Source organism: Notamacropus eugenii, chromosome 2, assembly GCF_028372415.1.
Source record: "Notamacropus eugenii isolate mMacEug1 chromosome 2, mMacEug1.pri_v2, whole genome shotgun sequence".
Classification (NCBI taxonomy): domain Eukaryota; kingdom Metazoa; phylum Chordata; class Mammalia; order Diprotodontia; family Macropodidae; genus Notamacropus; species Notamacropus eugenii.
Window position 1 is genome coordinate 150,084,247 of NC_092873.1, and position 72,089 is coordinate 150,156,335.

The 72,089-nt window shown below is 36.2% G+C and overlaps 1 protein-coding gene and 2 pseudogenes across 1 annotated transcript; 1 reads left to right on the forward strand and 2 right to left on the reverse strand.

Moving 5' to 3' along the window:
- Positions 1–34,137: 34,137 nt before the first annotated feature.
- On the reverse strand, positions 34,138–35,052 carry LOC140522849 (olfactory receptor 13G1-like). Its single transcript, XM_072638071.1, has one exon. It carries the CDS (start codon positions 35,050–35,052, stop codon positions 34,138–34,140), a length of 915 nt encoding a protein of 304 aa, XP_072494172.1.
- A 24,256-nt stretch (positions 35,053–59,308) lies between these two features.
- LOC140526440 (L-lactate dehydrogenase B chain pseudogene) lies at positions 59,309–60,257 on the reverse strand (annotated as a pseudogene).
- Positions 60,258–68,905: 8,648 nt separating this feature from the next.
- Positions 68,906–70,063, forward strand: LOC140523722 (olfactory receptor 14A16-like; annotated as a pseudogene).
- The last annotated feature ends 2,026 nt before the right edge of the window (positions 70,064–72,089 follow it).

Sequence of the window (72,089 nt, forward strand, 5' to 3'; positions counted from 1 at the left end):
TTGATACATTACTTGTCTTAATGTGTTTACTGACAGGAACTTTTGGTTATATGCCCATGTCAAATTCACCAGTTTTAAAATAGTGACTCTCAAAGGGACTGGAGCATCCTAAAAATGTGCTTTTTATAATACATGCATGCATTCCAGTTCTCAAATCAGGAGATTCCCACTTTTCTGGGGAAATAGGCAAATTCATTTGAAAATAACTTATTTACAGATGCTCTTATAAACTTATGTCAACTATTGGCTGAACAATTGGCTACATGGAATGATAGGATTATCTGACTTGAAAATGGATGAAGTATTTGAATCAGATTGCTGCAACTTACTATGAAACATCAAAAGTGCTTTATATGTCTATTTTGCTGTACAGTTTTTAAGTGGTTTCACAATCTCATATTTGATCAGAACAAAAAGGATTCTAGAAGGGACTTCCATATTCTAGAAGAGATGAGGAGGAAAAACAATCCAGTCATGAGTAATTACAGGCAAAGACTTAGAGGTGGATGATCACATGTCATATTTAAGAAACAGCATGTAGACCAGTTTGGTGATATTGTAGAGTGCAGGAAGTCAAATGAACAGGCTTCCACAGAAAATACTATGGAGTAAATCATATCCTTACAGTCAAATTGACTGAAAGTAACATACAATATAACATCAAATTTTGCATACAATTTATAGATTATGGTAGAACATTTTCTTCAGTAAAGCAAAATTGGAAGGAAGAGAATAAGCATTTATATAGATCCTACTATGAACAAGGCACAAGGTTTTAAGCACTTGATCGTGCTTAAATTGATCCTCTCAACAATCCTGGAAGTGCCATTGTTATCGACATTTTACTGTGGAGGAAACTGAGGCAAAGAGGGGTTAAGTGACTTGCCCAACATCACAGAGCTAGTAAATGTTTGAGGCTGAATTTTAACTCAGGGTTTCCTGACTCCAAGCCCAGCAATCCATCGAATATGGCGTAGGTGCCAAGTGGATCAAAAAGGCCCATTTTTTGGTCTTCCATGTATGTGTTAAAACATTTGAGTTTCTTTGACAGATGTAAGCACTGAGGACTATTTTCAATGATCCTCCAGTTATTGAGCAAAGTATAAAAAGGGGATATATCCATTATCCTGTCATTGAGGATATGCAATATAGGTTCACAAGGAAATAAGGATTCCTAATGATGAAATCCTCTAATGCTTCTGTTCATGGATGAGGTTCCACTGATTTCCTCAAGTACAAAAATACTTCAGAATCTCCTAAATGAGAAGCATGTCCAAGAGAATTTAGCTGAAAAGATTAAACAGAAAAAATTATAATAAAAACTTGCATTTAAGTAGCGCTCATTCTGAGTCAAGCACTGTCTTAAGTGATTTATAAATATTACTTGATACAAGAACTTTGAGAAGTAGATGCCATTATTATCCCCACTTTACAGTTGGGGAAACTGAGGCAAATAACTGCTAAGTGACTTACCCAAGGTCACAGAGGTAGAGTCTGAGATCGGAGATGAACTAATGTCTTCCTGACTCCAAATTCAGTGCTCTAATCATTCTGTCATTTAGCTGCCAAGTGGATCAAGAAGATCCATTGATATTCTCACTTTTGAAAAATTTGTTTCTCAGCTATCTACTTGCCAGTCATCTTGCTGCCCAGATCAAAGATGATGCCCTGGATGACTTAACCCTTTCATCTCTGCAATTAACAAGTTAGTGAGTGTGTCACATGGCCTACTGTATCAGAACAGACTAACTCTAGCTATGCTTAACTTTACTCCCCAGACAGCACCTCACCAGTTACCTTGCTGATGCATCTGTACCTTTCATGTAGGTCTTTCTTATCCCCACCCTCACCTTGTAGTTCTGAAATTATAATCAAATCAATCTTTTCATTACTTTTGTTGGGGGAAAAGTGTCACGATAACTTGATAATTCAACTCACATTTGCTATGCCTTTCTAAACCCAAATACATCATCCTGGCCACACTTCCATTTTCTTGTTGTCTCCTTTTTTAGATTATAAGCTCAAAAATGGCTTCTGTTATAGCCCACATACATCTTTTTTAAATCCTTAGCATTTAATAAATATTCACATGGAGGAGTATTACTAAAGCTAGTCCATCAGTGTATACATTTTGGAATTCAGTTAATCTATAAGCATTTATTAAGCACCTACACTGTGCCAGATAGAGTACAAAGCACTGAGGTTATGAGGAAAAAGAAAAAATAATTAGGACTCAAAGAGCTTACATCTTTATTGGGAAGCATCATGAATATCCACATTGGTACAAAGATGATATGTACGTAACAGGTAGAAGATAACACTGGATGGGGATACCCTAGAATTTAGGGGAACTGAGATAGGCCTCTTTCAGAATGTGACCCTTGAGCTGCATCTTGAAAGAACCTAGGCATTCTAAGAGAAGCAGGAACTGGGGGAGGGGGAGAGCACTCCAGGCATGAGGACAGCCAGAGCAAAGTTATAGATGTGTTAGTGAAGTGTCATGTATGAAAAATAGTAAGTAGAGCACTCTGATTAGAATGTAAAGTACATCTAAAGGAAGAGTTTATATTTGATCCTAGAAGTAATTATGAGCCATTGCATTTGGAAGGGGTAGAGTCGAGCTTTATTGTAAGGGGCTTGCCTGGGTATATCCAGATCTTCTAATATGGAATCACTTTCTGATTCATACCAAAAGGGTGGGAACAGCCTCCTTTGATTGACTATAACAAGAAAAGTCTACATCTTGAAAACTGAACAGACTGATATCATCTTTCTCTATTTATTGTTCCTCCCTCCCCCTCCTATATATGTATGTCTGTATGTATGTGTGTCTATGTGTGTGTGTGTATACATCTGGCAGAAGTCATCATACATATACATTTTTACATCTCAGTGAATGCCTACTATGTATCAGTAAATGTGCTGGGCACTAGAAACAGAGACAAAATTTGTACCAAATTTTTAAATGATAGCCCTTCTTGTAACAAGTGGAAAATTATAAAAGATAATGGTTACTATAAGGTATGCGGGCTGTGTTGTTTGGGCAAGCAATAGAATATTAATTTTTATTACTGTGTGCCATATGAAAATTTTTATGAATTACAAAGTAATTATTTAAATATAATCCAATGATTACTGAGATGTTTAAGGTGTTATCAAGATAAGTCATAGGATCTAGGCATCAAGAAGTTCTCCAATAATCCCCAATTCCCAAAGGCCATGCTAACAAGCTGACTCTAGGTTCTGGGATTTATGCTTCTCAAGGATTGTGGGACCAGAAACACTGTATAACTATTCAAACACTCGGGAGATCTGTAGTTCTATCATCCTCAGAGAATCTCAGGAAATTTAGAGACCTTGAATCTCAGAAGAAAAATAAAATTATGTAAGAATACAGCAAATATATCACCCTCACATGCTGAGAAGCTTGATTCCTTCAAAACACTTTAAATGTTGGAGTAGAAAAATGGCGATCAAAGCTGAGAAGGTATCAGTACCCTATAATGACTAGGAATGGTGAGATACTACTACTACCAGAATTTAGAAGAAAATGAAAAGAGTTTATTAACTGCACATTTTACCATTAGATATGTGAATATCCTTCACTTTTGAACACTTTCTCCATCTACATATAAGCTTGTAAGTGCATGAATGGAGAAGAGATAGTCTTATCTCAAGCAATGGACTGAAGAAGTAAACAGAATAAAAGGTACAATTTTCCACTTTTTTAGAATCAAAATGTAGATGCATCAGAGAATGTGTGCCTAAGAATAAGAATAACCATGTAAAAACCCATCTTAAATTTCCAGAAGTATTGAAACTATGTTAGCACAAGGAAAGCACAAGTATGGCAACATTTTTCTGAAATTTTATGAAAATCGAAGACAAGCAGAACAAAAATTAAAGATAATGTGAAGACTGCTTTAGGTAAGGTTCTACTTCTTTATATTCTTTGCTAAGCTTTAGAACTTCCTCATTTCTACTCTTTAGAAGCCTAGATTCTTCATTTTTCTCCCTTGCTACCCAGGGAACATTCAATTTGGTCTCCTCTTGTCTCCCCACCAATTATGACGGTTCCCACATAAGAGTAATTTTCTTGATGGTGTATCCAGTTTTAAAATTACATATCTATTCCCCATAACATTTGGTCAAAGCACTCTTTCCAGTACCTGATCTCAACTATGTATTTAAAAAAAGAGCCTGACCAACAAAACTACATCTTTAATGGTAAAATTCAGGAAGCACAAAAGAGTGAAGTTGAGCATTTCAGGCAATTTAAAGCTGTATTTTAGAGGACAACGATCTTTCTTATGCCTCTTACGGTTTATAGACTTAAGTGATCACTGAGTGCCTAACCACAAAGAAAAATTAAACAATAATTTACTAAAGTCATACGGTGAGCCAAACACTGTACTAGGGGCTATGAATTCAAAGAAAAAAATGAAAATAGTCTTTGATTTCATCCTTTTGAACAGGCAGGACAAAGACATAGAGGTGGTAGATGTAGTATTATAAAAGAGGAAAGGAAGAAAATCAGTTAGGTTGAATATTAGTTTCAAGTGAGATATAGAGGATTAACATGAATTATTGCTGGAAATAAAGATTGGGTTATCTTTCAAAAAAGACTTAAAAACCACACAGAGGCATTTACATTTGATTCTATAAAAGTCCTCCAAGCTTTAATGAGTAGAAGAGGGACATGCACAATTTTATGTTTTAGGAAAACTAATTTGGCAGATTCATGATGAATGTATTGAAAAGAGGAGAGACATCACAGACGCACCAACTGGAATGATATTGCAATATGCTAGATAAGTAGTGACAGCTGTCTGAATTACAGTACTGAATGACCAAATGAAGTGAAAGGGGAAAATGGGTGAGACATTATTGGTGACAGAAAACTCTTTCGAAACTGACTGGATGTGGGGATAGAGGCAAGGGTGAGGAAAAAAGAATAGCAGAGAAGTTATGAATCCAGTGACTGAAAAGACTGTGGTACTCACAAAGAAGAAAGAAAGTGCATGAAACAGGAGGTCTTTGGAGAATTGGGAAAGTAATGGGGTGCTTTTTTGATGTATTGAGTTTGAGATAAAGGACATCTACTTTGAATTATCTAATACATGAAGCTACGAAAAATCTCAAGGGACCAACGAGGATAGGAAATATAGCTATGGGAGTCAGCATCACAGGAAACATTAACAAAGACATGTGAAATAACAAGATCACCAAGACAGAGCACATATAGAATACAGAAGAAAGCCTAAAACAGAACCTTGGCATAAACCCAATTAGAGGGCACAATGGGGTGATGATGCTCCAGTAAGGGAAACTAAGAATTAGTTGTCAAATAGGTATTGGGACAACCAAGAGAGAGCAGAGAAACACAAATCTAGAGAGAAAATACTATTAAAGGTAAAGAGAGTGTTCAACAGTGTCAAATATGCACAGAAGTCAAAAGAAGAATAAGTCTTGGGGAAAGGTCATCAGAGATGCACATTAATAAACTATTGGTTGCTTTGGAAAGAATAGTTTTAACTAATTCATGAGGTCATATGTCAGCTTTTAGAGGGTTTATAAAGAGGAAAAGGAGACACAGTGGAAATCAAAGATAGATTAGATAGATAGATAGATAGACAGACAGACAGATAGTTAGGTAGATAGAATGTTTATAGGATTTTCACTGAGAAAAGAAAACAATATAGAAAGACAGTTTTGAGGGGAAATCATGGGAACTATTTGGAGTTTCTAAGTATAAGGGAAATTTTAGGCAGCAGAAAAGAACAGAATAGATAAAGGCTGAATATTAGATAAAGAAAAGAGGCTAACAATAGAGGAAAAACTTTAGAAAGAGGGATAAAATCAACGGTTTACATAGAGGATTTCACTTTTGGCAGGAGCAGGGCCACTTTGAATCATCATTCGAAACTGAAATAAAATAGGGCACAATAGGGGACAATGACAAAAAGGTGTGACTTGAAGAGAAAGAGAAAATAAATATCTCACCAAAATGGGTGTCCATATTTTAAATGAAGTGTGATATGAAGAATTCTCTCATAAAAATGTTTGGGGAAAAGGTGTAGGAGGCATAAGGGGACAGTAGAACTTGAGGAAAAGCCAAGGTAAGGAATGGGATAAAGAATCAACATGAAAGGAAGAAAATGAGTGCCTGGCTACCATGAGGAACAGTTAAAATTATATGGCAAAAATTAGTAGGGAACCCAGTCAGCAGAGTTTTGTGTATTTGCCCAGCTCCATTCAGCACTATGTAAGTAAAATTTTAAGAGGTGGATGGCTTTAGTAACTAAGGGTGGTAGTTCAGAAAAGTATAATCTATAACAGCACCAAGCAACAAGTGATAAAAGAGGAGAATTAAACATCCAGTTAAAGTGGCTAACTATAAGAAAGGGAGAAAACAAAATCAGATCCAGAATGATTGTCAGGCAAAATGTTCAGTGGTACAGGAACTGGAGATACAAATAAAAAAATAATAAGCTTAAGAAGAGTAATGACAGGGAAAAGTAGTAAAAGTACAAGAATTTGATAGAAAGATCCTGTTCATCAATCTGTACTTTCTTTGTAAGGTAGAAGAGTATTTAGAAATCATCTAGTTCAGTAGTTCTTGGCCTTTCATGTGGTTTGGAGCCCTTCTGTACGTGGGATCTTTCTTGAATAATATCTTCAAATGCATAAAAATTAAATGCATAGATTTCAAAGGAAACTAACTCTTTGGAAATAAATTTGTCAACATATTATAAAAACTCATGTATCTCATGGTCTGGTCCTCTATTTCTTGGGTCCGAGGTCCAATCTCCTCATTAACATATAAGAAAACTGAGGCAAGCAAAAGGATTGTGCTGTGCCCAAGATGATGCATTGAACTTAAAATAAGGTCATCTGATAACCAGCACACTGAGTGTTCCTCTCATCAATTAAAAGTTGCATGTTTTTATCCGCGTGGACAGTGAAAAGAACTGTCAAATATGGCCAACCTCAAGATGTGTGATGGTGATTTAAATAGGGAGAGCTTTTCCATTCATTAATAGGCCCATGTGACCTGCCTGGGTCACATGGAAGTCTGAGTCACATGGAGCCTGGGATGGGAGTAGTTTTCTGAATGGGTGGAATATGAAGGGAACAGAAAAAGGTGGAGCTGGAGCAGAGCTGAGAGGAAATTGGTCAGACTCTAGTCAAAGCTAGGAAGGATGCAGACATCTGGGTAGTGTGAGTGAAAGAACTGCTTTGTGATTTTGTTTAAGAGAGACTGCCTGTGATTTGTTTAATGGAGCTGGTTTGTGGGAAGCCTAGCAGGGGGAAGGCTTGGGGATGGTGTTGTCCTCTGCATTGTTGTTGGGTATAGATTTTTGTTACTATGATGGATTTGGCTTTCTGGAGCCTGAATAAACGTTTTGGTTCTGTCTTATATGTGGAGAGTCTGTTGTATTTCACGATTCAGAATTGTGCTGGGATATTCATGGCTGCCTTAAGCTCTGTGAATATCATATTGGCAAAACACTTTGATGATGGGATTCTTCCTCATGGATTTTTCAAACACCTGGGAGCTACAGGTCTTAAAGGCAACATTACTCTTACTGATATACCTGGTGGCTCAGATGGGTAGCATATCACCTTCACCCTCATCTCTCTAGATAATCATCTCCCTATCTCCATATACTTCTGAACAAAGAACTGATCATTTTTAAACAACTGCCTTCTTTCCATCCTGTCCCCAAAAGTGTTGCAAAATCCCTAAATGACAGTTTCTCCATCTCTTAAATAAAATACAAGCAAAGAGATTATAGAAATTTGTCATAAAGTTAATATACCATGAACAGGTGGGATTTATACCAGGAATGCCAGGCTGTTTCAATACTTGTAAATATTTTTGATAACTCTCAGAATAATTGAACATATCAATAACAAAAAAACATTAAAAAATCATATTATTATCTCAATAGGTAAAGAAAAAGATTCTGATAAAATACAACATTCATTCCTAATAAAAACACTAGAAAGCATAGGAATTGATGAAACTTTTCTGAAAGTCATAAGTAGTATCGATCTCAAGCCAAGAGCAAGCATTACCTGTAATGGGGATAAACTTGAAGCTTTCCCAATAAGAACTGGAGATGTCTATTATCACCAATATTACTCAAGACTGAACTAGAAATGTTAGTTATAGCCATATGGAAAGAAAAATAAATTGAAGGAATAAAAATAGTCAGTGAGGAAACAGAACTATCACTGTTTGCATATGATATGATGGAATACTAATAAATCCTAGAAAGTCAACTAAAATAGTTGGAACAACTAACAACTAAAGCAATGTTACAAGATATAAAGTAAATTCATATAAATGATCAGTATTTCCATATATCATCAACAAAGCCCAGTGGCAAGAGACAGAAAGAGAAATTCCATTTTGTTGGGGGTGTAAGCTCAGTTTTCACGTGAACAGTCTCGGGCAGGTAAAAGTGAGGACTACTTCTAAACCTTAGAGTTCTCACAAGGCCCCCCCAGGGAACAGCTGGGGATTGAGGCATGAAACATGGGCTATCTTGTGTATTTCCACCTCTTCTCAGTGGGAAACTTGCTGGGGAGAGCATCCCACCCTTGAGATTGGTCCGTGGTCTGAGCACACCTATTGTTAATTAGCTAGGGGCTGAGAGCACACACGGTATTCATGTGCAAACTATGCAGTGGGAGAGCTTAAGTAGGGACAGAAAAGCCTGAAGGTTCTCTTCTTTCTGCAGGGCCCTTAGAGGGAAGAGGGTCCCTCCCCTCTTCCGCTCCCATCCTCTTGCTGTATTATCCTTGCCCCTTGGGAGGAGGAGGATTCCTCTCTCCTGAGGAAGAATTTCACCCTGCATATGGATACATAACTGAGACCCTGAATAAAGCCTAACTCTTGTTTGACTCTGGAAGGTCTCTTCTCTCAATATGTTTATCCAGCTGATCACTGAAGACCAGTGAAAAGGTAAGAAGACTCGGGTAGCTCATCGGCCTCTAGGCCGAACACCATTTAAAACATTTGGGAGTCTACCAGTAAGACAAACTCAGGGATTAGTTCAGAGAAATCAATTAGAAAACACTTTTCACACAAATAATAGCTGATCTATATAGAACTGGAGAAATATTATATTGCTCAAGACTAGGCAAAGACAATTTAAAAAAATAAGAATTCTACCTAGTTTAATTTATATATTCAGTGTCATACCAAACAGATTATCAAAGATTTATTTTATAGAGCTAGGAAAAAATAGTAACAAAATTCATATGAAAGAAAAAAAAGGTGAAAACAAAATGGAAATTAATGAGAAAAATATGTGAATGAGAGCATCCTAATAGTTTCAGGTTTCATAATCTATTACAAAACAGTAATCATCAAATAATCTAATACTGGATCAGAAATAGAGTGGTAAATCAGGGAAAGACACTGGGTATACAATACACGGAAGTAAATGACCATAGTAATTTAGTATTTAGGAAACCCAAAGATCCAAGCTTTGGGGATAAGAACACAACATTTGACCAAAATTGTTGGGAAAACTGAAAAGTACTCTGACAGAATAAGGAAAGAGCAACATTATACACTGTACACCAAAAAAAAAAAAAAAAGTCAAAATGCATAAATGACTTACACATAAAGAACGACATCATAAGTAAATTAGGGGAACATGGAAAAATATACCTGTCAGATTGATGAGGGCTGGAAAAGGGGTGTGAGAACCCCACAAAGACCAGGGTAGCAGGGGCAGGTCGTCTGGAGAATTCACAGATTCAAGCATTGCTCAAGTCCAGGTAAAGATTTATTATGCTTTTGAGCAGGCAAGAGTTCTTAGGGAACCTGCAACCTTAAAGGGGTACAGGGAAAGTTTATATAGGGTATTCTATAGTATCACTTGTGCCAAATATGCTAACTAGATGTTTTGGGGTGGGATAAGGGAGTGGTTAAGGATTAGTCAGTTCTTAAAGGAACATGCACTTTTGGTATCTACTGCGTAGGTATTTTACCCAAAATTCATTGGAAAATAGCCCAAGGCGGGCTACCTGGAGGTGTGGATTTAGGCCTGAAACATCACTAAGTCAATCAATGGTCAGGGCTGACCAGGAAAAATCAGGCTTCTCTCATCAATGTCTTGTTAGACAAGATAAATGTAAGGGAATATAGGTATGACCAAGTCTAGGATACATATGATTGGTCAGTGAGTAGCGTCTTTATGACCTAGCATAGAGCCTATTAAGCCAGTATACACCTAGTTATGCCTAATAAGTTCTATAGGTACAGCTGGCTACTATAGCAGGAAGGGAGATAACGGTTGTTGCTAGGGCAGCCTGTGTACTTGGACTGGGGAGAAACTGCCTGGGATACTGTTTTGAGGGTAGGGAGAAATGTGATTTTTAAAGAGAAATATGATTTTAGATTTGGGGCCCAAGCACATGTAACCAAGCACCCCATCAAGTTTTATCAATAAAAGAAGAGTTTGCAACCAAACAGATAGAAAAGATTACTGGAAATAAAATAGATCATTTTGATGACAAGAATTTAAAAGGCTATCTCATGAACAAAACAAATGCAGCCAAAATTAGAAGGAAAACAAGAAATTGGGGACAATAATTACACTGAATTTCTCTCATAGTCTTTATTTGTCAAATATATAGGAAAACTGAGCCAAATTTATAAAAATAAGAGACATTCCCCAGTTGATAAATGTTCAAGCAATATGGATAAGCTGTTTACAAAAGATATCCAAATTAGCAATAGTCACCTTAAAAAAATGTTCTAAATCACTGCTTATTACAGAAGTGCAAATTAAAACAATTTTGAGATACCATCTCACACCTATCAGATTGACTAACATGACATTTACTCCAGCTTATTAGGAATCTCAGTAAGAGCAGAATAGGTATATAAAGGAAGAGCGGTTATAGTTATGCTCAAAGGTAGGGAAGCAGCTAGTCCTCTTGCCAAATTTTGTTTCTTCTTGGGACAGGTGCTTGAAGACACACCAGGAAATTGCTGACAGTTGTCAAAATGAGAATAACTTCCAATTTTTTACAATTCTCATAGATACAAATAATGTTGTCAGAAGGAACTTAGAAAGAACTGTCATGCAATACAAAAGGAAGCAGGTGGTATTTTCCCTATACAGAAAAGAAAAATTAATTTGGGTAATGAAAGCTACCTAAGATGATAAAAGAAAATTGGGTTCAGTTTTCTGGATATTGGCATAGTACAAAGTAATGGTTCTTGTCTAGAAACAAAAGTCCATAAGAATATATATGCTTATTAAAACTGCTTTAAAGTTTACAAAAATGATAGAAAATTAAGTATTCACATCCATCAGCATAAATGGCATAAAGTGTGGCCAAAATGAAAGAAGGATAGCAGTTAAGAAGCTTTTCAGAAGACCACAAGACAGGGTCCAAGAAAGGACCAGAAATAAAATTCATGGGCTAAAAAGTTCAGTACAAATCCAAATTAGGTAACAAACAAGGAGAAATAGAGGACATGATTCAAGAAGCAAATATGACCTCATGCATATCACCAAATCTTTGCATCATGAACCCAACTACTGGAATAGTGCTGTCAATGGGACAACTACTATAATGCTGCTAAAAGTATCTGGAGAGCAAAAAAGTGATGAAGTTTGGTAAGGGAAGATTATAAATGATGATACACAAGTGAAGATATCCTAGAAACATCAGAACAAGAATGGTAAGGAGCATTTAAGTGGAAATTAATTTAAGTACTAACAGCAATTGTGTGCAGAGTAATGTACAAAAGAACTAAACATAAAGAGAAAAACAGTGAGGAATTATATGATGACAGAGAGTGAAGAGGAATTAAGAAGACTCTTTATGAGGGTAAAAGAGATTGTAATAGCTGGCTTGAAGTCTAACATAAAAATTATTAAGATATTGGCAACAGATTCTATCACTTCTTGGCAAATAGAGGGAGAACAAATGGCAGCACTGTCAGATTTTATATTCATGGACTTAAAGATCACTTTAGATAGGGTCTGAAGCCATGAAATTGAATGACACTTGCTCCTTGGAAGATGAGCTATGACAAATTGGGACAATATACTAGAAAGCAAATATATCACACCTTGCCAACAAGGGTCCAGATAGTCAAGACAGTGCTATCCAGTAGCAATGCATGGCTAAGAGAGTTAGACTACAAGAAAAGCTGAGCACCACAGAACTGACACTTTCAAACTGTGGTGTTTGAGAAGACTTTCAATCCTGAAAGAAATTCATTGAGGCTATTCACTGAAAGGTTAAATACCGAAACTGAAGCTTAAATACTTGGGCTGCATAATGAGAAGACAGAACTCATTGGTAAGCATCCCCTGATGTTCAGGGAAATTGAAGACAAAAGGAAAAGAGAAGGGCAGAGGGTGAAAGCTCATGGAAACAATTCAAGAGATAGTGGAGGATAGAAGGGACTGGGGTACTTTGGTTCATGGGGTCATAAAGAGTTAGCTATGATTAAATGACTGAATAAAAACTAGGAATTGAGGAAAATGATCAGAAACCTGGAAAAGAGACACAATATTAAATATTGTGAGACTTGAAATATTAAGACATCTCTTAAAGCACTCTCTATCTCTATCTCTGTCTCTCTCTCTCTGTGTCTCTCTGTCTCTCTCTGTCTGTCTGTCTCTCTCTCTCTCTCTCTCTCTGTCTCTCTCTCTCTCTCTCTCACTGTTTCAAAAAAGTGAATATCTTCATGACTTCTTTTTACATCTCATAAATGCTTAGTATATATGAAGCACTGTGGTGGGTGTTAGGAACAGAGAGGCAATTTTTGTGCCAGATTGTTAAATGACACCCCTTTTCTTAAAACAAATGGGATACCCTTCCCCTTTTAGGCTAAGGTCTTTTCAGGTACTCACTTAAAGTGAGGTAATGTGCACTCAGAGAATAGACCTGTCCTCATTAAGAAGTGAGTCAAGCAACAGCCCCATTAAGTAGAAAAAAAATTCAAGCTGGAAGGGGAAGTCCAAAGGATTGCTGTTCCAAAGAGAAACAGTTCCATGGGCCATCTCTGGTCATCCTGATGAATATCTGGTCATTGGATCCAGATGGCTCTGGAGGAGAAAGTGAGGCTGGTGACCTTGCACAGCTGTCCCTAAGTCATCTGCAAGTCATGTCATAATTTCCCCGATATTCTCGTCAAAAACAAAGGACAACCACAACATAACAAAAGGAGAATTATAAAAGATAATGGCTGTAACAAAGTATGCTGCATTTTCCTAAGAGACACAGAAGAATACCTTTTGTTATTGGGTTTGTTTATTGTTTGGAAAAGGGGAAGTACATTGATTTATATTGCTTTGTGGAATATGAAACATTTTCTGAATTAAAAAATAGTTTTACATGTTATCTGATGATTACCAGAATGTTTATGTTGTTATCAATGTAAGCGATAGGTTCTAGGTATCATAGGGTCCTCAAGTGCTCCCCATTTCCCAAGAGCCATGCTAACAAGCTGGCTATAGGTATTGGGATTTGAGCTGCTCAGGGACTGTAGGGCCCTTAACACTGAACAACTATAGAATCACTGAGGATATCTATAGATCTATTACCCTTGGAGAATCCCAGTAAATTTAGAGAGTTTGAAGCTCAGAAGGAAAATAAAATGATGTAAGAATATAGCAAATATATCAATCTCAGAGAAAGAACTGAACTAGGTACTGAGAAACTTGATACCCCAAATGTTACAGCTGAAGTAGAAAAGTACAAAGTATAGCTAAGACAACACCAGTGCTTCCCAGCTCAGTATACTTACTGTGACTGAGAAAATAGCAGGAGCCTACTAGGGCCAGAAATTAGAAGAAAGGAAATGAAGTGTCCATCAATTGCACATTTTACCATTGGGTCTACAAGTACCCTTTATGTTCCAGAGCTTACTCCATTTCTATGTATGCCTGTAGATGCCTGAATGGAGAATAGATAATCTTATGTCAAGCAATGGATTGAAGAAACGAATGGAAAGAGGTATAAATTTCTACCTTTTCTGTAATCAAAATATAGATACTTTCTGCCCCAGATTAGAAAAACTGACAAAACTAATCTCAAATGTCCAGAAATATTAAAAAACTATATTATCAAAGGGAGAGAGATTGTTACAACTTGCATCTGCAACTTTAAACAGGTTCTTAGGTATGACAATATAGTCAAGTGTGGCAAAAATTATAGAGAATATGAAGATTGCTTCAGGTAAGTTCCTACATCTTTATATTTTTTATTAGGTTTTAGCACCCAGGTAACTCATATTGTTTCCTTGCCACTCAGGGAACACTCCTCTCCCCGAAAATTATCCTGCTATGAACTCAGGACTATCTTTCTTTATGGTGTAGCCAGTTCCAAAATCACCTATCTTTTCTCCATAATATTCAGGCAATAATGCTCTTTCCAGTAACTGATCACAACTAAGTATTAAAAAAAAAAAGCACCTCCAATAAGACTATATCTTTAATAGTAAAAGAAAGGAAGCACAAAACAGTGAAGTTGAGCATTTCAGGCAATCTTAGGTCATACATTGGGATACAATGATCTTTCCAATAACTTATGATTTATAGACTAAGTGATCACTGAAAGGCTTACCTTAAAGAAATGAATCAGCAAGCATTTACTAAAGCAGGTCAATCACTATACTAGGAGCTAGGGATTCAGGGAGAGATGGGAAAACAGTCCTTAACTTCAGCCTTTGAATAAGCAGGACAAAACCACAGAGATGGGAAACTGAGCACTGTATATGAGGAAAGAAGGGAAGCTAGGCGCAGTGGATGGAGTACTAGCCGGGGGATCAGGAAGAATCATCTTTGTGAGTTCAAATACAGCCTCAGACACTTACCGTTCTCTGTGACCCTGGCCAAGTCACTTAACCATATTTGTGTCAGTTCCTCCTCTGTTAAAAAAAATGAGCTGGAGAGGTAAACGGTAAGTTACTCCAGTATTTTTTGCCAAGAAAACCCAAAATGGGATCATGACGAGTGGAATATGACTGAAGTGACTGAACAACAATACAAGGAAAGGCAATAAGGTTATTTTGACTGGACATTACATTGGATTAAAGTAGAGAAGATTACAATGTACTATGGTCAGAAATTAGGAATGGGTCCTCCTTCAGAAAGCATGCCAAAATCAAAATTAAGAGTTTGTATTTGTTTCTGTGAGAATTAGTGAGTTCTCTATGGTTTAATGAGTGGGAAAGGGACATGATTAATTTTAGGCTTTAGAAAAACCAGTTTGGCAGACATGTGATGGATGGATTAAAGAAGGGAGAGACTTGGGACAGGGACACCAATTAGGAAGACATTGCATTATTCTACATAATAAGTGACAGATGTCTGAATTAAAATAGTGGCTTAGCAAATGAAGTAAAAAGGACAAATGTGGGAGACATTGTGGTGATAGAAAGAACACTGTGAAAACTGATAAATGTAGGGAAATGGGCTAAGTGTGACATGAAAAGGATAGCACTGAAGTTATGAATCTGGTGATTGAAAGGATGATGCTTCTCTTCAAGAAATAAGGAAGTTGAGAAGCAGGGGATCTGTGGGGAATGGGGAAAATAATGGGTGGGTTTGGAATATGCTGAGTTTGAGATAGCTAGAGGACATCCACTTTGGAATGTCCAATACATGATGCAATGATAAACCTTAAGAGAGAAAGACTAGGGCAGGAAAAATAGGTATTGGATTCGTCATCACAGGGAACATGAACAAACCCATGTGAAATAATAAGATCACTGAGAGAACAGGAAAGGAAAAGATAAAAGAAAGTCTAAAAATACTTTGGCATAAATTCAGTTAGAGGGCATGAGGGGACAGTGATGATACAGCAAGAGAAACTAAAAATTAGTTGTCAGATACATATTAGGATGACCAAGAGACAGCAAAGTAATAAAAAACCAGAGAGGGAACTCTATAAAGGATGAGAGTACTCAAGAGGGACAAATACTATACAGAAAGTCAAGAAGAATGAGTTTTATAAATCTATCAGATAAACATTAATAAATTATTGTTGACTTTTAAAATGATAATGTCAGTTGACTCAAGAGGTCATATGTCAGATTAAAAGGGGTTTATAAGAATGAAAGAAGAGACAGTGGAGATAAAAAACATGGATAGCATTTTTCTAAGTCTTTTACTGGGTATAGAAATGCTATAGAGGTTATTTGGGTGTTTTTAAGGATAAAGGGAATTTTAGGACCCAGAAAAGGATTGAATAGTTAGGGAAAGACAATATTAGAGGTAGAAAAGAGGTTGATAATAGAAGAAAAACCTTAAAAATGGAATGGAATCAAGGGTATACATAGAGGATTTTACTCTTGTCAGGAGCAAGGCTACTTTAAATCTTCATCAGAAACTGAAGTGGGAGAGAATGGGGCAAGATATCAATTAGTTGTGAGTTGAAAAGAAAGAGGAAGTAACTCTCAATCACAATGGTCTGTATTTTCTTATTGAAGTACGATATGAAGTCTTCACTTGCTTGGGAGGGAAAGTATGGGAGATACCAGGAGAGAGCATAAGTTTAGGAAAAGCCAAAAGGAACAGTTGCAATTCTCTGGCATAAAATGGTAGTGAACTCAGTCAATAGAGTTTTGTGACTTTGATCAGCTCTATCCTGCAGTACATTAGTAAAATTATAAGAGGTGAGTGGCTGAAGTAACTAAGGATTAGGATTTGGCAAGTTGTTTATAATCTGCAATAAAACAAAGCAACAAGTGATTCAAGAAGAGAGATAACTATCCAGTTAAACTGGCTAATTATTGGAACACAATCAGGGAAGGAAGAAAGTAAAATCAAATTAAACATGATTGCCAAGCAAATTTTTGAGTGGTACATAAACTGGAGGTCCCAATAAAAATAAACAATAGGTCCAAGAAGAAAAATGCATGGGAAAACATGGGCATTTTAGTAAGAGTACAAGCACTTTGATTGAAATTGTACCTCTTAAAATCAATATTTGAATTCCAAAAGATCTTCATATCAAGAAAATAGACAATCCCTCTTCCTTGTCTTGCTCATCACTGTTTCTGTGTTGATGCTGATAACATACATGAAATATCTCCCCTTGCAACCTCAATATTTATGCCTTTTGAAATCCTCCCCCAACTCTAAGAACTTCCCTACAAATTCCATTAAGTAAAAACCTGTCACTTGATCTTGCCAGTCAGAAACAAGCTCTCTGTCTCACAATTCTCTAAGCTCTTTTTTCTCCTCTCATCCATTTATCCCATTCTACTTTGAATTATATTCATTTGCATATACTATTTGTTCCCTAATAGACTTGAAACATCTTGAGGCCTGGAGATGATTCATATTCTTAAATTATCCAGGTTTAGAATAGAGGCTTGTACAGAGCAACTCATTGATAAAAGTCTTGTCAAATGTTACAGGTGATCTATCCTTTGCAATTTCTTTGCCTCATGCCCAGATGCAAGTCTCTAATTACATATGACCTTACAGACAAAAAAAAGTAATGGGTCCAAGAGGCATAGGTTGGGAAATAATTCGTGAGTATATGAGGATATGTGTGTTTGAGCTCCAGGTGTGTTTTAACTGGGGCAAGATGAATCACAATCTAAAGCAATATTTGGAGGTGGAAGGAGCAGTTTTTTCACAAGCTATATTCTTCAAACCAGAAGAAATCTAACACAGAAGAGAAAGTTTTGGGAATTACTTTTCCATTTGAGGATAGATTTGCATTTCAAAAAGGCTGATCTGGGTTGGTGGTAATCAACAGAGAGCCTGAAATTGAAAAGACTGTGAGGAAGTCTAATGCGTAACACTACATTCATTTGCATTACATTTCTAGTCTATTGGGTTGATTATAGTATCAAAATGGCTTGGATAGTGGACCAGTCCAGAGCAGGGGATGTCATCTAAAATTCCTAGATAATCTATATCACTCTCAATCTTAAAATATGATTATTCTTTAAAGGACGATCTTAAAATGACAATTTTTTTTTTCTTTTAGGAGCAGCATGTTAAGGTAATTAAGCCTCAGCTAAATAAACTAGAGGAGCTTTATAAATAGTCTTAGAAGCAGGAAATCTAGACTAACATCTTGCTTTTAATACTCCTTGGATAATGACTGAAAAGTCATTTAACTCTTCTGAGCTCCAGTGTCTCGTATATAAATTAGTAATAATACTATTAGAATTGTCCACCTAAAAAAAGGTCTTATAATGAAAGTACTTCATGGTAATGAAAATCATCCATTAAGAGATAAAGCTATTATTATGAACTTTTTCAAGGTAAGGGTATTGTTCATAGATTCCTAGACAATCTGAGATGTAGAAGAGTCTTAAAAACATCTACTTGAGGGGTTCTTAGCCCCTTTTTTTGCTTCATGAGCTCCTTTGGCAATCTGGGGAAACCTATGGACAAATTTCTGAGAATCAGTTCCCTAAACTCTATTAAAATGTGTACAAATGAAATGGAAACAAACTGCAGGAAAATATATTTATCAAAATATTTTAGGTCCCTGACCTTCAGGTTAATATCCTCTGAACTAGTTCTATCACTTCATTTTAAAAATTGGAAAATTAAGAAAGGACTGTCTTTTATCGAAGGTCATAAAGTGGACCTGTACCAAAGTTACCTGATAGGTTCTTCGCATCATTTGCCATCTCTTTCCAGATAGTAGAGAAAATCCTCTACCCTTAGACATGGCCAATCTCACTATGGTGGCAAGATTCCTCCTCATGGGCTTTTCCAACATCTGGGAGCTACAGGTCTTACATGCCATCCTCTTCTTGTTAATCTACCTGGTGGCTCTGATGGGTAACATACTCATTTTCACTCTCATCTCTCTTGATGGGAAACTCCACACCCCTATGTATTTCTTCCTAAAGAACTTATCCTTTTTAGATCTTTGTCTTATTTCCATCATGGTCCCCAAATCAATTGCAAACTCTCTAAGTCACAAGAACTCTATCTCTTTTTGAGGGTGTATATCACAGCTCTTTTTAATGATGTTATTTGTAGCATCAGAGCTTTCTCTCCTCACAGTGATGTCCTATGACCATTATGTGGCCATTTGACAACCCCTGCACTATGAAGTCATCCTGACCAGAGGAGCTTATGTGAAGATGGCAGCTGCTTCCTGGTTTTACTTGAGACTTGTACTCCTGATATGCAAGGATGAGAACATCCTGAATCTGCCTGTGTACCCCAAGGCTTTCTCACTGGAGGAACTAGATTAGGAAGTATTAGAAGTAAACTAAAAATGTTCTCATGGGAATAACCTTGCTTACTTGCCTGTAGAAAATCCATATAAACCCTCACCCTCAGATTAATAAATGGATTGCTTGCTTGCATCCCGCCTGCCCCATGGCTTTCTTTTTCACTGCGCACTGAAGCACTCCATAGATGCAGGCTCCCCGTGGCAATTTTACCCTTCTGTGGCTCCAAAGAAATCTTTTCCATGATCATACGCCTGTGCATATATATTTAAACACGCATATAAACACATATTTACATGCATATAGGTATGCATATGTGTATATATTTCATGTTTATACATATCTCTGTTTACACATGTGTATATGTTTCATATATATTGATATAGCACTTCAATATATGTTACTGACTTAAATTCCTTGCTATCATATCCATGTCAAGGTCACCAATTTTAAAATATTTACTCCCAGATTGTCTGGAGAATCATAACAATATGTTTGTAATATATGCTTATTCTAGTCCTAAAATAAGTAAAATCTGGGAAAAAAGCATACTTAATTGAAAAAAAATTGTATTTGAAGGTCTAGTGATCAATTTATGTCAACTATTTTCTTAACAAGTAGTTGCGTGGAAGGATTTGACTCAGGATGCTATAACTTATAGTGAAGCACGAAAAGTTCTTTATATGTCTATTTTGCTTTGCAGTTTTTGAAAATGGTTTCACAATCCAATATGTGATAACCACAATAATGCATAGGGATAATTAGGGAAAGTGTTATCATCACTTTATATTTAAGGATAATTAACATTTTCCAAATCCACAGTAAATTATGGCATTCTGAGTCAAGTTTCATCTATTTTAAGTCAGATAATGTTTTCTTCTATTTCATGTTGTCAGTTAAGTTTTTTTTCTTTTTTTTTGTATCACTTTGCTTCTTCTGGCTACCATGTGGGTTCTCCATAAAATATACTTTTTTGTGTGTGTTTTGACCGCATAGTGGGATTCCCTGACCGCTGTGGTAATCAGGCCAGGGTTGGGTAAGCAGGCAGTGTTTAGAGACCTTTTCTAGCCCCTTTCCTCACACGGTGAACAGTGCAAGCCTTAAAAGGCTGCTCAGACACCCAGGGGGCTGCAGAGTCCCACTGCTGCTTGATACCCCTATAAAACATCCACAATTCATGGTTATCCAAACTTCATGTGAGTATTTTCAGTGAGGGAGAGTAACTTCATGCAAGGGCAAACCATTTCACTTTTATGATTTTTTAAATGTCTGAACACTTTCCTCTCACTAGGCCAAACCTTGCTCTTTCTGCAATTTTTACCCATTGCTACTACTTCCACAAGTCCTTTCACTGAAATGTAGGTTGTTTGGGTTCCTATATTAAGAGCATAAAAGCTAAGTAAGCCATGTGTTCTGATCATACAAATCTATGATACATTAAACTTGTAGAATCCCATTTAAACAGTAAAATTTTACAAAAGCAAAAAAAAACTTGATTTCTGTTATCATTATATACAGAAAAGACACTCTTTTTGCTATAAATCTGTTACCTCAGAGACTATAACATTATGTCTACTTTGGAAGAAAGTAAACGTATATATTTAAGACCATATTTTAAAATGTTCTGCTAAGTCCATATATTTAGATATGTATTTAAAGTTTCTTTGAACATATATCCCCATACAGGATAACTAAAAAAGGACCTTTACATTAAATTTTTCATATTCAAATATATATGCACATATATAATACATATAATACACACAGAGAGTGGATGGTGCTGTGAACAGAGTGTTGGACTTGAAGTCAGAAAGACCTAAGTTCAAATCTAGCCTAAGGAATTTCCTAGCTGTGTGACTTTGATCAAGTCACTTAACCTCTGTTTGCCTATGGATTGGTGATCTACTAAAGAAGGAAAGGGCAAACCACTCCAGTGTGTCTGCCAAGAAAATTCCATAAACTGAGGTCCATGAGGCCACAAGGAATTGTACATTACTGAATGAATAAACAATATACATATATGTGTGTGTGTATGTATAGTATTATGTGACCATGTTATTAATTTACACTATATAATTACATATGAATACAATGTTTATATTACATAATATTCAATATTAGAGATAGGCTGATAAGCAGAAGATATTTGCTTACTTTTAAAATATACTCTCAACCTTGGTTTTCAGGGTGGGGGAGTTTGGAGAGAAGGTTCTCTGCAACATTCCTAAACTGTTTTAAGGGCAGTCCTTTTCCAGGCTTTCCATTGTTAAAAAAAAAAAAAAGTTATCAGAGTGAAGAAAAGGGGCATCTGCAAAACTAGCCATGGATTCAGAGGATGGCCCACTAATATCTACAATACATATCAAATACTAAAATATCAAAGTATGTACTTGAATGGAGACAATAGATAAGCTGTTGTATCTCAATAAGTCACAATGGTAGAAAGACCAGAGATGGGAAATTTGGAAGAGATGAGGTAAGTAGGAAAGTATTCTCAAACCAGAGAGTAGTTTAAAATAAATAGACAAATTTCTGATAACTGCTCTCCCTTGAATGGATACACTAAAATTGGTAATTGAAAAGAGTCGATGGGGACCAGTAGATATATGGGTTCCTCCATAAGCCAAGATTAAAATGTCCCACACCTGAAAGTAACAAAAAACTGGGGGAAAAGTAACTGCATTCTTAGACTTCATTGTCAACTTGAAAACTAGGAATCTTGTGATTCCATGTATTCTCCAACAAATGTTACTAGGATTTGTTGAGAATTATATTGGTTTTTTTCTTTCACTTTTCTAATGGGGCTGCCTGCTGCCATATGGCAATATAAATAATGATTGGTCATGAGATAACAGTAACCTCTCAGACTCCCAATTATAAATCACTGCCTAAAAGCATATGTTAACTTGAATTCATCGAGGGCAACCAGAGGCTCCCTTATATTATTATTGCCACAGTCTTTTCTCTCAAGGAGCCCATCTACAAATAAGGGAAGACAATAATAGAATTCATATACAAGAGAGATGAAAAGGTCTAGTAGTCCTGAGGTTAGAACAGTGAGACAAGTGGTAAGATAACTTTTTTCCTGTTATTTTCATTTATAAAACCACAACCACTTCTGATATCACACCGTATGACAATGCAGAAGACTTTTTTGGATAATTGATAGCTATGGGTACTGAAAAAACACCTGCAGATGGAGTTACCAGGTCTCACATCCTAAAGGGTAATCCTCTATACGGCACCTGGAGGGACTGGGCTAGAAACAGTGTTTGTCTAGTGTGCTATTATTTCTAGTACCATTGGGCTCAAAGACCAGGAGTGTCTCTATCAAAGTTTGAGAGGAAGTATTGATTGATATGGAGATGGGGGTGTAGTTTGACTTGCCTGGCACATGCAATCTCCTATTGTTTTCCACATTTTGCTGCTTCAGGTAGGCTGCCTATTTAATCAGTGGTGAATAGGCAACTTTTTGTTGCCTATTTGTCCTTTGTCCTGCAAAAAATCATGCAGGTTTGATCCCTTCTATCCACTGACACAGCTATCGCCTTACTTTCAGCTTTCATCACCTCTAGCCTAGATAACTGCAACAGTTTCCTACCAACCCTCCCTATTTCAAGTCTCTCATCACTCTAGAACATTCTGTACACTGCTGACAAAATAATTTTACTTAGGAGCAGATCTGACAATATCACTATCCAACTCAGTGAATTCTACTAGCTTCCTATTGCCTCAAGGATAAAATATAAACTCCTTAATTCAGCTGTTAAAGCGCTTTAAGAAGTGACCTCACACAAATCTTTCTAGCCTCTTTAGACATTATATCTTACCCCACATACTTTGATCAGCTGAATTCACCTTCACTCAGTTGCCCAGATAATACTTCATCAACTTTCTCCGTGTTTTTGACTAAACTGCATTATTTCTGCATCCTTCCTTATTTCTGCATAACAAAGCCCCATCTCTTTCTTTATTTTTATCTTATGAATAAAGACTTTTCTAATCTCCCTCATCTGCTGGTGTACTCCATCATATGCTATACGTTTAACCACCATTAGTATCAACATGTACTCTCTTTGTATTTTTATTACAAAGATTTATTCAAGTATTTGGTATCAACATCTTTAGAACATAAGCTTCCTGAGAGTAGGGATTGTCTCATTCTTTGTAATTACATCCTTACAGCTAAATGGTTCTCATCCTAGGTATATAATACTTCCTGATTAATTGAATGATTCTCATCATTTCTCTTGCCTTCTAATCTACCTGAATTGTCTTTGTGGGATTTAGACAACCCTGTTGTTTCCACATTCTTTGTGAACAACCAAAATTTGAAGTTTCTGAAACACCAAGTTTCCTCTCCCTCTCCTATCCAAATTGGTATTATTTCCTTTGTCATTCTTCAATTTCGCCTTTCTCAGAAAAGCCACCAAAGGTGAAAAGGATTCTCATCATCATCTTTATTATTTAAACTCTAGTTATTCAAAAATAACAAGAAAAATAAATTATTGATTAGAGGAGTGGAAAATACTGGTATATGGATAACGATTATTCATTGAGGAACAAGGAGAAGGTTTTAAAAACTAATAAATTAAGATAAGATAGGAGGGTATTCTGGGGAGATGATGAAATAAGTCAAAATTCCGAGCTCTCAAGATTTTACCGCCACAAAAAAAGTTAAAATAGCAACTTAGGGTGAAAAAAAGTGTGGGTGGAGATAAATAAGAATAGGGCACAACAGGGGTCTTCCTGGGACAACTTGAGAAGATCAAATGAAAAAATCCAGGAAGAGGTTTGGTTCTAGTGAAGAATAAACACTTCCAGCATAACAAGCTGCAAGGCCCTTAAACAACAAATGGCAAGCCATGGGGCTAGTTGATTTGGGAGGCTTCAGGGGCCCCAGAAAAAGGAATTTTTATCCCCAGATAGTGGGGGAAGTTGGGCATTTGAGCCACGGAAGATTGAGGGAACCACTGCTGATAAGGAATGCCAGACCAAGCTGTGCTGTGAAGAGTGGCAGGGTAAGAAGGAACCAGCACACACCCAGTGAGTGCAGAAGCAGTGGAGCAGACAGCCCCTTGCTGTAGGCACTTACAGTTAGTTGGAGGTTTGGTTCCAGGCTAGAGGGGAGAACTGAAGATCTGGGGCAAGAAGCACCATTTCCCATATCCCTTGGCTAGAGGTGGTTACAAAAATAAAGCTATTATCACACAAAAAATGCAGAGGCAAAGGAGAAAGAATCCAATCATAGAAACCTATTATGGGAATAGAGATGACCAGGGATTATCTTCAGAGGCAGATATTGAAGTAATGAAAGTCCTGAAGAGTAACATCAAATGATCCCCTGAACAAAAATAATTTATAGAAGATCTTTAAAAAAGACTTTAAAAATCAAATGACAGAGATGGAGGGAAAAAAACACAAAAAAACCCAATAATTGAAGAAAAAAAAGTTATGAAAGGAAAGTCAACTAATTATAAAAGGAGATCCAGAATCTTAAGAAAGAAAATGACACCTTAAAAATTAGAACTAGGCAAAGTGAAGCCAGCAAAATTATAAGAGATCAAGAAATAATAAAATAAAATATGAACAATGAAAAATAGAAGAGAAAGTGAAACATCTTTTAAGAAAAACAACAGATTTGGAGAATAGATCAAGAGGAGAAATTATAAAAAATAATCAGAGTAACTGAAAGTTATGATCAAAAAAGAATCTTCATACAATAATACACATAATAACTAAATTGTCCTGAAGCATTAGAACAAGGTCAGGGGGGAGTAGAAATAGAAAAAATCCATCGATTACCACTTAAAGGAGATCCTATGAGGAAAACTCACAAGAATACCACAGACAAATTCCAAAACTTCCAGCTCAAGGAAAAAATATTAAAAGTATCAAGATTAAAACAATGCAAATATGAAGGAGCCACATTTAGAATTACACAAGACCTACCGACAGAGACATTAAAGGATCACAGGTGTTGGAAGACAATACACTGAAAAGTAAAAGAACTGGACCTCTGGTCAAAACTATCATACCCTGTAAGGTTAAGTATTACTTGGAATGAAAATAACAGACATCTTATAAACTCTCAGACTTTCAAGACTTCATTAACAAAAATCCTGAATTTAATAGAAGATTTGACATGAAAGAACCAAGAGAAATATAAGTATGTACCAAAGACTGATTATAAGGGATTCATAAAGATAGACTGTTTACCATTTATATATGTACAATATATGTCTAAGACTCTTATTGATAACTGGGTAGCTCAAAACAAAGATTGGGGAAAACCTGATTTTGATATTAATTTTAAAAGTAAAACCATGTAGGAATAGCTAAAAAGAAAAATAATTTTACACAAATGAGGTACAAGAGGAAGAAATGATACAGAGGAATTGGATGGATGAAGGAGGAGGGCTGGTAGTTCTGGTAACCCACTTTCATTGGGAATGGGTTTAAGAGAGAACAATACATATGTATTTTGAAGAATATAAAAATCTTCTAAATAAAGGAAATAAACTGTTAAGGGTATAGGGATGGGGAGAGGACAAGGGAGGGATTTATAGAGGAGAGGGTGAGGGAATAGGTAATAGAGGGTATAGAAGATTGTTTAGATTCATGGGAATGGGAGGATAGGGAAGGAATCCTTGGAGGGGGATAGGCAGGTAATAGGAAGGCAAGGTAGTAGGTAGAAGTAAAGCAAAGGAGGCAGGAGGGATAGCAAATGAGATATACACAAACATAAAAAACAAAGAACAGGGGTAGAATAGGTTTACGAAAGTATATATGTCTATATATATGTATATATGTATATGTGCATGTATGTATCTATAGATATAGAGAAAAATATCTGAACCTTATTGTAGTCTTCTGGGGGTGGGAGCAGGGAAAAAGAATAAAGTTTAAAAAGGTTTTAGCATAGAACAAAAGAACTCACAAGAAAGCAAAGGAAAAATGTAAAATGTTCAACAAAAATACTATTTATCATACAGGCTTTCTTAAAATGAAAATGTATTATTACATAATTTGAATCCTCTCTTACGTTCTGCTATGCACATGACATTTTTTTCTTTTTAACTTTGTACTGAAGTTTCAATATCTAAGTTTAAGACATGTTTTTTTTTCTTTTTCTATTTATTCATATTCTTTTTCTATTTCTGGCATTGGAGTTTAAGATGAAATTTTTAAAAGTATCTTTAAAAAATAATATACACCTCCATCAAAGTAGGAGAATATAAAATATTACTCTAGAAATCATCAGTATTTTCATTTGAAACTAATAACTAAATACCATTTGATCTGGGCTTAATGGAAATAAGATCAATCTGAAGATTTGCCCAAGAATTATATCTCTTTGGATTAATCTTCCCACTTAATTGTCTTCCAAAACCACAATTTCATGCACATATATCTACAAATGTGGTTGAAAAGAGTCATGGTTCCCGTGAATTGGCTCAAGGTAACCCAGTACATCTGATATAAGGCAGATTTTTTTTCACTGAACTGAAAATAGGACTACCAAAAGAACTCATAGAGGTATGCAAGAGAGAGTCAACAGCTTGAAAAAGGAAGGAGAAAAACTGACTGTAGAGAAAAGCTTAAAAAATACAATTAGTCAAATGGAAAAAAGTACACTGAAGAAAACAACTCCTTAAAAAGTAAAATTGGTGAAATGGAAAAAGAGGCACAAAAAAAATCAGTGAAGAGAAGAACTCCTTAAAAAGTAAAATGGGCCAAATGGAAAAGGAAGCATAAAATCTTATTGAAGAAAGCAATTCATTAAAAATCCAGCAATCACCTCCTGAAAGATATCCCAAATTGGAAATGCCAAGGAATATCATAGCCAAATTCCAGAGTTACCAGTTCAAAGAGAAAATGCTGCAACAGCCAGAAAAGAAAACAATTTAAATATATAGAACCACAGTCAGTATTACACAGAACCTTGCAGCTTCTATGTTAGAAGATCAAAGGGCAGGGAATACAATATTCCATGAGGTAAAGCAGCATGAATTACAACCAAGGATTAACTACCCAGTGAAACTGAGCTTAATCTTTCAGGGAAGGAAATGGACATTCAATGAAATAGGGGACTTCCAAACCTTCTTGATGAAAAGACAGAGCTCAACAGAAAATTTGATCTTCAAATACAAAACTCAAGAGAGATATAAAAAGATAAACAGGAAAGAAAAAACTACAGTATATTATTAATAAGAGCAAACTGTATATCAGTGGGGACTTCAACCTCCTCCTCTCGGAACTAGATAAATCTGATCACAAAATAAACAAGAATGAAGTCAAAAATAGAATTTTAGAAAAGTTAGATATGGTAGATCTCTGGAGAAAACTGAATGAGGATAGAAAAGAATATATCTTTTTCTTGGTGGTACTTGGCACAAAATTGACCATGTATTGGGGCACACAAACCTTACAAAAGAACTCAAAGTAGATACAATTCCCTCACCTCTCTAAAGAGTGGTGTTTTTTTTTCCCTTGGCCTTCCTTATAGAGTCCTCTAATTCACAGTAGAGAAGATGGAATAAGAGATGGCAGAGTAGTAGGAAGACGTACAGTGAGTTCCATGCCAAAATTTATCCAAACATGACTAGAAAATGGACTAGATATGTCATTCTCAGAATTGCACACCATTTACCAGCCACAAATATAGTAGAATGGACAACTTGGAATCTGATATTCCAGATGGGAGACAAGAGGAAGAAAAGAGGGAGAAATAGACTTTTATTGAAATAGAAGACTTCCAAGCATTCCTGATTAAAAGACCACACCTGAGTAGAAAAGACTCTGGATTTCAAACACAGAAGTTAATAACAATGTAAAAATGGAAACACAAATGAAAAATTATAAAGGACTAAACAAGGATGAATTATCAATATTCTAATATGGGGAGATGATAAATTTGTCCCTTTTGATGCTTATTTCCTGAACCAGTGATCATAGAGGCACTCTAATGAAACAGAGAACCTGAGAGTAGTACTCTAATGTTTGATCATCTTAAAAGAAGGACAGAAAGAGTAGGAGAGAAAAAAGAGGAAAATTAGGAGAAAAAACAAAGTTTAAATCAAGCAGCATAGACAAGTAAACAAGTGTTTATACCCCTTGACCCAGAAATATAGCTTCTAGGACTGTATCCCCAAGAGATCATAAAAATGGGAAAGGATCTCACAAGTACAAAAATATTTATAGCAGCTCTCTTTGTGGTGGTCAAACCTAAAAATCAACGGGATGTCTATCAATTGGGGAATAACTGAATAAATTGTGATATATGAATGCAATGGAATATTATTATGCATTAAAAAATGATGAGCAGGAACACTTCAGAGAGGCCTGGAAAGACTTACAGGAACTAATGCTGAGTAAAAAGAGCAGAACCAGGAGAACTTTGTACACAGCAACAACCACAGTATGCAAGGAATTTTTCTGGCAGACTTAGTAATTCATTGAAATGCAAGGACTTAAAAAATTCCCAATGGCCTCTTAAGGCAAAATACCTTCCACATCTAGAGAAAGAACTATGGAATTCAATCACAGAATGTAGCACATCATTTTCTTTTGTATTATGTTTTGGTTTGTTTTTTGATTTCTCCCATTCATTTTAATTCTTCTATGCAACATAACTAAGGTGAAAATGTATTTAATAGAAATATATGTGTAGAACCTATATAAAATTATATGCCATCTCAGGGAGGCAATGGGGAAGTAGGTGAGAAGGAGGGAGAGGAAGGGGAAAAAAATCCAAGATACACGGAATTGATTGTAGAACACTGAAAAAAATAAAATTTTTTAAAAAATGAGATTTCCTATCAATGGATGGGGGATCAGAGCTAAATTCTAATTGGTTAGGTCCATAAATTCACACATCTCTTGACACCAAGTTAATGCCACCCTGACAAAAGAAGTGGAACTGAATGATAAAAGAGCACTGATTCTCTGAGAACCATACACAACACAATATTTATCCAGTACTTCTGCTCATAAGGACACCTGCAAACCACCCAGGTGAACACAGAACTCTCCAATGGAAGGCTATTAACATCACTGGGTAATTAAAATATATACATATATTAGATTTTGATTGCATGCAATTGTGCAAGGCTAGATATTGTCAGTTGTAGTAAATCTCTATCTGCAACGAGAGGATGACAGCTTAAAACATCTGTGAAATCGCTTACATTTACTTCCATCTAATATCTATTATTTTTACTTTAGGACAATTACTAGCTAAAATACATTATTACTGTCTACCAATAGAGAGAACCAATCTAGTTGGAGGTCTTCATCCAAGTGATAACGAACAAGATACTCATATTTACATCAAAACAAACTGCCCTCATGACTAATCTAATAGAGATTTAGAGTACTAGATTTGGAGTCTGGAAGACCTAAATTTGAACCCTGAGACAGTTATTACCTGTGGGACCTTAGACTTTTCCTCTCTCACCCTGTTTCTTTATCTATAAAACTGGGATAACAATAGCACCCAACTTACAGTACTATGTAAGAATCAAATCAAACAATGTGTATAAAGCACCTGGGAAAACTTAAGGAATGACGTAAATGTGAGGCAATATTGTTATCATTATTATTATTAACTATACTTGAAACCCAGTACCTGTCCTTATAGCACTCATGGTCAGGGATATGTTAGCCTCTAAATTCTTTCTACTAATGCTTAAAGAATAGCACTCCCTCTCTCCCACAATAGCCCAGCTCTAGATCTTGTGTAGGGTTTTACACATATCTACTATGAGTATGGTATCCAAGACTGCAACATGATGAAGTTGGCATATTTATTCATTTAAAATATATACGCAGACTAAGGATCAAGTTGAGTATCATCAGGTTTGATGTTTCCCTTCTCATGTACAACCTATCTTTCTTAGTGGCAATGTCATTAGACTTTATTTTGTTTTAAGGATGATTTTGAGTGACTATCATTCTGACTATTTTAAATATACAAATTAAAAATAAAGGACATAACAAGAAAGACACTACCTCACTCCAGAGAAAGAACTGATAAGGAGACGTATAGAATAATTTTAAATATATATATAATATATATATATATACATATACAGACATACACACACACTATTTGTATACACCTATTTGTGTCTAATGGTACCCATCTCTGGGATGGAGGGGAGAGAAAAACATCACTTAATAATTTTACTATATATTTAAAAGGAATAGCAAGTGTATATAAGACATTTCCATTTTCATGTGAAATTATCTTTTTTTATTATACTATGTTATGGAAACACTTTTTTGATTCCATAAATTAATTTTTTTAAAAAGAAACTTATAAGAGCCTGAATTAAGCCAAGATATTTTTTCCAATTTGTATAAGAAATATTATTAACAAGCTAGAGCCCAGACAGATAGACAGATGGAGAGATAATCTTTCCAATGAGGAAATCTACTTCTTAAAATTGAACTAAAATTTTAAAAACTGTTTGGTGAGTTTATGGGATTAGAGCAATGGTGGGAATATTCTCATCAAACTTGGAAGTTTGGTGAATCATAATTTCATGATCCCAGAAAATCCTGACAAGACACCCAAAACTTTGATTATAGAGTCATGGAGAGTCTCTGTGGAGAGTAGTGAAGGTATCCTAACAACATTTCTCATCAAGTTCACCTTTTTCATTGTGTCCTAGGATCATTAATATGGAAATGGAAGGGATTTGGACAGTAGCTTAGTCCAGAAGTGCGCAACTTACCACCTTTTACAAAACTACTAAGTGCAGGCCATAACTAGATAAAAAAATAATTGAGAAATCTTCAATAAAACAAATGAAAATATATTAACAAAGATAATGTTAATTTGTCATTTTCTTAATGAACCCATGACTACACAGATCCATTTCTATTTGAGTTTGACACCACCATCTAGTCAAATCATCTTAATTCCTATATAATGAAAGTTTAACTGGCTTGCCAAGAGTCATATAACTAGTAAATACTGGAAACAGGATTTAAACCAAGGTTTTCCTCATTTCAAGGTTAGCTTTCTATCATTTATACCAAATTGCCTCTCATTTGCACAATTTCAATTAGTTCTTAGGGTGGTCACACTCTTTCCTTACACTATTCACAAATGTTACATTTTTAAAACTGTCCCCAAATTGCTGATGAGTAGAGCTTTAGCTGGAATAAAAGAAAGATCCTTGGATTTAGCATCAGAACTAGTTAGATTTTAGTTGTATCTTTGCCAGTTACTAGGTGTAACATGATGTAAAGTCACTGGAATTTACTGAGTTTTCATATTCTATCCTAAAAATAGGAATTAATAATTTTTCCTAGCAATCTCACTGAGTTTCTGTATGGATCAAACGATTTAATATGTGTGAAGATCTTTTGTAATTACAAGACATCATACAAATATAAGGACTTTCTAGTCACAATTTTCCTAAGTCTATTGTGAATTATCATTTTCTCCAGTCAAAAAGGTGCTCCCTTTATTCCATCTTTTTGAAAGATCACCCTCTGCTCACCTAGGCCAGAGTTCTGCTAGCCTAATCTACTGTCTGAACTAAACTGTCCATTCAATTGATTCCTAATCCATTAGCTAAAGTGGTAGCTAAAAGGATAGCATGTCATAACAGAACATTGGCCTTAAAATCAGGAAGACCTGAGTTCATGTCCTGTCTCTGACAAAGACTAGCTGTCTGATGCTTAGCAAGTCACTTAACATCTCTGTATCACAGGATGTTATCTAAAACTGCCTGTTATAGACAAATTGTTGCACTGCATCATAGGTCCAGACCAAACAATGAGAGGAACCACACGATTGCGTTTATCAGATTAATCCTTTATTTTAGAATCATTCTAAAGACAAGGAAAGAGATGATGAATGCAGGTAAACTGAGGCAACTTGCAACACTTAAATAGGTGAATACATCATTGCATGGCACATAGGATATTTATTCTTCTAGAAATGGAGTAAGGGTTCTGCATAACACAGGTGGGTGTAGTAGATGGAGTGCTAGAAAGGAGTTATGAAGACACAAATTCAAATCTGACCTCATATGCTTACTATTCAAGTGACTTTCATTCAGAGTCAGGTTCTTCATATGTCAAATGGTTGTTATTCAGTTGTTTCAGTCACATCTAACTTTCTTGACCCTTTCTAGGGTTTTCGTGGCAAAGATACTAACGTGGTTTACCATTTCCTCTTCTAGCTCACTTTGTCGATGAGGAAACTCTCAGCAAACAGGATTAAGTGACTTGCCCAAGATCACACAGCTAGTAAGTGTCAGAGGCCAGATTTGAACTTAGGAGGATGAGGTTTACTGACTCCAGCCCAATACTCTATCCACTGTACAATGTAGCAGCCCCTGTGTGTTAAATGGAGATAATAATAATACCTACCTACAATGCTTTTGTGAAGATCAAATGAGATGACATATGTGTAGGGTGCTTCGCAAACCCTAAATTGCCACATAAATTGTCATTATTGTTGTTATCATTACCATCATCACTATTATTACAATACACATGGGCATATCACGATGAGAAAAAACCACTCCTGCCATGCCTTCCTGTCCTCCAACACCTAACTCCAACAAGGAAAGACTTGATAGATACTTCAGAAGTGTTGCTGTCCCCTGCTAGAATGACAGTGGAAGAGCTAATACATCGCTTTCCTCTGGTCATCAATCTCTATCCATGATCTGGCACACAGAATGCCTGGATTAGAGCATTAGTCCTATTCCTCTGCAATGTCCCTGATCATCTCTTGCTGACAGGCTTGGCTGGACCATTTAGGAGAAGCGTGCATATGAACAATCAATGCCAACCTCTCTTCCCTTCTCTTCCGTCTGTCCATGACTGACAGCATAGCTGAGAATCATCAAGGGTTTGAAATGCTGTACCTCTCAATCTAGATAACCAATTTGCACTGCATTTGTGCAAAAGTTGAGTATTGGGGGTGTGAGGAGAGGAAATGGGAAAAATGGGCTCACTGACAAAAAGCCTTTAATTATTTAATAGAGAATGGGGATGGAAATATAGAGGTATTCAAGCCCTTTCACACATACAGTCATCCCAAGGCTCCAAGATTCTTAGCTCTGAAGCTCTCACAGCAGGCTTCTCTAACTGGGAAAAAAGCTACATCATTTGAGATTGCATGAAATTGAGAGATCAACTTTGCTTTGTTAATCAACTCTATTATATTTTCAATAGAAAAAGCATAAGAAGCATAAAAAGCATAAGAACAGCATTGCCTTATCTAGACTATATGTCTCATTGATAGTTGGTCAGTTCTCAAAGGGTTCCTCTTCTCAGGATGCATGCTATGTCAATAACTAACACATGTTATGATCTCAAGGACATAAGAACAGGTCAGAGCCTATCCTCTTTGTTCTATCCAGCTAAATGAAATCATATTTAAATCAATAATTTTTATTACTACTAAAAAATAGGACCTAGGACAAGCTACATAACATAATACCGGTACTAGCTACATGATACCATGCAGGTGCCAGATGGTGCTGGAAACCATAATGTAAAATAATAAAATAAATATGCCATCCATCATGTTTAATGTTCAACTGAATGCTCACCGTTCACTGTTTAAATATTCAATCACCACTTCCTAATCAAAGAATGTAAGTCACAAACAATGCTCCTGTTCTCAACATGTGTTGTAGCTTTCCTGAAATTTTCTTTGGATTCTAAGACATGTTGTACAGATTACCAAGAGAAAATAAATGGATAGTAGCATTGTTTCCTCATTTGAGCAAATAAATGTCTGTCAATATATGTGAAAGGCCCCTCATTGATAAGACAAGCATGTCACAACAGTATACCTGATATAATTAAAAAATTAGACATAAAGTGTTAAGTCAGAGCTAAGATGGATGATTTTTTAGACTAAATGACAAAGTTCTGCCTGGGGAAAAGAGTGAAATCTATTCCAACAGTTTCTGCAAAGCCCCTTTCACTTCTCTATTCCTGAAGGAATAAATAATTGGGTTGAACATAGGGATGATGACAGAGTAGAGGGCAGTGATGATTTTGTCCCTTTCCAAAGAGAGTTTGGAGGTTGGGCGGATGTAGGTATAAATTACAGTAGAATAATAGAGGGAAACCACAGTAAGGTGAGAAGAGCAAGTGGAAAAGGCTTTCTTCTTGCCTTCAGAGGAGCGAATCCTCAGAATTGTCCTAATAATACATCCATAAGAAACCAGGATAAGGGAACAACTCCCCACCCCAAATATCGCATCAGCACAGAAAGCTAGAGCTTCATTGAGACGGGTGTCAGAGCATGACAGCTTCAGTACAGGTGGCAGCTCACAGAAGAAATGGTCAATTACAAGGGATTTGCAGAAGGATAAGGGGACTGCCAAGCTGGTATGGACCGCTGAGTTGCTTATACCAATGGCCCAGATGCTTCCCGCCATCCCAAGACAGACATGACTACTCATGACCATTGGGTAATGGAGGGGATGACAGATAGCAGCATAACGGTCAAATGCCATGAGGGCCAAGAGGAGAGCCTCTGAGACTAAAGCCCATGTGAACATATACATCTGAGCCATACAGCCTGCAAATGAAATGGCAGTCTTCTGAGAAAAAAGGTTGACTAACATCTTGGGCACGATCGTAGATGTACATAAGAGGTCAATGACAGACAAGTTGCCCAGAAAGAAGTACATGGGTGTGTGAAGCTGTTGACTGGCATAGATGGTGAAGAAGATGAGAGAATTTCCCGCCACAGCAGTTATATAGATACACAGGAAGGACACTAACAAAAACAGGCGTAGCTCGGGGAGGCTGGAGATGCCTACCAGTATAAATTCTATTTCCATTGACTGGTTCTTCATCCCAATAAATTAAAGACTGGCCTTGAAAAGAAGTCAAAAGAATTATGAGCTAGATTCATTCTCTTTCATTTGATTCTGTTCAAGTCATTTCAATAAGCACTTTAATACTTCTTATTTTATTCTAGATCATAGGATGGCCTCTTAAAAATGTCGCCTTAGAGCCCTTATTTTACATCATTTTTTTTATCTCCCACATTTATTTATTAAGCCTATCATGAGGGCATTCTCTATGCACAGCACTGTTATGGGGCAATGGAGGTGTAGGAGGAAGGGGAATACCAAGGAATATATCTCATCTCTAAGACATATTTGAGGAGACAACACACTCATAGACAAAGTTATGCAGCAAGGAAAAATAAGATAATTAAATGCCTAAATGAATACTATAATAAAATATATTTACATAGTAAATTATAGTTACAAAATATTTTATCTATTCTGATTTTTCACAATAATCTTTTGAGGTAATTATTTCCATCGTACTGGTGAGAAAACTGACGTGTATAGACATTCATTGACCTTTCCAAATTCACACAACAAATCCATGTATTCAGGGGTCAGGGGGGGTTTGTTAATTTATTTTTATTCAAGTGCCTTCTACTTCACAATGCTGCAGAAAATGTTCAGTAGAGGAAGAGATTGGTGCATGCAGGGGATATTTAGAGTAAAGGGTATAGGGAAGAACTGAAACATGAACTGGACCTTGAATTAGGATTTGAAGAGCCAGAGAGGGGATCTATATGAATCAACACTTAGAGTCAGTATGAGAAAGGACTGTGAAGGACATTCAGGTTCAAAGATTATTAGGTGAAAGAGAAAAGCTAAAGAGTTTGAAGCATTGAACATGGATGAATATGAATACCAACTTGCATGTGGTAAGTAATCTATAAATAGGTTTTAAATAAATGAATCAGTGATTACATAAAATTTCTTAACTGGGAGTAGGAAATTCAGGTGTTCATCCTAGTCTAGGAATCAGCTATGTAATTTTAGGTGGACTACTTGTCTTCTCTTGTTTTCAGTTTCCTCATCTGTAAAATGGGGTTGGGGAGTATTAATTGATCTTATAAATCCCTTCCAGATCATTATATGACCTATCCTTACAAGACCTATTAAAATGTTTTCAGTTTTAAAAGCACGTTTAAAAGTCAATCTAATTTTTTTGGCCAGTAGGACTAATCAGTAGTATACAACTTATGATGACTGGACCTAGATTAGAGAAGTGAGTTGAAGACTCATATCCTTAGCTCTTTTAATGAGCATAAATATTACTCAGAGGCTGAATGAAGCAAAAGCATAATAAGATTATGGAAATCGCTACTACTACATTTTCTAGATTCTGATAGACTTATCTCACACAACTTGTGCACATTAGAAAATACAGAAGTTTTTATATTGTTGGGTATAGTTAACACTTTTACATTGTTGGTAATTTCATATTGAATTTTTTTTTAAATTTCTACATTTTAAATAAGAAATGGACAATTTGCATTACCTCTATAGAAAATGCATTTTAAGTGATTTTAAGATTGGGCCCTAAGACCCTTAAGGAAAAAAAAGAAACTGAAGTTACTTATTCCACATTACACTACGTGTTCTCTGAGTCTCAGATATCATTTCTGTAAGAGAGATCACATATGCTTAATAAAAATATTTACAGAATTACTAGGCAGATCAAAAGAAATAATCAGCATAAACTATTTTGTAAACAATAAAAAACCTACAATTTGAACAACTGTTGTCTACTATTATCACTTGTGGTACTTAACATTACTAGATAAAATGAATAAAATAGACTTTGGCACAAATTAAAGATAACTACTCACCTATGCCAAAGACTGTCACTTTTCTTTCTAAGTAGATTTTCTGGAAAAATAAGAAAGGATTTCAAGGTTGGCAAACTTCAAATTCTATACAGAAGGCAGCTATCATCATCATTTTCATCATTTGAAATGGATATCAGAAGGCGAGACACAAAGAAAACAATGTTGCTAAATTTAATACATTTTTTATAAAGCATGTAACAAAAGTTTACAGTGTTCCATATGTCTTTTTCTTTGTGTATTGCAATGCTTACATTTACTGGTAATAAAATTTATAATAAAAATAAAATTCAATTTTAATAAAGGGTGTCTAAACAGACACATCTATAGGTCCACATCATGAAAGGCTTTATTGGAGCAGTTGTTGCTCACTCTTAAGTTGAGCTTATTACATAGGCTAAAATTACAGCCGCAGACAGAATGCCATGGCATCTTCCTGGTTTTGAAGGCCTTTCCTCCTGCTGCTGTACAAGATGCTGCTACCTTTTGCCCACAGTCAGAGTGGTGGGAGACACAAATTTCCTATACTATTTATTCCAATCTCAAAGACTGCATCAGTATTTTTTCCTTATAGTTAATCTGAGTTCCTCACAGTACAATTGATTTCTATTGATTTCCTCTGTCCTTCTTAGAGATGGAGAAATAGTGAGCTGTAGCACTCAGAACTGCCCTGGTTTATAGTGGACTCTGTAAAAAATCACAGACTTCAACAATTGGGAGCAGCCTTGGAGTATCATTTAGTCAAGTTTCCTATATTCAGGCAAATAAATTTCTAACATCCTGGACAGAGGATTGTCTATCCTCTTCTTGAAGGTCTTCAGGGATCGAGATTTCACACCCTCCCTAGGGAGCCCATTATATTATTTTATCACTCTTACAGTCTTTCTTATTTCTAAATGATGTATGTGTGTTTTTAGCTTCTCATATATTCCTACATGTAACTTCTCTGAGCCTTAATTTCTTCTTCCATTAAATGGAGATAATCTCTAATGTGTCTATGTTACAGAAGACTCAAATGAGATCAGACGCTTATGAGATTTAAAACACGATATTAAACAGTCACAAACATTTATTAAGTACCTCCTGTATACCTGGCACTGAGGATAAAAATACAGAGAATGGAACAATCCCTATTCTGAAAGAGCTTACATTCAAGCAAGAGAAGTAACCAGTAAAGCACATACACACACACACTCACATACACATACATTATATATATATATATATACATATATATGTAATACATGTGTGGTTTGTGTGTGTATATATATGCATGTATATATACTTACTGTATATATAATGCTCTATGTATATACTTGCATATATACTCATAAAATGCTATTAGCATGTATACTCATATATATGCTTGCTGCTTATATAGTCATATATACACATACATACATATTTGTAATGTACACCTACATATGCAGAAAGGGATTCTAGAAGGTAGAGGTAAAGAAGAAATACATTCCAGGCAAGGGGAATAACTAGTTCAAAGGCAAAGAGATGAAAGTGTCATATTTGAAGAACAAAAGAAAGGCCAATGTAGGTGGGTTATAGTGTAGGAGACAGAGCAATATGCAACGACTGGAAATATAGGTTGGGTAAAAGTTGTGAAAGGCTTTAAAAACCTTTTTTTCCTAGAGGCAATAGAAAGACATTAGAATTTAATGAGCAGTAGAGTGGTATAAACAGATCTTCACTTAGGCAAGTATGTGCTAGTAAATGTTTAGCAACTGGCTAGCCACAAAAAAAAAAAAAAAAAAAAAAAAATGTATGCCAGACATTTTTAAATTTAAATTGAAACTGAATTAAGAATTTTTTGTATTATTTTATTAAATCTGGACAATCAACAACATAATAAATCAAGCCATGGTTTGTCGAGTTGTTTTTGTTTTTATTTCTGAAGTGTAAATGCTCATACTGAAAATTTAACATTTTGTGCTCCCCTAGCCAGGTCGAGATGACTCCAGCACTCCCATTTGGTAACAATGTGCAGGATGAACTAGAATATCGAAAAATGAGAAACCAATTAGGAGGCCATTGCAGTAATCCCAAACTAAAGTGGTTATTGTGTGACTAGAGAGAAGAGGTCAATTTCAAGAAATGTTATGGAGGTAGAAATGGCAAAATTTTACAATTTCTAGTTATTATTATAAGACCAAAGTCAAAAGAAAATCTCAGGATTTTTTTTAAATGAATCTTTTCAACTTGAGTGGTTTCTGCAAACCTATTTATCTTTGTCTGAGTCATACCTCCAAAGAGAGATTAGATATGAAATGACTCAAATAATGCACTGACACCTCTAGGGGAAGAAACTGATCAACTCGATTTAGTTGCTTTTCCTCCTTTCCCAAAGGGATGCCAATAGTTGGAACACTTTTCAACAAATGTTAAATGTTTATGAAATTACCAGAATACAAAGAAAACCACATCCTAGGAGATTTCATTTCATTGCTACAATACTAGGAAGGATGCTGAATGATTGTTGTTCATTCTGTACACACTCTCCCCCCCAAAAAAAGACAGGCACAGTTAAAGTCACTTTTATTTATAGTGAATCAAATGAAAAGCCCAAGAAACAGAGTTTCTGGGTTATTAATAATCACTTTATTAATTAGGCTAGAAAATAATCAATAAATTGATGATCAATGGCCTCTCTGAGAGATTCCATTTTGAGATTATTGAATGTTTAAACATCTTTGGAAAGAAGTTGTTTCTGAAGGTAGAAATCAACTCTGAGTCATTAAAATTAATGAGAGGGTGAACATATTAATATGGAGGTGGTCAAAGTCTTCAGCTGCTCCTGCTGAGGACATGGATTGATTAGATTCAGCTGCCTCCAGATATCTAGATAAAGAGATTCATCTTCATTCAGACCACTTAAATTGTTCAACAGGCCAAAATTCACCTAGATTAGATCCTTTTTACCATTTAATCAGAAATTAGCTCTCCCAGTTGGGTGGAGTGCCACCCAGGATTGAGAGCATCTCATTGTCAGCCCCATCCTTAAAAAGGACTGGGCTTTGAATAAGGAAGTACAATGAGAGGGGAAAAGACTTTGCTAATAGTTAACCTACCAATAATTGGTTATTAATCATCAAAAAGAGATATTTGGGTCCTGTATATTAAATTGGCTATAAATATAATAAGAAAATAATATTTTTTTTCTCAGTAATAAAAGAAATTACACCTGTGACAACATAGTGTAATATAAAGAGTAATGGTCTAGAAATCAAAAAACCTGGGACTTCCTGTGTTATATTAAGCAAGTCATTTAATCTCTCTGTCTTTCAGTGTTTTCATCTAACAGAAAGAGATAATGATACTTCCATACTAAGCTCACATTACTATTGTGAAGATCAATGTGATAATGCATGTTAAGTTTACTGTAAACCATAAAATATTATGTGAATGTTAATGGTTATTATTATTCTTATTGAAAATAGAAAACATAGAGGCCATTCACCATGAGATGAACAGCATTCTTCATGGATCATCCTCTCCACAACAATCTCTAATTGTTGATGTCCTCCAAAGTGCTGTCTTTTCTTTTTACTCTCTCTCTTTCCCCTTTCCCCAACTAATCCTTCCCATCTCCTTTCATCATTTTCCCTCCTTACTCTCTACTCTCTCATCTTCTCACTCCTCTCTCCTTTTCCTTCTCTCCTTGTCTATTTTATCATCTCAGTGTTCATCTATACACAGGTTATTCTCAAATTCTTTATTTCCAGTCTAACCCTCTCTCCTGAGCTCCCATCCCAAATTGCCAACTGCCTACTGAATATTTCAAACAGTATTTCCCAGACATTTCAAATTGAATATATCCAAAAATAAATTCTTTATGTTTCCTCAAAAGTACATCTTTGAGTTTCCCTCATTCTGTCAAGGGAAATACCACCCTTCCAATCTCCCAGGTTCAAGCATAAAATTTTCTGTTTGGTATTTAAAGCCATTCACAACCTGACCCCAAACTACGTGTCCTACCCACTCATTACTCCCCTCCAGAAATGTTGTGGTCCAGTCATATTGGCCTTTTCACTGTTCCTTATGACCAACACTGCATCTCCTGTCTCTATGCCTTTATCCTGGTTTTCCCAGTGCCTGAAATGAAGTTTCTGCTCAATTTTGTCTCTCAGAATAACAAGTTTCTTCAAGGTTCAAACCTAAAGTCAATTATTACATGAAGTCTTTCCTAATGCTCATCAGCTGCAAGTAACTTCCTCTAAAAATCACCTTTTACCTACTTTGTATATACCTACATGTAAACATATATATACATACATATATATGTATGTATATATATGTATGTATATGTATAAGGAGGAAGTATTCTTGGTTTTGTTTTTGTGTCTCTCATGTTTGCCGCATAGTAGGCACTTTTAAAAAATGCTTGTTGACTGATTGATTAAAATCATTCATTTGTATTCCAGATGGTGAATTATTACTATTGTATTTTTAAAAACTTTAACAAAACTGCATTTTAGAAAGGAGAATATCTTGTACCCATATCTTTTACAGACATATCTGAGAAAGGAAGGATAATAAAGAGCAAAGGATGATAGGTGCTAGTGAGGTTTTTTAAGCTCAGGGAAGTTAAGCACGTTTGTAGGACACAAGGAAGAAACAAGTAGATAGCAAAAGATTGAAGGTTGGAAAGAATTACTAGAATGATGGAAGGGGGGGGCATACACTGGAGAAGATGAGAAGGAGGGATCAAGGGTACAGGTAGAGGAGTTGTCCTTGGCCAGTAATAAAATTGCCTTTCATCAGAGATTGGAGTGAAGAAAGGTAGTGTCAGAGACATCAAATGAGAAAGGAACTCTCAACATATGGTCTTGATTTTTTCCATGAATTCTGAGGCAAAGTCCTCTTCTAAAAGGATGGAATAAAGAAGTGTTGTAAGAAGCTTGGACATAGAAGAGATCTGTAAGAGCAGCTGGAGTACAGAGAAAAGACAAGTGGAGAGGAAGGATTTCCGGTTGAAGTGAGGTTGCAGTTAAGATTAAGTTACATTTTATTCAGGACTTTGGGCGGCAAAGCCAAGATGGTAGAGAAAATATTCAGCTGAGTTCTCCCAAAATTCTCCTCTAGACAACGTTAAAATAATGATCAAATTGAATTCTGAAGTTGCAGAACTAACAAAAGGCAAGAGACATTCTTCCAGCTCAAGACAAAACAGGAAGTTGAAAACAGAGATTTGTGACACAGAGGAGGAGGTTGGCCTGGAGCACACATGTATAAAAACACCATTTGTGGGACTAGGTGGTGATGACAAAAAGTGCAACAGCTTCAGGAGCTAAACTAGAGGTGGTAAAATGATCTGGCAACTGATCAAAAAGAGATTACAGGCTACCCCTGTGCTAGCACTGTATGCAGGACCAAATACTATTTGGTAACCTCAATGCCTACACCCACTTCTGAGTCATATTTTAAGAAGACAGGAGCATTTTCAGTCAAGAGGAAGTGTAAGCTCCAAGGGGAAATTTCACGTCAGGTCCCAAGGGAGGGGGAACTCTGAAAAGCAGTACAGATTGATATCCCAAAGAATTCAGATTCTTAAAGCAAAAGTTAAATGAGTTAAATAAAGAAACAGACATTAAAACTATTCTTGTGGGGGACTTCAAATTTCACCATCTGAACTAGAAAAATCTGACCATATAATAAATAAGAGAGAAGTTAAGGAGATTAAAAGAACTTCAGAAAAGTTGGATACATTAAAGACCTCCAGAGAAAAATGAATGGAAATGAAAAGGAGCATATTTTTTTCTGTTGTACATAGAGAATTCACAGCACAAATCATATACTGGAATATAAAAACCTCACAACCAAGTGCAGAAAAGCAGACAAATGCATCCCTTTAAGATCATAATACAATAAAAGTTGTTTTCAATAAAGAGCCATGGAAACATAGATTAAAAATTAATTAAAATTAACTAGAAATTAAATAATCTAATCCTAAAAGATGAATGAGTCAAAGAACAAATCCTATAAACTATCAACAATTTTATTAAAGATAATGCCAATAATGAGACTATATACCAAAATTTATGGAATGCAACTAAAGTAATACTTGGGGGGAAATGTATATCTGTAAATGTAGAGAAATAAATAAAGTAGAGAAAGAGTAGATCAATAAATTGGGCACATAATATTTTTTTTAAATCTAGAAAAAAGTGAATAAAAATCTCCAATTAAACACCAGAGTGGAAATCCTGAAAATCCAAGGGAGCTTAATAAAATTGAAAGTGAGAAAAAAGATTGAACTAATAAATAAAATTATAAATTGGTTTTATAGATAAAGCATTGGCTAATTTGATTTTACTAAAAGAAGAAATCCAAAGTACCAGTATCAAAAATTAAAATGGTGACTTCAGCACCAATGAAGAAGAGATAAAAGCAATTATTAGGATGTATCTTGCCCAATTATATGCTAATAAACCTGACAATCTAAGTGAAATGGATGAATATTTACAAAAACAATATCTAAACTGCCCAAATTAACAGAGGAGGAAATACAATATTTAAATAATATTATCCTAGAAAAAGAAATTGATCAAGAGGTCAATGAACTATCTAAGAAAAAATACTCGGTTCCAGATGGATTCACAAGTGAATTCTAACAAACATTTAAATAACAATTAATTCCAATACTACAAAAACTATTTGGGAAAATAGGCAAAAAAGGAAGTTTTACCAAATTCCTTTTATGATACAAATATCATGTGGATACCTAAACCAAGGAGAGCAAAAGAGAGAAAGAAAACTAAAGATCAATTTCCTTAAAGAATAGCTATGCAAAATTTAGAAATAATCCTAGTAAGGAGGTTTCATCAATATATTGCAAATATCACAGACTGTGACCACATGTTGTTTATACCGTGAATGCAGGGCTGGTTCAACATTAGGAAGACTATCAGTAAAATTGACCATATCAATAACAAAATCATACGATTATCTCAATTGATGCAAAAAAAGATTTAGACCAAATAACACATTCCTATTTTTTAAAAAATAGCAGAAAGCATTGGACTCAATGGAGCTTTCCTTAATATGATAAATAATATCTCTCTAAAATCATCAGCAAGCATTACCTATAATGGGAATAAGCTAGAAGTCTTCCCAATAATATCAAGAGTGAAATAAGGATGTCTATATCATCAGTACTATCTAATATCATACTAGAAATGCTAGTTATAACAATCAGACAAGAAAAAGAAATTGAAGTAATCAGAATAGGCAACAAGGAAACAAACTATCACTTTGCAAATGATAGAATGGTGTACTTTGAAAATCAACTAAAAAACTAGTTGAAATAGTTAACAACTTTAGCAAAGTTGCAGGATGTAAAATAAACTTAAATAAACATTTCTACATATTACCAACAAATTCCAGCAACAAAAGCTAGAAAGACAAATGCCATTTAAAATAACTGCTAATAATATATAATACCTGCCAAGACAAACCCAGGAACTATTAAAAACATATTTACAAAACATTTTTCATGCAAACAAAGTCAGATCTAGATAGGTAAAAAGATAATAATTGTTCATAGGTAGACTAAGTCAATATAATAAAAATGACAATTCTACCTAAATTAATTTGCTTATTCAATCATACCAATCAACCTATATTTTACAGAGCTAAGGAAAAATAATAATAAAATTCATCTGGAAGAACAAAAGGGCAAGAATATCAAAGAAATAAATTTTAAAATATGAAGGAAAGTGGCATAGCAGTTCCAGATTTTAAATTATATTACAAAATGGTAATCATCAAAGCAACCTGGTACTGACTAGGAAACACAGTGGTGGATCAGTGGAATAGATAAGGTATAAAAGACACATTAGTAAATGGTCATAGTATTCTAGTATTTCATAAACCCAAAGATCCAGACTTTTAAGTTAAGAACTCACCATCTGATTAAAATTGCTAGAAAAATTGGAAAACAATTTGGCAGAATCTAGGCATGGACTAATATCTCCAACCATAGGTCAAGATAAAGTCTAAAATGGATACCTGATTTAGACATGAAAGGTGACATCCTAAGTAAGTTAGAAAAACATGGGAAAATGTACCTATCAGAACTATGGATGCGGAGAGACAAGAAGTAAAGAGGACTATGGGAAGTATAATAGATAATTTTGATTACATGAAATCATAAATCTTTTGAACAAACAAAAATAATAGAGACAGAACTAAAAGGAAAACAGGAAACTGGGAGGGAGAGATTTTTACAACAAATTTATCTGGTAAAGACCTCATTTCTTAAATCTATAAGAAAGTGAAAACCATTAATAAAATTGGAACACATTAATGCCCCTGTTGATGGAGCTGTGAACTAGTTCAACCATTCTGGAGAAAAACCTGGAATTACATTCAAAGAGTTATAAAACTGTGTGTATTCTTTCGTCTAACAGCACTACTACTAGGTCTGTATCCCAAAGAAATCAAAGAAAAGGAAAAAAAGACATATTTGTACAAAAATATGTACAGCAGTTGTTTGTTGTAGCAAAGAATTGGAAATCAAAGGGATGCCCATCAATTGGAGAAGGGCTGGACAAGTTGTGGGATATGATTGTGATAGAAAACTATTTTTCTATAAGAAATGATTAGCAAAGTGGTTTCAGAAAAACCTGGGAAGACATATATGAACTCATGAAAAGTGAAGTGAGCAGAATGAGGAAGACATTGCCCATAGTAAGAGCAAAGGTAGAGTGTGACAAAATTAGCTAATCTGACCAAGATAATTATTCAGGAAAATTCCAAAGAACCCATCATGAAAAAATGCTACCCACTTCCAGTGAGAAAATTGAACTCCAAATGCAAACTATACGGTTTTTTTCATTTTCTTCATTTTTATTGTTTTATTTTATTTGTGTTTTGTGACATGGCTAATATAGAAATAGATTTTGCATGGCTTCACATCATACTCAATAGCATATTGCCTTTCTTGTAATTGGGTGGAAAGCAGAGGAGAAGAACATTTCCTATACACATTCACCAAGATAAATGGCATGAAGGATAGGTAAAATGAAGGAGGGAGGTTGGCAGAAGAGAAGCCTAGAAGATCACAATAAAAATTCTAAGAAAGAAACAGAAAATAAAATCCATGGGCTTAAAAGTCCCTGTATAAATATCAAAATTTAGGTAATAAACAAGAAGAATTAGAGGTCATAATTCAAGAAGAAAACCTGACTTCATACGTATCACCAATTCTTTGTGTCATGAAATCCATGACTGGAATATCACTATCAAGGGGACTACTTGTAATGAGAGTTAAAAATCTTTCCTGCCCATTAATAGGCCTCAGGTGGGGCTATTAAGAAAAGCTTGATAAGGTTTTGTATGAAGGCCCGCACCTTTTGTTGATTGTTAATGAGGCACTGTGTCACAAGGGTCCTGCCCTCCTGCTCTGAAAAGTGTATGTATTCTCTGGGGTGAGATTTTGCTTTGGGGCTCAGATCATTGGAAGAGTATCTGATTAGAAAAGACAAGACTCTGGGGAGCCATTAAGAAGCCCCACAGATTTGAAAACCCAGATGCTGGTGATTGTCTCTCTGATAAAGATGTATGTGCTATGGTCAGACAGTTGGAAGCCCTGTCTGTTGGTCTTTCTGTTTGTAATTTCTGCTTGTAATTTCTGTTTGTATTTTCTCTGAAGTTCAAGGTCCTGAATTTTTCCCCTGAACTAAGTCAATAATATATGTACTTGATTAAAGTAAGATTGTTTACCTCTTTTAAGGTTGCTTTCCTTAGAAAAGCAAATCTAAGAATCTGTGCAACAGGCCCTCCTGTGTATGCCGGGATGCTTGCTGTTACACTACTTTATGTAACAGTGGCAGAAAAGCTAAAAAATACTGAAGTTTGGTAGGATAGGATTATAATTTAACTTATATTCATATAAGGAAATCCAAGAAACAAAAAACAAGAATGGTAAGAAGCATTTTTTTTAATTGTCAGGATCTTTTCTTTTATTTAAAATAAAGTCCATACAAAAGTGCTTCAGCTTATCTGTGCTGTTAGGCCACTTGTGTGAGGCTTCAGATGGTAGATAATCCAAAAAGGTTTGTCCCTTTGACTCTGGAGATTTTATTTGTATTTGGATCAGAATGTCTCCAGTTTGGGGGAAATTTACAACAATTTTTTTTCTATTTTATTAATTTATTTTTACTTCTCAACATTGATTTCCATCATATTTTGAGTTCCAAATTTTCTCCCCATCATTCACTTCCCCCCACCCCAGATGCCATGCAATCTGATTACTCCTTCCCCCAGTCTGTCCTTTCCATCACCCCCCATCTCTTTCTCCCTTACTTTCTTGTGGGGTGTAGGGTATGTTCAGGGAAGACCAGTACCTTTGGTATGATGGCTGCCAAGCCCTTTTGAGGGCTTTTTCCACCTTTGGTGTCCACCTGTTTCACCTAACTCTCTCATGTGACTCCAAGAAGCTGCAGCAAGCACAGCAGCCACATCCTAGTAAACTGTTTCAGCAGATGGGCCAAACTAGGTTGAGGGTAACCAAGGGTTCTCAAACCCATTGGTGAATTGGGGGGGGTGTATATCCCAAGCGTGTGAAGACTTCCTCTGGTGGAATGGGCAGATGAGAACAATTTGTTCTAATGACCACGAAGGCAGATGAAGCAGGTGATATGGAGCGCTTACAGCCAGGTTAGACACCAAAGACACCAAGGTCATCCACTGCATCCTGAGGCATCACCATCTGTCTTGACCCTGCCCTGCCACTGGACTATGATGACTCAGGAGGAGAGAGTAAGGCTGATGACTTTGTGCAACCCTGCCTCACTTAAATTCAATTTACCCACAAATAAAAAACATCACCCATACCTTTTCACTATTATGCCTCAAAGTCTTGTGGCAACAGGCAAGCGATGAAGCAGCAGGTGCAGATACACTGGGAGCTGTAGTCACGACCCTGCACACAGGCCGCCCGGGACATAGGGTCGTTTCTCACTGGAAGCAGCAGTGGGACTCAGCAGCCCCCTGGGTGTCTGAGCAGCCTTTTAAGGATAGTACTGCTCACCTCCTGGTGTGAGGAAGGGGGCTAGAAAAGGTGCTCTTAACATTGCCTGCTTACCCAACCCTGGCCTGATAACTGCAGTGGTTGGGGTATCCCACTATGCAGTCAAAACACAAAAAAAAATGTACAAAAACATCTGCAAAGATTATTCCACTCATCATGGGCACATGGATCATGTGAAAAATAATAGACAACACAAAAGCCCAAAAAACCTGAAAGTACTGCTCTTATTGCAAGAGAACTCAACACATATCACATCCAAATAGCAACCTTGAGTAAAACAAGGTTGGCAAATGAAGGCCAGCTTACTGAAGTTGGAGCTGGATACACCTTTTTCTGGAGGGGGTGCAGTGAAAGGGAGCACCATGAAGCTGGTCTGAGTTTACCAGCAAGCTGTTAAGCCTGCCAAAAGGAGTGAATGAAAGGCTCATGAAAATGCAATTGTCACTTGCAGGAAAACACCATGCCACCGTCATCAGTACCTATGCTCCCATCATGACAAACCTTGATGAAGTCAAAGAAAAATTTTTATGAAGACCTAGCGACCATTATCGTCAATGTGCCAAAAGAGGACAATCTTATAATTCTAGGTGACTTTAATGCTAGACTAGGCTCAGACTACCAGATTTGGCAGGGAGTCCTAGGGAGGAATGGAGTTGGAAACAGCAATAGCAATGGTCATTTACTGCTGAAGACTTGTGTATCACATGGCCTTCTCATCACCAACACTGTGTTCTGTTTACCTAAAAGCAAAAAAACTTCATGGATGCACCCTCATAGCAAAAACTGGCATCTAATAGATTATATGATTGTAAGGAGAAGAGACAGGCAATGTGTGAGAATTACAAAGGCAATGTGTGGTGCAGAGTGCTGGAATGATCATAGACATCCTTTCTAAGCTAAATATTCACATTCATCAAAAGCACTGCCCCCCCCCCAGGCAAAATGACTACCAGAAGCATTAATGTCAACAAATTAGAGCTCTTCTCTGAGTATGAACAGTTTGCTGCTGACTTAGAGGGAAAGTTGAGCCCACATACAGTTGGCCACAGTGGAATAGAAAAGGAGTGGGCAGCTTTCAGAGATTGGTGTACAGTACCGCATTTGTTCATCTGGGTCAGAACATTCACAAACATCAAGACTGGTTTGATGAAAATGATGGGGAAATTCAGAAGCTGCTAAATGAAAAATTGAACTCCAGAGGATTTACCAGCAGGATAGTTCATCCACCTCTAAGAGGGCAGCATTTAATTCCATCAAAAGCAAAGAGCAAGCAAAGCTTAGAGAGATGCAAGATTCCTAGCTCAGTAAGAAACCAGATGAAATTCAGTTTTATGCTGATAATAACAATCCAAAGCACTTTTATGATTCCCTGAAAGCACCAAAAACTTATGGTGCATTACAACTACTCAGTGCTGTTGGAGCCACATTAACTAGTGATAAGGACATGGTCCTAGAGAGATGGGCTGAACACTTCCATAGTGTTCTCAACAGACCATCATGAATCAATGCTGAGGCCATTGACTATTTACCTCAGGTTGAAGTCAATCTCTCTTTAGCTAAACTTCCAACTGAAGAAGAGGTTTTCAGGGCCATTAGGCTCCTCTCATGTGGCAAAGCACCTGGTACTGATTCTACTCCAGCTGAGATTTACAAGGAAGGGGGACCATTGCTCATACAAAAGCTGACTGAAATTTTCCAGGTTATATGGCAAGAGGAGGTTATCCCCCAGGAGTTCAAGGATGCCTCCATTGTCCATCTCTATAAGGTAAAGGGAATAGATTGTCTTGTGACAATAACAGGGTGATCTCTCTCTTAGTCATTGCTGGCAAAATTCTTGCTAGAGTCCTCCTTAATAGGCTGATCCTTTACCTGGAAGATGGGCATATACCTGAGAGCCAGTGTGGCTTCAGAAAGGGCCTAGGAACAGTCGATATGGTGTTTGCTACCTGACAACTCCAAGAGAAATGCTAGGAGCAGAATAGAGGTCTGTACACAACGTTTGTGCATCTGACCAAGGCTTTTGACCCTGTTAGTTGTGAGAGCTTATGGAAAATTATGTCAAAATTTGGTTGCCTGGAGAAGTTCATCAGTATTGAATGTCAATTTCATGATGGCATGTTTGCCCGCGTCCTGGATAATGGACAAAGCTCTTGTGCCTTCCCAGTCACCAATGGAGTGAAACAGGGCTGTGTGCTTGCTCTCATGTTTTAGCATGATATTTTCAGCCATGTTAACAACTGTTTTCAATGAAGATGAACACGGCATCAAAGCCAACTACTGTAGTGATGGTAAGTTCTTCAATTTGAAAAGGTTACAAGCCAAGACCAAAGTAGAGGGAGTGTTTGTGCATGATTTTCTGTTTGTAGATGATTGTGCACTCAATGCAACCTCTGAAGCTGAGGTGCAACAAAGTATGGATCAATTCTCTGCTGCCTGTGGTAATTTTGGCCTAATAATTAACACCAAAAAAACACAAGTGCTCCATCAGCCACTGCCACACATCCATATGTGGAACCATTGGTTACAACAAATGGAGAAGTTTTGAATGCTGTGGATAAGTTCACTTACCTTGGTCGCGTACATTCCAGGGAGCTAGCTCAGTATTTGGGAGGCTCCAAAGAAAAGTTTGGGAGAGAAGAGGTATTAGACTGACTACCAAACTGAAGGTCTACAGAGCTGTTGTGCTGACCTCATTGTTATATGCTTGTGAAACATGGAGAGTCTACCAGTGACATGTCAGGAAACTGAATTGTTTCCATTTGAATTGTGTTTGGGACATTTTGAGGATCACCTGGCATGATAAAGTACCAGACACTGAACTCCTTGCTAGAGTTCAACTGCCAAGTATTCAAACTACACTTCAGAGAGCACAACTCTGATGGGCTGGACACGTTGTTTGAATGCAAAATGTACGCTTGCCAAAAAGACTTTTATGAAGAACTTGCATGGGGCAGGCAATCACATCATGGCCAAAAGAAATGATACAAGGACTCTCTCAAGGTCTCTCTCAACTGTGCAACATGGGAGACACTGGCACAGGACTACTCAGCATGGCATGCCCACATAAGAAAAGGTTTTTTGTTCTTTGAGCAAAGCAGAACTGAGACAGCACAAAGTAAACACAGGATGCACAATATTGGGATATCCATCCCAAATATGCAAACGGACTATCTGTGCCCAACCTGTGGTAGAGCATTCCGAGCTTGTATTGGTCTGATTAGCTACAGCTGGACACATTGAAATTTCACTTTACAGTGGTGATGTCATTTTGGTCCTATTCGAAGATGAAGGAAAACAACCAATCAAACAATTTTCTTGTAGGACAAGATAGAATTTTATACCCCATTGCCTTATATCTTATTTTTCAGTTGCATGTTAAAACAATTTTTAACATTTGTTTTTAAAATTTTAAGTCCCAAATTCTCTCCCTTTTTCCTCCCCACCCACTCTCATTGAGAAGGCAAGCAACTTAATATAGATTATATATGTGTAGTTATGCAAAACACTTCCATAATAGTCATATTGTGAAAGACTAACTATATTTCCCTCCATCCTATCCCAACGCCACTTATTCTATTTTCACCTTTGACCCTGTCCCTTTTCAAATGTGTTTGCTTCTGACCACCTCCTCCTCCAATCTGCTGTCCCTTATATCATCCCCAGCCTTTACTTCTTTCCCCCTTACAGTCCTGTAGGATAAGATACCCAATTGAGTGTATATGTTATAACCTCCTTAAGCCAAATCTGATTAGAGTAAGGCCCATTCATTCCCTCTTCCTTCACTCCTCTCTGCTCTTAGCCTCCATTGTGAAACCTTTTTCTTCCCTCTTTTATGTGAGATAGTTTACCCCATTTTTGTCTCTCCATTTCTTCTTCTTCTAACATATTCCTCTCATCCTTTAATTTTATTTTTTATATATCATTCCTTCATATTCACTTCACCCTCTTGTATCTATTTATCTTTCTTTCTATCTATCTATCTATCTATCTATCTATCTATCTATCTATCTATCTATCTATCTATTTCCTCCAACTACCCTAATACTGCAAAAGGTCTCATGAGTTACAAATATCATCTTTTCAAGTAGGAATGCAATTAGTTCAACTTTACTAAGTCCTTTATGATTTCTCTTTCCTATAAACCTTTTCATGCTTCTCTTGTTTCATGTATTTGAAACTCATATTTTCTATTAAGTTCTGGTCTTTCATCAAGAATGTTTAAAGTCATCTATTTCATTGAATATTCACTTTTTTCCCAGAAGGATTATACTCAGTTTTGCTGGGTAGGTGATTCCTCTGCCCTCTGGAATATCATATTCTAGCCCCTTCTATCACTTAATGTTGAAGCTGCCAGATTTTGTGTTATCCTAATTGTATTTTCACAGCGCTCAAATTGTTTCTTTCAGGCTGCTTGAAATATTTTTCTCCTTGAACTGGGAATTCTGGAATTTGACTAAAATATTCTTTTGAATTTTCCTTTTGGGATCTCTTCCAAGAGGTGATTGGAGGATTGTTACAATTTCTCTTTTACTCTCTCATTCTTGAATATCAGGGCAGTTTTCCTTGATAATTTCTTGAAAGATGATGTCTGGCTCTTTTTATGATCTCGACTTTCAGACAATTTAATAGTTTTCAAATTTTCCCTCTTGGGTCTATTTTCTAGGTCAGTGGTTTTTCAATGAGATATTTCACATCGTCTTATGTTGTTTCATTCTTTTGGTTCTGTTTTATAATTTCTTGATTTTTCATGAAGTCATTAGCTACCATCGGCTCCATTCTAATTTTTAAAGAACTGTTGTCTTCAGTGAGATTTTGGACCTCCTTTTCTCTTTGGGCAATTCTGCTTCTTATGACATCCTTCTCATTCTTGACTTTTTGAACCTCTTTTGCCATTTGGGTTAGTCTATTTTGTAAAAGGTTATTTTCTTCAGTACTTTTGGAGATCTCCTTCAGCAAGCTATTGATGCATTTTTTCATTATTTTCTTGCATCATGTTATTTCACTTCTCAATTTTTCCTCCACTTCTTTTTCTTGATTTTCAAAATTGTTTTTGAGGACTTCTATGGCTTGTGGTCAATTCATAATTTTCTTTTTTATTATTTTATTTGTTTTCAGAGTTCTACAATCACTTCCATATGCTAGATTTTTTTCCCCTCCATTCCCCTCCTCCCCCCTCCCTCTCAGAGATGGCATACAATTTCATATAGGTTCTACACATACATTCCTATTAAATACATTTTCACCTGAGTCATGTTGCATAGAAGAATTAAAATGAATGGGAGAAAGCATAAAACAAACCAAAACATAATATAAAATAAAATTACCTGCTACATTCTGCAGTTGAATTCCATAGTTCTTTCTCCGGATGTGGAAGGCATTTTGCCTTAAGAGACCATTAGGAATTTTGTAAGTCCTTGCATTGCAATGAAGTTCAAAGCCTGCCAGAAAAAATCTTCATACACTGTGGTTGCTGCTGTGTACAGTTCTCCTGGTTCTGCTCCTTTTGCTCAGCATCAGTTCATGTAAGTCTTTCCAGGCCTCTCTGAAGTTCTCATGTTCATCAAAGAGTGCTACTATAAATATTATTGTATATGTGAGACCCTTTCCCATTTTTATGATCTCTTAGGGATACAGTCCTAGAATTAGTGTTCCAACTCTCTCACATCTTCTCCAACATTTATCTTCATCCTGTTTTGTCATGTTAGCCAATCTGATAGGTGTGATGTGGTATCTCAGAGTTGTTTTGATTTGCATCTCTCTAATCAAGAGTGATTTAGAGCATTTTTCAGTTGTTTTTCTAATTAGATATTTCACATTGTCTGCTATTTTTCTTTCCTTTGTTTTTGTTTTATAATTTCTTGATTTTTTCATAATATCATTATCTTCCTTCTGCTCCAGACTAGTTTTTAAGGAATTATTTTCTTCAGTGAGCTTTTGGACCTCCTTTTCAATCTGGCTGATTCTACTTTTTAAGGCATTCTTCTCCTCATTGACTTTTTGGATCTCTTCTGCCATTTGTGTTAGTCTATTTTTAATGTGCTATTTTCTTCAGCATTTTTAGATCCCCTTTAGCAAGCAGCTGTTTTTCATGATTTTCTTGCATAGCTCTCATCTCTCTTCCCAATTTTTCCTCTATTTCTCTTACTTGATTCTCAAGCTTTTTTAGCTCTTCCATGACCTAACACCAATTCATATATTTCTTGGAGGCTCTGGATGTAGAAGCTTTGACTTTGTTTTCTTCTGTTTCTATTTTTTTGATCTTCATTATCACCTAAGTATGATTTTATAGTCTGATTCTTTTTCCAGTTTTTGCTCATTTCCCCAGCCATTTATTTGGCTTTTGAGCTCTGTCAAGGTAATTCTCTGCTTTCAGTAGGAGTGAAGAGTGTACTGTCAGCCACTAGATTCCCCCCACAATCTGGAGGCCTAAAGCTCCAGAAACAACTGCTGCCACTGCCCCTGGTGCTGCTGCTGCATCAGGCTCCTCCACCTGCTCTGTGCTCTGGAGCTGGGGCCAGACCACTCTATTCTTTCACAGAGGTCCCACAGTTTTTTTTTTTCCACTGACCTTCCAATTTGTCCTCTGTGTTTTGAGGTTATGAAGTTTGGAAACAGCCACTGGTGCCAGAGATTCAGTCCACTGGATGCCTGCTCAGGTCTGATCTCACAGGCACAGCCGATACTCTCTGCTTCCATTGTGGTGCAATAGATGCTTCCCATTAACCTTGCAGGCTGTCTTGGGCTGGAGATTTGTTTCACTCCATTATTCTATGGGTTATGCAGTTTCAGAATTTTTTTAAGAATCATATTTACAGGCATTTGCCTGGGTTTGAGTGTAGAGCTCTGGCAAGTCTCAGCTTCTACTCTGTCCTCTCCTTCTTCCTTATGAACATAATCCTCCCAGCGACCCAGGCTCACATCCTAGGTGTCTTCTTTTATTCCCTCAATCTAATCAGTTTTTGGTTCCCACAGTTTACATGTTTCTAATATCTATTTCTTACAGTCCTTCTTTCTTCTCATTCTCCCAAAGATATCTGGAAGCATAATCAATAGACAGTGAGCCTGGAGTCAGGAAGACAAAAGTTCAAATTTGACCTCAGACATTTAATAACTATGACTCTTGGAAAATCAGTCTCTGTGTACTCCAGTCTCCTCATTTGTAAAATGAGGGTAATAATACCTGACTTGTAAGACTGTTGTGAGAATAAAATGAGACAGTACTCGTAAAAGTGCTCATTGTAGTACCAGGAACACTGTATTGTTTTTTAAATATATTTCACAATTTTTTTATTATTTCATTTGTTTTTGGTGTTCTACAATCACTTTCATACAATTTAAATTTCTTCCCCTCTCTTCCTCTCCATTTCCTCTCCCTCTCCCCTCTCTCCTGGAGACAGCATATAATTTTATATAGGCTCAACACATACATTCCTATTAAACACATTTTCATCTTAGTCATGCTGCATAGAAGAATTAAAATGAATGGGAGAAATCATAAAACAAATCAAAACATAATACAAAAGGAAGTAATCTGCTACATTCTGTGATCAAATTGCTTAGTTCTTCTCTGGATGTGGAAGGCATTTTCCCTTGAGACTACTGGAAATTTTTTAAGTCCTTGCATTGAAATGAAGTACTAAGTCAACCAGAAAAAATCCTCACACACTCTGGTTGTTGCTGTGTACAAAGTTCTCCTGGTTCTGCTCCTTTTACTCAGCATCTGTTCATGTAAGTCTTTCCATGCCTCTCTGAAGTCCTCATGTTCATCAATTCTTACAGCACAATAGTAGTCCATTACATTCATATACCACAATTTATTCAGCCATTTTGCAAATGATGGGCATCCCCTTGATTTCCAGTTTTTGGCCACCAGAAAGAGTGCTGCTATAAATATTTTCGTACATATGGGACCCTTTCCCATTTTTATGATCTCTTGGGGATATAGTCCTAGAAGCAGTATTGCTGGGTCAAAGAGTATGCACATTTTTGTAGCCCTTTGGGTATAGTTCCAAATTGCTCTCCAGAATGGTTGGATCAGCTCACAGTTCCACCAACAAGGCATTAGTGTTCCAACTCTCCCACATCTTCTCCAACATGTATCATCATCCTGTTTTGTCACGTTAGCCAGTCTGATAGGTGTGATGTGTTATCTCAGAGTTCTTTTGATGTGCACCTCTCTAATTAAGAGTGATTTAGAGCATTTTTTCATATGAATACAGATAGCTTTAATTTCTTCCTATGAAAACTACCTGTTCATATCCCTTGACCATTTATCAATTAGGGAATGACTTGTATTCTTGTACATTTGACTCAGTTCACCATATATTTTAGAAATGAGGCCTTTATCACAGAGAGTAGTTGCAAAAATTCTTTCCCAGTTTTCTGCTTCCCTCCTAATCTTGGTTGAATTGGATTTGCTTGTGCAAAAACTTTTCAATTTAATGTAATCAAAATTATCCATTTTGCACTTCATAATATTTTCTATCTCTTCTTTAGTTAAAAATTCTTCCCTTCTCCATAAATATGATAAATACACTATTCCTCGTTCCACTAAGTTGCTTATAGTATCAATCTTTATACCTAGATCATGTCGCATTTGGAATTTATTCTCGTGTATGGTATCAGGCATTTGTCTATAACTTGTTTCCAGTCCACCATTATCCAGTTCTCTTAGGAATTTTTGTCAAACAGTGAGTTCTTATCCCAGAAACTGGGCTGCTTGGGTTTACCAGACAGTAGATTGCTATATTAATTGACTACTGTGTCTTGGGTACCTAACCTATTCCACTTGTCTTCCCTTCTGTTTCTCAGCCAGTACCAAGTGGTTTTGATAATTGCTACTTTATAATAAAATTTGAGATCTGGTAGAGTTAGGCCACCTTCCCTAGCATTTCTTTTCATTAGTTCCCTTGATATCCTGGCCCTTTTGTTCTTCCAGATGAATTTTGTTGTTATTTTTTCTAGCTCTACAAAATAATTATCTGATAATTTGATTGGTATGGCACCGAATAAGTAAATTAATTTAGGTAGAATTGTCATTTTTATCATATTGGCTTGGCCCACCCACGAACAACTGATGTTTTTCCACTACTTAGATCTGACTTTATTGGTGCGAAAATTGTTTTGTAGTTTCGGTCATATAGTTCTGGGATTGTTTCGGCAGGTAGACCCCCTCAAATATTTGATAGTGTCTACTGCGGCTTTAAATGAGATTTCTCTTTCTGTCTCTTGCTATTGGACTTTGTTAATAACATATAGAAATGCAGAAGATTTGTGTAGGTTTATTTTGTAACCTGCAACTTTGCCAAACTTGTTTATTTTTTCATGTAGTTTCTCCATCATTCTTTGAATTTTCTAAGTATATTATATCATCTGCAGAGAGTGATAACTTAGCTCCTTCTTTGCCTATTCTAATTCCTTAAACTTCTTTTTCTTCTCTTATTACTACAGCTAGCATTTCTAGTGCTACATTGAATAATAATGGTGATAATGAACAACCTTCTTTCACCTCTGATCTTACTGGAAATGCATCTAACTTATCCACATTGGACATAACGCATGTTGAAGATTTTAGGTACATACTGCTTATTATTTTATGGAAAGTTCTATTTATTCCTATGTTCTCCAGTGTTTTAAATAGGAATGGGTGTTGTATTTTGTCAAAAGCTTTTTCTGCATCTATTGAGATAACCATGTGGTTTCTGTTAGTTTTGTTTTTGATATGATAGTTTTCCTAATATTGAACCAGCCCTGCATTCCTGATATAAATCCTACCTGATCATAATGTATTATTCTCATGCTAAGTGGCTGTATTCTTTTTGCTAAAATCTTATTTAAATTTTTTTCATCTATATTCTTTAGAGAAATTGGTCTATAATTTTCTTTCTCTGTTTTGGCTCTTTCTGGTTAAAGTATCAAAATGATTATTTGTATCATAAAAGGAATTTGGGAGGACTCCTTCCCCAATTTTCCCAAATAGTCTATATAGTACTGAAATTAACTATTCCTTAAATACTTGATAGATTTCACTTGTGAATCCATCAGGACTTGGAGATTTTTTTTTCCTAAGGAGTTCATTGACGGCCTGTTCAATTTCTTTTTCTGAGATAGAGTTATTGAAGTATTCAACTTTCTCTTCTGTTAATCTGGACAATTTATGTCTTTTAAAATAATCATACATCTCATTTAGACTGTCGAAATTATGGGCATACAGGTGGGCAAAGTAATGTCTTATTATTGTTTTAATTTCCTCCTCATTGGTGGGGAGTTTGCCCTTTTCATTTTTGATATTGATAATTTGGTTTTCTTCTTTCCTTGTTTTAACCAAATTGACCAAAGGTTTATCAATTTTATTGGTGTGTTCATAAAACCAACTCTTAATTTTATTTCTCAGTTCAATACTTGTCTTAATTTGAATTTTATTAATCTCTCCTTTGCTTTTCAGTAATTCTAATTGGGTATTTACTTGGGGATTTTCAATTAGTTTTTTTTCAGACTTTTTCAGCTGCATGCCCAATTCATTGATCTCCTCTTTCTCTATTTTATTCACATAGGCATTTAAAAATATAAAACTTCCCCTAAGAACTGCTTTTGCAATATCCCATGAGATTTGGTAGGTTGTGTCATTACTGTCATTCTCTTCAATGAAGTTGTTAATTGTTTCTATAATTTGTTGTTTAACCCACTCATTCTTTAGGATTAGATTGCTCAGTTTCCAATTACTTTTTGGTTTATATTTCCATGACCTTTAATTACATACAAGTTTTATTGCATTATGATCTGAGAAGGATGTATTGACTATCTCTGCCTTTCTGCACTGGATTGTGAGGTTTTTATGGCCTAGCACATGGTCAATTGTTACATACATGCCATGTACCGCTGAGAAAAAAGTATATTCCTTTATATCCCCACAGAATTTTCTCCAGATATCTATCATATCTAACATATCCATTGTTTTATTCACCTCCTTAACATCTTTTTTATTTTGAGGATAGATTTGTTGATTTCAGAGAGCAGGAGGTTGAGGTCCCAACCTAGTATAGTTTTGCTGTCTATTTCTTCGTGTAACTCCCTAAACTTCTCTTAGAGCTTGGATGCTTTACCACTTGGAGCATGTATGTTTATTAATGATATTGCTTCATTGTCTACGGTACCTTTTATTTTTTTTCGCACTTCAGTAGTATATTTATTGGTTCATAGGTTCATATAACAAGCCTTTTAATCATGTACTTTGATGCTGTGGCCAGAGTTGAATTCAACAGAAAAAATCTATCCACCTCGATGGCTAATTACTAAGTGGGCACAGGGATTCCCATGTTGATTGAGTTTCTACAGAATATTACAGGTCTTTCAGGTCTTTCTGGATGTCCCACAAGGTATCTGCACTCTTCTTGAGTTGAGCTACTTCATCATTTTTCAGCTTCTGGTTGATAACACTGGTCAGTCCTCTGGCATTCAAATGCATGGAAAGCTAAGGAAAACTTAATTCTCGATGCCATACATCCCCTTCACCATAGTGGATACAGGATGAATCTTGGAAAGATTTTTTAACATGGTCTCAATTAGATCAGCAATACTTAATCCAATAGCCCAGTTAGTGTATCCTTTGAGTTTGATCACCTCGTAGGCACTTTCAATCACCAGCTTATGAACCTCCTTCCAGTTTTCACTGTCATTGTCAGTTCCCATTTCTGCATTCAGGTCTTGGAGGTAAATGCGTGCCACATTCACTCCACTCCATACAGCCACACTTGAGTCTCCATGCTCTCCAAGGATGGAGCCATGGCAGCTGCTTGGATGGATGCCAAGTTATTCAGACATAAGATAGCGGAATCTGGCAGAATCCAGATTGCATCCACTCCCAATCACCTGGGGCTTTGGCAGGCCACTCAGTTTCCAGGTGACATATGTAAGGATATCTATGGGGTTGGAAACCACAATTATGATACAGTCTGGGCTATACTTTACAATCTAGGGAATAAAAAACTTGAAAACATTCACATTCCTTTGTACCAGATTGAGGCAATTCTCTCCCTCTTGCTGGTGGACTCTGGCAGTGACTACAACAATCTTGGAACCAGCAGTGACAGAGTAATCTTTATCAGCCACAATTTTAAGAGTTTGAAGAAACAAGCTCCCATGCTGTAGATCCATCATTTCTCCTTTGAGTTTGTCTTCCTAAACATCAACAAGGGCAAGTTCATCAGCAAGACTCTTTGCAAGTATGCTGATAGCACAGGCCATACCAACTTGTCCAACACTCACAACAGTAATCTTATTGTTTGGGGCTGCTGCCTCCTCTTCTGCAACTAGAACAGTTTTTCTTTAAGAGTAGCCATTTTGTTCTGCCTAAAGAGTAGGTGATTGCCTGGGATGAAGTTTGTCCCAAAGAGAGAAGAGAAGCAACTACATCTTTCTCCAGCTGTGCCCTAGCTACCTATGGTGCCTTTTAGAAGGATATAGTTTCCTTTCTTATCTCTTTTGAATAGATCAATTTCTGCTTTTGCTGTATCTGAGATTAGGATTGCTACCCCTGTTTTTTTTTTTACATCAGCTGAAGCACTAAATATTCTGCTCCAACCTTTTATCTTTACCCTGTGTGTATGCCCCTATCTCAAATGTGCTTCTTGTAAACAACATATTGTTGGGTTATGGTTTTTAATCCAGTCTGCTATCCTTCTCCACTTTATGGGAGAGTTCATCCCATTCACATTCACAGTTATGAGTACTATCTGTGTCTTTCCTTCCATCCCTTTTCCCCTTGTTTATGCTTTTAGTTCTTCCTTCTCCCTTGCTCTCCACTATAGAGTTTTAATTTTTGACCATGATCTCCCTTAGCCTTCCCTTCCTTCTTTCAGTACCCCTCCTCTTTTTAATCCCCTTTTCCCTTACTAGTTCTTTCCTCCCTTTTACCCTCCCTTCCCTTTTCTTTCCCTCTTCCCCTCCTACTGCCTATAGAGCTATTTTTATTTTTATACTTAACTGAGTTTGTTGTACCCTCCTTAAACCCAATCAGATGAGAATACCTCTCAAACAATGCTCATCTCCCTCCCCTCTTTTCCTCTACTGTAATATATTTTTGTGCCTCTTCCTGTGATGGAACTTGTTTTTTTTTTCTGCCTCCTCTCTTTCACATCTCCCATTACAATTTCTTTGAACCCTTAAATCACATTTGCTATCAACACATCATTTAATTTATACCTACTCCCTCTATCTATGTATATCCCTTTTATATTTCATAATATAAGTATACAGTTCTCAAGATTAACAAGTATCATCTTCCCTTTTTGGGATGTAAATAGTTTGCCCATATCGTGTAACAAGATTTTTCCCGCATTTATCTTTTTGTGCCTATTTTGAGACCTACGTTTGAAGATCAAATTTTCTATTGAGTTCTGACCTTTTCATTAGGAAGGTCTGGAAATTCCTTATTTCACTGAATGTCCATCTTCTTGCCTGAAATATTATGCTCAACTTTGCTGGGCAATTAATCCTTGATTGTAGTCCCAGCTCCTTTGCCTTATGGAATATCGTATTCCAATTCCTTTGGTCTTTTAATGTAGAAGCTATAAGGTCCTGTGTGATCCTGACTGTAGATCTTAGATATCTGAATTGTTTCTTTCTGGCTGCCTGCAGTATTTTCTCCTTCACTTGATAGTTCTGAAATTTGGCAGCAATATTCATTAATGTTTTTAGTGTGGGGTCCCATTTAAGAAGTGAATGGTGAATTCCTTCAATGACTGTTTTGGCCTTTGAGTCTACGAATTCTGGGAAATTTTCCTTTATGATTTCTTGGATGATATTGTCCAGGCTCTTTTCTTCATCATGGCTTTCTGGTAGACCAATAATCCTTAGATTTTTCTCCCCTGGAACTATTTTCCAGGTCAGTTGTTTTTCCAATTACGTATTTTACATTTCCTTCTATCTTTTCATTCTTTAGATTTTGTTTGACTGAGTCTTGGTGTCTCATAGATTCATTAGCTTCTACTTGCCCAATTCTAATTTTTATCACATTGTTTTCTTCAGTTAACTTTTGCATCTCCTTTCCATTTGTCCAGTTGTTCCTTTTAAGGAGTTGTTTTCACCAGTTAGGTTTTTTACTTCCTTTTCCATTTGTCCAATTCTCCTTTTTAAGGATTTGTTCTCTAAAGTGAATTCTTTTTTCATATTTTTAAAATCATTGGCCAGTTTTTCTTCTATTTCTCTATTTTGGGTTTGAAAACCTTCCTGAACTCTTCCAAGAAGGCTCTTTGTCCTTCACACCAGTTCATCTTCCCTTCTGAAGTTTCAGATGGAAGTACAGTCTCAATGCTGACCTCTTGGGTATTTGTGTTTTGGTCCTTGTCCCCACAGAAAAATTCTATGTTCTTTTCTTTTCTGCTTTGCTTCTTATTCATGATGATAACCCTTTTCTTGGTTTTTAAAGTAGATCTCTGCATCTGTGGCACAGGGAGCTCTGTCCCACAGTTCTTGTTCCTAAAACTTGAGACTTTGTGTGTTGTGGCCTCTGGTTCTTTCAGCTAGAAGGTAAAATGCTGCAGCTTACCTGGGGCTGAACTGGCTGGTGTTGGAAAGCAGAAGTCAGGTGAGGTCTTTTGGGGTTTCCATACCGTTACCCTGGAGCTAGCTCGTTAAATGTGGGGGAGAGATGATCTGGACACTGGCAGCTCCTTTGCTGAACTAGAGCATAGGCAAGTTTAGCTGTCTGCACTAGTTTCTTCCTGTTTCCCCTGGGGTGCTGAGGCAAGTCTGGGGTCCTGGTGTTGGCAGTTGCTCACTTCACCCCCCTGGGGCTCAGTATCTTCTCCTGGTTTGTTGAGGTGGGGATATCTGGGAAAGCTCTGAACCTGTACTGGTCACCTTTGGTCACAGCAAGGGGAACCCTCCTAAGCAAATTTTCTCGAAAATCTTTTTTTGAAGTACAGATATTGCCTATTTAAATTATACCTCTTGAAATCAATAGGAGGAAGTCAATTATTTCAAATTTCATAAGGCTGTTTTATAAAGGGCTTATTAGTATAAGGCCTAAGATAAGGCATAACATTAAGTATATAAATAATTTCTCCTAACATTTGCCCTGCATATACCTGTATCTTCATAATTGCTTGCAATACTCAGGGATTGTGTTCCTCTTCAATACATCTTTGATTATTGAAATCCTACTACTCCCTAAGACCCAGATTACAGGTTTCATAAATAATGAAGTTATCTCTGATTCTGCCTATCAAAAGTAATCTCTATCTGTCTCTGTCTCTGTCTCTCTCTGTCTCTCTGTCTCTCTCTGTCTCTCTCCCTCTCTCTCTCTCTCTCTCTCTCTCTCTCTCATATGCACATCTCTGAGTGTTGTTCTCTTCAATGAATTTATTCCATTTTAGTTTGTACAATAATTATTTGCACATATTTTTTGTCCCTTTGACATTTTGGGAGCTCCTTAAGGTCTGCGACTGGAGATGATTCATATCTTTAAACCATCCGTGTTCCAGATGCTTGCACAGAACAAATACTTGGTTTTGTTGAGAGGGATTTTAGAAAGATTCTTTTTTATACCATTTTCCCTTGCCCAGTTGTACAAGTCTGTTTCTGTCTGGCCTTACTAAGAATAGTAGGTCTAAAATGCAGACATCAGAATGTAATTGATGACATCATTTTATAGATAGATATTTTAACTCAAACAAGGTGAATCAGAATGGGGGTGGGGACAGAAAATTTACTCCTCAATTTGTCTTCCACATTCAAAAATGATATATTGGATCTATACATATTTAAGGTCATATGGTAGAAAGGAAAGTGTACTCCAACAATATATCTTTTTTATAAGTAGCTCCAATAAGTAAATTTGGGGGATGGGAATTTTTTTTTTCAAAAGAAATATGAAAGGCAAAAGAATTGGAATGTGGAAAGCTAGCATTACAAATTAAGACGCTACACTCATGTGAGGAAATCCAAGAATCAGAAGGGAGAAAAATAGTGAAGAGGATTTGGATAAAGAGCAATAGAGGCAGTAGTAATTGCTTGAACAGAATATACTATGAATAGAATGGACATAAAGAGACTAGCAATGAAAAAATTCATGAAATTGATCTTAAATTTGTCACAGATCTATGACATGGTAGTTTCATGGAACTCTAATTGTTAAGACTTATACTAAAGTATTTTATCTCTGTCAAAAGTAGTAAAGTGAATAATTCCATGTCTTGTTTCCATAGCTAAAAAATTCCTACTATGTGCTAGGCTCTGTACTGAGCATTGAGAATACTAAGACATTTATGCCAACTTACAGAAGGTAAGTGCCCTCCCTCTCTTTTATTAAATGAAAAATTATAACAGATAAATGTTTATATGGAATGGGTAGAAATCACTCTTCTGTGCTTCTCTTCCTAGTAGTTGTAGGAAACTAAATATACTTTCTTGCTAGATTTGTTTTGTTTCCCCATGGGTTTGGGGGGGATACTCTTTAGTATTTTTCTGTAGAATATAACTTTATTATAAATTGAAAAAATAATCTTAAATGCAATTCAATGGACACTAGGATATTAATGTTTTCAAGATGAATCATAGAATCTGGAGATCATGGAGTCCTCTACACCCACCCAAATTCTCAGGAAAGATCTAATAAGTTGACTGTAGGTTCTGGAGCCTGAGCTATTCAGGGACTAGGAGCCCATGACAGAATGGTTTTATGAACACACAAGAGAACTCTGGCTTTATCATCCTCAGAAAATACCATCAAAAAACATAAAGGACTAGGATCTATGAAGGAAAATGAAATGATGTAAGAGTCTGAAAAGTATTTTACATCTGAAGAAGAAACAGTTCTTTACAGACCTTTTAAGTATTTACCCAAAGTAGGGAAGTAATAATTATAGCTATATTGACAGCAATGCTTCCTATCCCAGTATAATTTCAGTGGGCTTAGCTTATATGAGGACCAACAATAAGAACAAATGAAATATGAATTATTTGTATCTTGCTATGTCTCCATTAAGTATATGAATCTCTTAGATTTTTTTTTAAAATTATTCTACATTTGCATAAATGTATTGAATCCTGAATGGAAATTTGATTTCTGATCTTCAAGCAATCAATTGATCAAGTATTCAAATTAAAAGCTATGAATTTGCATTTTCTTGTAGCAGTTACATATGGTTCAATGTCTTTATGACCAAGATTAGGAAAACAAAAAGTGCTACTATCAATCTGAAATGACTAGGGCTATGACAGACTATATGAGTACATTCAGAAGGTGTTTTGGATTGCTTATCTCTAATGCAATAAATAGGTCCTTGGGTATGAAAATCAAGACCAAACATGGAGAAAATTAAAGAGAAGGTGCAGGTTGATGTAGGTGGTCTCTTACGGCCATTTTAGTTAGCTTTGGTCCATTCTATCTTCCACTTTTTACAAATTCATTCCTTTCATTATAATACCTTATTATTTAATCTACATGGGGTGCTGGTTTCTCTCTGCCTGGTTACCAACCTACTCGCTCAGAACTTCCTTGCATGTGTGGTCCCTAGTTCCTAAGTAATATTCTGACAGCTGATCCAAATCACGTGTTAAAGAGATTACATACAACAAAACAATATCTTTAATCATGAATCTTCAGGCAGCATGAAACGGAGAACTTGAACATTTAAGGGAGTTTGGGCTATATTGCAATTGCAATGACTTTTCCAATGTCCCCTTAAAGCTTATGGACTAAGTGACTACTGAAAGAGTGATCACAGTCTGTCAATCAATAAGCACGTTGTAAGACACTACTGTGGACCAGACATTGTGCTGGTGATACAATAGCAAAAGTAAAAATCATCCTTAACATCAAAGACTTTAGAGTCTAGATGAGAAAAATTGGATATGTGTGTAAGTAAGTATATATATATACACAAATATATATACATATAGATGTATATGCTTGTATGAATATATGTATGTGTAGGTACATATGTCTGTAACAATATATAAAAATAAATATAAAATAGATGCAAATCGATTTCAGGGGTCAGTACAAGAAGCTGAGTGAATCAGGAGAGAGCTCATGTGGAAGGTAGCATTTGAACTAATACCTTAAAGACCTAGGGATTCTGAGAGACTTTGTGAAGAGAAAATGCATTCCAGGCAGAGGGAAGAGATAGAGGAAAGGCACATAGTTGGGAGATGGAATGCTATGTATTAGAGAGATTCTTGAGTTTGAGTATGAAAGTGGCTTGCTCAGATTTGTGTTTTAGCAAAACCAGTTTGGCAGCTGCGTAAAGGATGACTTGAAGAGGGGGCAGATGAGTCAGAAGCATCAGTTAGGAGGCTACTGCAATAGTCTATCAGGGGTGGGGAACCTGTGGCCTCAAGGCCACATGTGGCTCTCTAGGTCCTCAAGTGCAACGCTTTGACTAAATCCAAATTTGACAGAACAAATTCCCTCAATAAAAGAATTTGTTCTCAAAAACTTGGACTCAGTCAAAAGACCACACCTAAGGATCTAGGAGGACATATGTGGCCTCAAGACCACAGGTTCCTCAACCCTGGGATAGACTAAAGCATCTCTAATGTAGAGAGGAGACTTAATGAGTGAAGAGAGTGGGGTTGATATGAAAGGTATTGTAGAGATAGAAAGAACAAGATGTGGAAACTGAATGGATATGTGGGATGGGAATCATATGATAAAGATATAATATACTGATAAATCTGAGTCACTAAAAGGATACTGGTGTCCCTGAAAGAGATAAGAAAATTCAAAAAAGGAACTCTGTTGGGGAGTAGAAATAATGACTTTTGTTTTAGACACTGAGTTTGAGATATTTACAAGATATCCAGTATATATCAAATAAGCAATAATATGGTTCTGGGACTTAGGAGAGAGACAAGGGAAAGACATGTGGATATGGTACTTATCATCAAAGAGACATTAAATAAACCCACATGAAACAATAAGGGCACTAAGAAAGAGCATTTAGTGAGATTATAGAAGACTACCTAGAACAAAGCCTTGGAATATGCCCACAGAGAGCATAATGAGATGATCATGATGATGGTGATGATGATGATGATTAACTAAGAGACACCAACAATAAATAATCATACTGACAGGAAAACAAAGAGAGAGCAGGGTCAGAATAACACCAAGAGATAACATAGGAAAAAGTGTTTCAGAGTGTCAAATGCTGCACAATAGTCAAGAAGAATGCTTGAGGAAAGATCACCTTAGTAGATGGAATACTAGAGGAATGGAAATTATAATGGAGGCAATAAGGTCAGAAGGGAAAGTGATTTAGGGTACAAATAAAGGATTCCACTTTTTCAGGAGAAGGATGTCTTCATAAAAGACTGGAGTAAAGGAGGAGAGATGAGAGATAATATTAAAATATACCTTCATAAATGAATATTTGGGATGCCAAAATTCATTTATATTAAAAAATTAGAAATTCTCAAATTTGTCCTGCCTGTCCCTGATTCTGTCTTTTCTACAATATATACAAAATATCTCCAACATCAACAGTGCTATTTCTGCCTATTGAAATCTTACCCACTTTCTGAAAGTTTTATTGTCTCCAGAAATATGAAATCATCGCTGATCTTGCCAAGCAGAATTAAGCTCTCCCTCTCATAAATATCTCTGAACTTCTTTTAATCTTCCCATGTAATTATCTTTTTCTACTTAAAATTGCAATTATTCACACATTTTTTGACACCCTGAAAGACTGGAAGCTTTTGGAGGCCTATGACTAGAAAACATTCATCTTTTAACTATCCTGGTCTATGATAGATGATTGTACACAGTAGATATTGATAAAAGTTTGCTAAAAAAAATTATCATTGATTCATACTACCTTGCAATTCCTTTGTTCTATGTCTAAATAAATGGATGAGTTTCTGTATGACCTTACAGAGAGCAGTAAGTCCATAATGGATGAATTAGGGTGTAATTCATGAGTCCATGAGGAAAGATGGTCATTTTAAATCAGGCAAGATGAATCAGAATCCAGAAGAGCAGTTATTATCTGTGCTGCCTTCTGTATAAAATGTGAAACATACCTCTTACTGATGGAGGGGCTTTTGTGAGTTCTGTAGTTGGGAATGGATTTGCTTTTCAAGATGGCATATTTTTTTGGCCAAAGAAGAGCAGAAAATTAAATGAGTCAAGTGAAGGTCAAATCCCTACTTCTGTCTTCATTTGCATAAAAATTCCAAGCTGTTGGCATAATTATGACATCAAAATATCTTGAATGGAGTACACATTCTGAGCAGTGAATATAATTTAAAATTGCTAGAGAATCTATATAACTATTAGGCTTAAAAACAATCATTTGTTTATAAAAAAACAAGTTTGCCCTTGCCTCAAAACTTAGAGGTACCTTCAAGTCAGCCCTGGAATCATGAACCCAACTTAGTCAGCAAGATTCTGAGACTTCTTTTGTGACCCCTGGAAAATGATATAACTTGCTGGAACACTTGAATCATGTAATTTCCTAAGTAATTTCTGAATAAAATAGTAAAAAGACTAATGAGGAAACCTATTTCATGGAAATCTTGAGATGAATGTGCTTGAAAACACTGGACATCATATATTTAAGATATATTGTTACTGTTATTTTCAATATGAGAACCTTGTTCATAAATTCTCAAATGCTTTGAAGTATTAAACAACCCTAAAGATAATTTACTTCAGTGGTTCTTGATCATTTTTGGGTCAGAGGTCACTTTTATGAAAAATAAATTTGCAAAAATAAATTCTTATATAAAATTAAAATACATAAGACTAAAAATGAAACCTTTTATATATAAAACAATTATAAAAAATAAAGACATGTTCATTGACTTCAGACTTCAGACTATCCTCTGATCTAGATCAATGCCCTAACCTACCAAATGATAAAATAGGTAGACGGAGCTGTGAATTGCCCAACATTGCACAGAAGACCTGAACTAAGGTCCACTGGCATCTGATACAATGAATGTTGTGCTTGTTATTTGGCAGATGCTTCTTTTCCCTGAAGATAAAGTCAAGAGAAGACCCAGAATATGGCCAACTTCACAATGGTGAGAGGATTCCTCCTCATGGGTTTTTCCAAAACCTGGGAGCTGCAGGTCTTGCATGCCATGCTGTTCTTACTGATCTACTTGGTGGCTCTGATGGGAAATCTACTCATCTTCACCCTCATCTCTCTAGATGGGCACCTCCACAATCCCATGTACTTTTTTCTGAAGAATCTATCCTCTTTAGATTTTTGCCTTATTTCTACCACAGTTCCCAAATCTATTGTCAATTCTCTGAGTTGTAGCCATTCAATTTCTTTCTTAGGGTGTATGTTACAGTTCTTTTTAGTGATTTTATTTTCAGGGTCGGAGATTTTTCTCCTCACAGCAATGTCCTATGACCATTATGTGGCCATCTGTCAGCCCCTGCACTATGATGTCATCATGAACAAAGGAAACTGTTTGAGGATGGCAGTTGTCTCCTGGATCACTGGAGGTTTGTTTGGAGTCCTATATTCTGCTAATACATTTTCATAGCCATTCTGTGGCTCCAATGAGATCCATCAATTCTTCTGTTATATCTCTTCCTTACTTAGGATCTTCTGCTCTGATTCATACATTGCAGTTCATGTGACTGTGGCTATTAGAATCATCATAGGGACTTTATGCTGTATTTCCATAGCTATATCTTATGGCCATATATTCTCAACTGTACTGAAAATTCAAACCACAGAGGGGCGATAAAAAGCCTTCTCCACTTGCCTTCCTCATCTCGTTGTTCTACTGATTTTTATTACAACTGCATTCATGGATTATCTAAAACCACCTTGGGACTCTGCTTCCATTCTAGATCTGCTGTTACCTGTGTTCTATATAGTAGTGCCCCCAACTTTGAACCCTGTCATTTATAGCTTGAGGAATAAGGACATACAGATTTCTGTGAAGAAGCTAATGTCCGGTAAATACTTCTCAGAGAGATTAATACCAAAGTCTTTTCCATGACCGGCGGGAATGAAAGAAGGAAGGAAAGAAAGAAGAAGAAAAGGAGGGAGGAAATCTATATTATGCTTTATGTGTTTACTGACAAGCTTTTATTCCTTGTGTGCTTTTATCAAGATCATCATATATGATAACTGCATATACTCATATGTTACCCAAATTATAACTATATTTTACATTTCTGTGATTTTTTATAATTTTAAAGTGCTTTCACAACCTAGAATCTGATCCCTATAATAACTGTAAGAGGTGATTAATAAAGATATAATTAGCACTATTTTAGATTTAAATGATAGTTAAATAAAGTTATTTCGTAGCTATCTCTACATGTTTAGTGCCTTGTTCCAGGTCATACATAAGAAATGTCATAATCTTGACTCAATCAAGACTTTCGGGTAAAATTACTTTCAATATTACCATATCATGCAAATGATTGTTAAATAAAAAGTTTCATACCAAAAGTGGGGGTTTTTTGGTCTAGATAGGTGATTTTAATGGCCTAGGAAACTCCTAAAGGGGAAATTCTCTACCAACATAGTTTTAGAAAGTTACAGGGGAAGTGATAGCTTAAATGACTTGACTATAGTCACACAACGAAAATATAGGACTAGAATCCATGTCTTCCTGATTTTGAGACACATACTTCATCTGCTCCACAGCACTGCTCAAAAGTAAACTCATAATGTGAGGACCTTCAAACACATTACTTTCTGAGAATTGCTTTTCTTTCCACAAAGAAAAAAAATACTTTTGATTGCACTTACAAATATAAAAAAGGATCAGAAATCCAGCCAAGGATATCAAATCACATTTAATTTAGGCTGTACCTGTATCTAAAACATCCAAAACAAGCCATCATCCAGCTTTTATGGGAGGAAAATTGATGAGGAAGCTCATTCCACATTACGATTATTCTAATACTTGGGAAGATTGCCCTAAACTAAAAACTTCCTCTTTACTATGCCCACTGATTAGCTGGCCCAATCCTGTCAGTATCTAAGATCTAATTCTCATGGGTCTGTCATATTTGGAGCAGCATAAGTACTTAGAGAAAGTTAGGATCTGATTACATAACTGTCAGATTCACCTAATATGTAGAACTTCATTTTAAAGAATATGTAGAACTTCAATTTAAATCTGTGCCATACCTCATCTAACATTATTTCTCTGCACTCTAATTTTAAACACAGATAAATCCATTTGTTCACATATATTTAAAATTACACCAAGTGTGTGCCCACTGTATCGGACTTTTGAATTAAGCTATGACTCGATGGTGACTATGAATATGCTGGTGTAGTTCTCAACTGCAAAGTATAAAAGATTCTTCATATAGAAGGCAGAAGAAAAACATTTATTTAGACTCCATAAAGCCAAATTTCAGAAGCAGAAAGCAAAATCTGTCATGGTGACCAAGAAGTTAATAAACATGATCACTTCAGGGGACAAAGTCATTCCCAAGCCTCCCCCACTCTGCTGGGGCCTCCTCACAAGCAAATGCTCAAAATCCTGAGCCTTACCATGCCTGCCTGCCTACATCCTCTCTCTTCTGCCCTGACAACTGTTGGTAATTTCCTCTAGGTTCTGCTCCACCCTTCCTGTTCCACCTGTTCAGCAAGCTCCTCCTACCACATGTGACTTGGACTTCCAGGTTATTTAAGCAGGTCACAAGGGCATATTAATGAATCAGGAAGATCTTTCCATTTAAATTGCTATTACATATGGCCCCAAGATCTTTTGAATTCATTACATAGGTTGGTGGGGCAATGGGTATCAACAGGGATAACAGAAAATAAGCATGTAAAACAATATCTCAGGTAATTGGTGTTAATAGAACTTCATATCAGTACAACAGGGATCACACAAAAATGATCATATAAAACAATATTTTTCTGTGGGGCTTAAGCATAAGTACCCTATCATTCCCCCCTCGAATGAATAGAGCATGGGGTAAGGGGCAAAGATTTCTTCTTCCATTGCTAATTCCTGTTGAAATTGGACATAGAGCTGTCCCTGCCCTCAAGAGGTCCCATTTGAGAGATCAGTTCTTTAACTGGCATCTGGAGTTTGGTTGACTTCAGGTCTAGAGATGACATATCACTGTCGTGGATAGGGGCGGACATCAGCTTAAGCAATGAGGCATCTGCAGATGGAGGGTACTAAGCCTATAGGAAACAAATCTAGTAAACAAGTTAACAGACAAA

Bases quoted from the DNA above. Each gene is read 5' to 3' on its own strand.
- LOC140522849 (XM_072638071.1), bottom strand. From the start codon at position 35,052: ATGAAGAACCAGTCAATGGAAATAGAATTTATACTGGTAGGCATCTCC.